Genomic DNA, 72,089 nt, shown 5'->3' on the forward strand with positions numbered 1-72,089 from the left:
CCACAAATGATCGTTGTTTAAGTCAGATGATAGAATTTCATAGTCAGAGTGATCACTAATTTCGCGATAGATGACAGCGTCGTCAGCAAATTACGTATTTTACTGCTAATGCGGGAGCAGAGATCATTAATGTATAAAATGAACAACAGGGGGCCAATTACGCTTCCTCGTGGAACACCTGATATAACGTTTACAACATCGGAGCTAATTCCGTCAAGAACAACTTTTTGTTTACGATCTCTGAGAAAGTCGCGTATCCAGTTTAAAACTGTTTCGTTTAATCCGCATGACTGTAATTTGTACAAAAGTTTGTTGTGAGGTACAGTGTCGAAAGCTTTCTTTAAATCTAGAAACAGAGCGTCAACTTGTCTTTTCGATTCACCAGATTTTATAACGTCGTGAAGAAAGAGCGCGAGCTGTGTTTCGCATGATCTACCTTTTCGGAATCCGTGCTGACAGTCATGGAGGAAGTTACGTCTGTCCAAGAAAGTCATGATATTGCTAACGACGATATGCTCAAGTATCTTGCCTATAATCGATGTTAATGAAATCGGACGGTAGTTGCCTGGGTCATGTCTGTTTCCCTTTTTGAATATGGGTGTAACGCTTGCAATTTTCCAGTCTGGCGGTAACTTCCCTTCGGAGAGTGACTTCTTGAATATGATCTCTAAATAAGGTGCGATCTGTGGAGCTAACTCCCTGAGGACACGCGCGGATATTCCCTCCGGACCCGGAGATTTACTATTCTTAATCGATTGTAGTTGTTTAGTTATCCCATCACGTTGTATAGATATTTCTTCCATCGATTCCTCAGTATATGGGATGTCTAAATTGAACTGAGTATCGTCAGTAGTGTATACACTTTGGAAGTGGAAATTTAAAGTGTTAGCTTTGTCAATATTTTCGGTGACAAGTTTACCATCTTTATTAAATAAAGAATATACGGTTGAATGTTTTCCCTGAAGCTCTCTCGCGTACGACCAAAAGGATTTCGGATTTTCTTCGAGTAATTCTTCGAGTACTTTTTTCTTAAACATTCGCATTGATTTCTTGGTCATTGAGCGTTATGCAGCGTAACTTTCTTTAGCTTCAAGTTCCTTCGATTTATTAAGTGACATGATGGATTTTCTGTACAAGTTGTATAGTTTTCTCTGTTTCCTAATTTTCCTTCTGACATCGTTATAGTACCAGCGAGGTTCTTTATTATCACACTTCAGTTTTTGCGGAATATGTTCGTTGATTCCTTGGCGCAGAATTTCTAGGAAGTGTTTCCATGTCGCATCTGTGCTTTGGTCCTTTGATGTAACTACGAATTTTTGTAGTAGTCTTTACGCATCTCGCCAAATTTAGTGAAGTTGCATTTATCAAATAAGTAAATTTTGCGTTTAGGTTTTACGGCTGACACTACATCAATTTTTAACGTTGCAAAGATTACTCGGTGATCGCTTATACCGACAATAATATCGTGTTGTTTTATCAACTTAGGATGGCTTACTGCTAAAAGGTCTAATATCTTATTTCCTCTCGTAGGTTTGTCAACTACTTGGGCTAGAGAGTGATTTACAAGTATGTTGAGTAATACCTCGCTGATTTCTCTATTCCTTGAATACGTTTTTACGGTGTAAGTATCCCAGTTTATGGATGGAAGATTAAAATCGCCCCCGATTACTATTACACTATTACTGTCTCTCTGAGTAAATGCAGATATTTGATTTTCTAGAAGGTACATAACATCGACTTCGGAGTTCGGCGGTCTATAAAAAGAGCAAACATGAATACTCCTTTTGTTTCGTTGTTTAATTGTACACCATACGCTTTCTATTTCGTTGTCAATTATTTCGTGGGCGGCGCTGTGCAAATGTGATTTAACTGCTATAAAAACTCCGCCACCTGTTCTATTGCGTCGATCGCATCTGTAAATTTTATATTCTGGAGGAAAAACTTTGCTGTCACTTATATCTTCCGTAAGCCAGCTCTCTGTCCCCATGACCACGTCTGCGTCTTGAAAAATATGCTCGATTCCGGCGCGCTTGTTTTTTACGCTACGGCAATTAACTACAACTAGGTTATATCATATTTTGTAGTTAGAGTTTCGGTTGGTTCTTTTCTAAGCTTTTGTGTACTCAGCGGGTGAATTTTATTGGCAGTACCAATAATATTTGACATTTTGTCTTTCTCTGGAGCACGCGTTTTGGGAATAAATACGCTATTGTTCGGCGTTACCGCTCTTAAGCTTACTTCTTCGTATCTTTCGCATTGCGGATTTCCTCGGAGGCTACGTTTAATTAAATCATTGATAATCCCGCTAGATGACCTACCCTCTAGTCTAAAAAATACCCACAGTGCTCAAAAATCCTACGAGCCACCCGTTCCGACGCCTCTTTGGAATAATGCACCCCAGACGAATTGAGGGGAGCCCGGCACGATCTAATCACCGGCCGAAGATCCACGACCTCTGCTCCAATGCTCACACAGAGTTCCCACAGCCTCTTGTTGATCCAGGAAATCCTGTCCCAAACTCGAGGGCCGCAGTCCGTCCGTGGAACAATGCTGCAGATGGACAGTCGCATATCGATACCAGTGCCCCTCCGAACGCGTTCCACTTCCGAGCTTAGATCCCTGAAGGAATTTAAAATCTTATCAGCTCTGCGTTCAGAGGCATCATTAGTGCCAATATGGGCCACCACCCGCAGTCTAGAACAGCCCGTGTCCTTCACTGCTGATTTTACCGCCGCCGTAGTATGGGGTACAAGGCCTCCTGGTATGCACCACGAGGTGACCCGTTGGTCCGCTCCGTCTCTCCTTGCCCTCTTCTCCAACTGGGAGAAAATCCGCAGAACGTTGGAACTCCCTAACAATACGATCCCCGCCCTCCCTCCCCGGCTGTCTCTCGAAGCTGCATCCCTCGCGACAGGGGGTTGCTTCACGACCTCGCCAACTAGCTCCCCGGAATTGTCCTCCGACAAGACCGCGAAGCTGTTGTGAACGGGTATGGGGTTAGCCTCCGCTTCCCCGGCTCCCCGACTTGGCTGTGCCACCGCCCCCCGCCCTTGGGGTACAGCCACCCACTCGGGCCTCAGGTTATGAGTAATCCCCTGACCCGAAGACTGCACCGTCCCATCCAAGGTTTTCGTGCAGGCTACCTCCCCCGAGCTTGCTCGAGACACCACCTTGGTATTGCACAGAGCCGTAGATGAGACGCTACGATCCCCGGATCGTGGGATTTCCCCAAAACCCGTTACCCGGGCGCGTATTTCTGCCACCAATTTCTCGAGTTCGGTGACGCGTGCCTCAAGGAGGTCGCTCTTCGCCTTGCTCTTGGCCTTTGTGACGGAAGATCGGCCAGCCATACTACTCTAGGGGCTTTATCGACTTTATAAACAACGCTTAGAAGTTACACAAACCGATAATAATGATAAAAATATTGCGTAAGATGAAGCTAGTTATTTTTTTTAACGAGTAGCTAAGAAGTTAATAATTATAAAGAAGAAAGGGTCAGTGATAGAGCTCGCAAACAATAGAAGATCAAGTAATTTTAGGAATTAACACTAATACCTTAAATCTATCAATAAATTCTAGGTACTATGCTACTACTTAACAACTTAACGAGACAAATACTCGTAGTATTATAACTAGGTTATCACTAAAAACAATTAAGGCAACTTGAAATAAGGAAGAGAGAAGAGAAGTTAAAAGCGAGTAAGTTGGTCAACGACTCTTTATCCGTTCCCCAGTCGCGTGGCAGGCACAGTAGCAGCTACAGGACCAGGAAGCTTCACAACACTACTTCACTACTACACTTTACTACTCTAGCTACTTCGCAAAATATGATCAATAGAAATGCACACTAAAATCACTACACTAGGAAAGACGGTAGCAACGGGGTGGAAGCCCAAGGTAATCGCTGGCGGTCAGTGAAGAACCGGTTTCAGGAGCGCACGGCACACACAACCTCACTCTTCGAGAGCTGGTCAGAGAATGAAAATGTGTGAATGTACTCCCCAACGTACAGCTAATTTCGAATACTACAGCTACTGAGTAGTATGGTATAAAATGCAAAGGCAGAGGAGAGCTATCAGAAAGTTTTATCCAATTTCAGTCCAAGTGAAGTTAATTTAATTCTCATTCATATGGTGCTGCCTTTGTGATATTGTGTTGAATTTCAGACTAAGCAACTCATGTGTGTGATTAATAGTCAGGCTTACATTGTAACATATCTTATTCGTATTGAGGCATGTCTTGCCATGTCAGAGAAAGCATTGTGCAGTGTTGGCAAAGAACTCAGTTCTGAATTTCACAAAAAGAGCTACACAAACTTTTTTATTTCAAATAACTACCAGAAGTGGACAGATAATTCATTACCCTGCGGTGCAATATTCCTATGTCATCACTGTTGACAGTGTGCTCTCATCATCTTCATTCCTTTTTAAGGAAATACGAGTGTTATAAGCTTTAATGTTGTACCCTTTTGCCATACATAAAGGTCCTGTGAGGAAATTTCTGAGGACCATACCTCTAAAAAAGTGTAGGTCCGTGAGAGCAGCAGGCATCATGGTGAAGCCTGGAGAAAATTTGCTGTATGTGCGACATGAGGATTTCCAAAATTTGTATAAGTGAAATTGTTTCCAATGGCATTGACGAAAGCGATAAAGAACTTTCATCAGTTAAGACTGGGTAGAAAGTCATAGAAAATAAGATGAAAGAAACTGCAGCTTGGAGGCTTTAGACTGCTCTCCTTTGAAATTACATTCTTTGTCTTCTCACAGTACACTCATATGGAAAAGGAAAGATAACACAGGCTAAGCATGGCCTTGTTTTTAAAGTGTCTGGTGCATTGAAATTTGTGAATCCATCCCTGGAAAATCTAAGAAGTTATGAAGATGAGAGTGACAGTCAACTCATCAAGCAAAAGGCAGCCGACTTGGATGACCTGCTGTCTAAAATTTTAGAATAAATTGCCAACAGTTAGCTGGCTGAGTAAACTTCAAATGTTGACCCTGGCCCCTTTATCTTGGTCTATGAAAAGGATTATGAGTGAATTTCATGTTTCAAACTAAACTGTGAGACAGGCCAAACAGTTACTTGATGAGAAGGTAATACCTGCTATGCCATCACCATGTGCTGGGAAATCACTTCCAAACTCCACAGTAGAGCTGGTGAAAACTTTTTATGAGCTTGATAAGAATTCTAGACATATTCTTGAAGCCAAAGATACAGTCAGTGTAAGTAAGAATGAGTATATGCAAAAGAGGTTGATTTTATAAAACCTCAAAGAACTTTATGTGCTCTTCAAAGAGCAATATCCACAAGAAGAAATTGGTTTCTCCAAATTTTGCTCACTTCAGCCAAAATTGTGTGTGATGTCTGGTGCTTCTGGGACTCAATCAGTTTGTGTTTGAGTCATACATAAAAATGTAAAACTTCTAATTAGTGTCTTGCAATGGGGAACTTGCATGAATATTTTTTATTTCATAGGCGGACAGAAAATTATTTTCTGAATGCAACAAAGAAAACCGCATGCAAATCGGAGTTTTCATTCGCGAGATATTTAATGATAAATATAACGAATTTTAAAGCGCGGGAAAAACTCCCTCACCCTCCAAGCCACTGCCGACGAAGCCTCGATGACGTCAAAGGTGCCTAAACATCACGCGAAGCTATTGTTGTGATTGTTTGTAATAGTTGCCAGCAGTTGTGAGAGCTTCGTTTGTTAGACGTGTTGATTATTTTATATTTAAAGATAAATATCCGACGATTGAGGCTTGGAAGCCCTCGTCTTTTGTATTATTTATAATATTAATATCTGAGTAAGGGCATTAAATATAAAACTGGAGCAGTTAAACCAAAAATTTGATAATACCTAAATAACATCGTTGTAGGAGTCTGAGCCACGGCCATTGGAATGGGGATACGTTAATTGTAAGTTGATGTTATCGACGGCATATCATTCATTTAAGTATGTAATTAGAACGATTGTGATCCCTGTAAACACAAATAGCTGCTGAAGCGCTGCAGCAGCGCTGCACCGTAGCGCTGCACCGTAGCGCTGCAGACGGTGCCCACGCGCTGCTGACGCGCGACAGCAACCTTCAAATTTCCGTTTTTTGAATGCCACACGCGCTGCTAGAGCGCCACTGTAGCGCTGCAGAACAGCTGCGGCAGCGTAACGGAGGAGCATCACGAGCGCTGCTGATTAGCTGCAGCAGCGCCGTTCAGTTGCTGCGGCAGCGCTGCAACAACCGTCTTGCAGCGCTGTAGAAATGCATTAGCAACGCTACACCAGCGGTGCTGCGGAGCCCGAATTTCGCTTTAATTGCGTACTGAATCAAGCTTATCCTTGCCAATTACTACCCGGTGGCCTATCCCCAAAAGCAATTCCATCATTCATGTGCAGGTCTGAATTATCATCGCTGCTATGCTCGTAGATATGTCTACTTGTCCGGGCACTCGTCAGCCTGACAGGTGAATGAAGAAATAGCTATTGGGCATACGCTATGAAAGAGTACTGAAATAAATTATTAGGTCTTGATTGAATTACGCAGTTCAATCAAGACCTAATAATTTGTTTCAGTACTCCTTCATAGCTTATGCCCAATAGCTATTTCTTCATTCACCTGCCAGGCTGACTAGTGCCCGGACAAGTAGACATATCTACGAGCATAGCAGCGATGATAATTCAGACCTGCACATGAATGATGGAATTGCTTTTGGGGATTTACACTGAAAGCATACCATCAATGAAAAGGTCCGGAATAACCTGCATAACTATGGCCACAGGGTAGTAAACCAAAACGAAATTACCTTGACAAGAAGTTTGGCACACAGGGTAGAATTCTATGACGGTCATAACCTAGAAAGTAAAATTTCCATAGACTTTCACTCTAGGCTTACCATCAGTACTTCACTCAGCCAAAACAGCACTAGTTCTCAAATCTCGAATCAAAAAAAGAATGCAAAATTAAGAACTGGTAACCACTCGATACAAAGCGTACAACAATCCTCAGAATAACGAAGCATACCTTAAACACAGATACTTACTCACCATTCGCTATATAGCATTATCCTTACAGCAGAATGAGTTTATGGTAGAAGAATAAAATCGCAAAAATTCAAAATATGCTTAAAAAAATTTATTTTCAGTGCATCTTTTAATTTGCATCCCAAACAGTTACAGAACAAAGAGATAGTATGCAAGGCCAGATTTAAATAGCAATGAAAGGCAGTGGAAGTTTCTCTGCCCTCTCCTCAGAATATAAATTTGAAAATTAGAGAATAAACAAAATTCATGTTAAGTAATTAATGCATGATATGTCAGCAGAAGCAATGCAACAATGAAAAATCATCAAAAGCAAAGGCAACAAACATAGTACTCAATATAGAATGAGAATGCACCACAATTCCTAGTTACAGAACAAAATGACAGTACCCAAGGGCAGAATTGCATGGCATATAATAGCAGTGGAAGTTTTTATGCTCTTTCTTCGAAATACAAAACTGAAAATTTGAGAATAAACAGTGGTCGTTTAAAGTAATTATGCTAGACACATCAGATGAAGCAAGAGCAATTCAATGAAAAATAAAAGCATATATTCATAATAATGCAACAGTATACACAATCGCTGTTAAAAACAGATCTCCTTATCCTGGTGCAATTTCTGGTACCACTCTCCTATCTTTTTATTTATTTTACCAAAACCAACATGAACCAGCGTAGGCTTCTTATCAGCATCTGAGGATATACCAAAGAACACACATAAAGCATCTACTGATACAAAAGACGCAATCAATGGGAGATCAATTGTGAAAGGAGGGAAGGAATAAATGACAAGAGTAAAAACTATACCAAGAATAGCTTTGCAATAATTATAATATTTATCATGATGAATCATAAGCACGCAAGAGGATTCCCACATGCACACCACACGGTCACAACAATGTTACATACGCCAGAAAATTACACTTTCTCATTTATATAAAGGCTAAACTTGCCAAACACTCATGAAAGCAATCTACCCTGAAGCTAGAACTTGCAAAAACATTGTCAATATTTTCTAATTTGTTCTCAGAAGGTTCAGTGAACACACTCTTGAAGTAGGAATTCAATAAATTGACTTTCACGAAACTGTTTGCTAATACTTATCCATCATCGTATTTTAGCGATCAAACGGAAAATATTTTACATTGCTCGTACTTCCCTAACACCAGACTAAAATGCTTTTGAGTTATCTCGTTACTCCTCTACCAGCGTTTTCATTTTAAAATTCGTCAATGCATTCTTGAAGGCTTCCTTAAGCTTTAAACAACTTATATTTTTTAATTAGTAACACGAGATAATTACTGGATAAATCAGTATTGACATCTTCCATTTTAGCAGGGCATTCTCTCTGTCGCTTTAATGATTTTTTGACTCCCGCGTCAGCCCATCTCGTTGGACAATCTTTTTAGTATTTACTAAAAAGGTTGGCTAACTAAAAACTTTTCAGCTGTGAACTTTTCCTGAGATATGCGTTACAGATTTCCTATTTCACTATTTATGGAAACCTATATGATTATTATTTTAAAGCTTATTTCCAATGGTTCCAAACATAACTACGACCACGTATGTAAACAAAAACACTTACTCTTAAAATGTGCTTATATTCACCATGAAAGAAAGCCAATCCTACCTAATTTCAAGGAGCATTGAATTTAAAGTAACTAAAATTATACATTTTAAAAGAAGATGATAAATTCTTACCTAATTAGAATCCCCAAGGACGATCAACAGTTGCACGACGTTGGCCGCCATAGCCTCAGCAAACTTCCCAAGCACCCTGGTAAACAATCGCGTATCGCGTAGCGGAGGATTGTTGCACAAACTCGCATTAGCAGCGTTCCAGCAGCGTGCTGCAGGCATGCTTTGGGCATGCGCTGTTGATGCGCTGCAATTGCATGTTTCGCCAGCGTGCTGCGAAAGAGCGCTGCACAAGCGCTGTTACCGCGCTTCATTGAAACGGAAACGAACTTGCAGCTGTGAAACCCCTGTGCAGCGCTGCTGCAGCTATTTGTGTTTACAGGGATGTTTACTAATGTCCGCTTAGCTTTTATATACAATAACTTCATCCGTTTATTCGTAGGTACCGGAGAATTCGTCGTTTAGGACTGTCTGTGCTTGTATTATGGGGTGAATTCCAGTCAATGCAACTTTTGCTCGCTGATTGGAGACATCTAGGAACATTTTTGTGCCAAAATAGTGTTATTTTCAACGTGACATCTCCCGTTAAGCTACTGCTAATAATCACAGTGCCAGTGGTTGTAATGCACTAAGTTTGACAAGGTTGAAAAATGTCGGCCAAGAGTTATCAGAGTTCCATCGTGATTGAATAGTAAAAAGTGCTATTACGCTATCGATAAATGTCTAACAGTAGTGTAAAAATTGTCAGTGGCGTGCTAATCTCCGTTGTTCACCGTAGATATGACATTTCACGATCACGCTATTGAAATAAAAACTGTGTGTGAAGTTTGTTATTCCATTATTTCAACGAATAGTAGTGAGAAATGTCACTTGTGTGGGCTAATTTCAGGCTTTAAATCAGTGAATAAATAGTTGTATTCATCATAACGAGTTCTGTTATGGTAAGTTGTACGTGATGAATATAAGAATGTGATAGTGACATCCAGTTTTTGATAAGAGCATTTGCCTATTTCCCACTATATTTTTATGGTATATGCTAGAATATTGTTTATGGATTTACCTATATTATTGAAATAGGTTGTAGCTTGTGTGTGTGTTGGCAGCGGAACCGATTCGCGATCTCACATGTGGATTGTGTGCAGACTGTTTTGCTGTGAATTCGTACCGTAGGACGGATAGGACTACCTTCTCCGTTAATCCGGCGTTGCCAAATTCAACAGCACAGCTTACGATCGTTATCCTCCAGTATTACAAGTTTCTTTTACAACTCGATTTGCCGCCGACGTATAGCAATAATTTGTCTTAACAAATTCCATGAGGGTCGTGGCATCGATTTTTGGTGTCCTAAAAAAAAGGCTGGTGTCCTAACACCCTATGCCACACGCCTTTTAGGCGGCTTGCGGGGTTTTATGTAGACGTAGATGAATTTCAGGTGTACTATTCGAACGAGTGGCAACGATATCATCCATTTTTCTGATGACTGAAACATACGAAGTGAAACGCTTATACTTCATCATCCCGGTGTCTAATTATTAATATCCCAAGTTATAATTGCGGCACAATAGCAATAGGAAAACTTGCCCAAGAATAACAGAACAAAATAAAGTGACGATGAGCGGCTAAATACTCCCTCAAAACAAATTTTACACCATGCGCTCAGCGTATTTCCCTACTCCCTACGGTTGTTTAGGCACCTATGACGTCACGCCTGGCCTCGGCAACGCTCGGGTGTCTTCGCGCAGTGGTCGGCTCAGAGAAATTTTTCTCGATTTTAAATGCAATTTTTTTTATTTCTTTTGATGTTGAATGGAGAAACTGAATGTATTTTTGCGTCCTAATGTATCCATTTTACTCATTCAAAATAGTTTTTAGAGCAATCTACGACCCATGCAAGTTCCTCATTGAAGGATACATATAAGGAGTTGATGGATATCATAATTTCTATATTTTGTGAATATGACCCTCTGATACAGTCAACTATAGGCAGTGGGTTTCCACTGATACATGGGTTTACATCATCCATTGATGAACTCTTGGATATTCTATGCCTCAAAATGAATAAACTGATACCACATCGTTACGTCACTAAAGAACAATCCTCGTTTTATCAAAATAAGCAAAGAAATCCTCAGTCATGAAAAGGTAGTTACCGTGATGAATTTTATTGAAAACTTTTCATTTTTAATTCAGGATGAAGTTCAAAGTTATCACTGGACCAATCTATTATCCACCATACACCCTAGCTTGATTTACCTGAAGAAAGATGGTACTCTCAATACCTCATCTCATTGTTTAATATTTGATGACCTTAACCATGATGTGTCCTATTTTATGAAAGAGCAACGTCACCTTATAGAATTTTAAAAGAGAACTTCGCCTATGATCCAAGAGGTTCGGTACTACAGAGATGGATGTGCTGGGCAATATAAAAACTACAAGTCTGTTATAAATTTGTGCCATCATTATAATGACTATGGAATGAATGCAACCTGGTCTTTTTTTCCGCAAGCCATGGAAAGTCCTCCTTTGATGGTATAGGTGGTATCATTAAACGGATGGCAGAGCAAGTAACAAACAGCAGCAGGATTTGTGAGTTTTGTAGAGATAATATGAAAAACATTAACATCCATTGCATTAAGTCTAGTGATGTGCCAAGGCCACGTAGTAAAAATCTTGAAAGATCCACCTAGGCAAAAACAATTCCGGGCACAAGAAACTTCCGTCATTTTGTGCCTTTATCAGATAGAAAAGTTGCTGAAAAGTTCACCGGCTTGAATGACGAGCACAGCATTATATTTGACTTTTTTTCTGAAACAGTGGATTTTCCCGATAATTTGGATGTTGGTTCATATGCTGCTAGTATTTACAGAAAGCAGTGTGGTACATTGGACTAGTGAAAGCTCTCAGCCATGAAGAAGGTGATATTTCAGTTAAATTCATGACACTTAAAGGCCCCTCACCTTCATTCTCTTGGCCAGAGATTTATGATGCTTGCTGTGTGCCACTAGGACAATGTTGTACGTCAGGGGTTCCCAAACTTCTTTGTACCGCGCCCCCCTGCTACACATATCAGCTTTCCATTTTGCAATACCCTATTTCCACGGTGCCGTACATACCAACTCCTACTCATACAAGTACTTGTACTCGTACAAGTATGTGCCTACTTGATACCGTGAGTAGGTAATTTTTTTGTTCACTGTTGAATGCGGTGACGCAGAATGGAAAGATTCAATAATTGTACATAAGATGAAAATTAAAACAAGTATTACATGAAAAACGAATATAATTACTGATACTGCGAGCTCCGCTCTCATAGGCACGAGGGGGTTGTTTGAAACGTGCAGGGGAACGATACTGAGAAATTTATAACAGAAACTTTTTTTATCAATAAATTTTTGAAGATTTATCCATCTTCTTCGAAACTTGAAAACATGAAAATAAAAAAACAGCAATTGATAGTGCAATAGGGGTGTGATACTTACCTCGATAGATCATATTCATTGTAAGATAAAAAGATCTTTTTATTTTCAATACAGCTGCCCTTGCGCCAATGAGAAGGGAGCTTGCACTGCGAGTGAAGTATAAAGATATCTCAACCCAGATCAGTACACACACCCATTGCGTCTGACAGTAACTGCTATGGAGGGGGACAGTTTTGAGAACCTTGAACTCTTGTGTGTTTTGTAGTTTTAAAAACTGTAACCTTCTTTGATAAAGTTTACAACTTTATTGAATCTTTACAAAAACAATTATGAAAGCTTAGAAAGACTTTATTTCAAAGATCTAAGGAAATTATTTTTGTCATTTTTTTATTTATTTCATTTGGGTGTCACGCCCCCCCTGGACTTTCTCCAAGCCCCCCAGGGGGGCGCGCCCCCCAGTTTGGGAACCCCTGTTGTACGAGCTTCATTCTCCTGTAATCATAAGTTCTGGGAGGTCATACTACTTCTTGAGGGAGGAAGTGGCCAACATTCCAAAAAAAATATTTAGACTGTAAAAAACACTAAGACATCATAGTATGTGGTCAGCCAGTTAAAAAGACGAGGCTCGCTTTCAAATCAATAGGTAAGGTTGTAAATATTATTTTACTACTTTTGCCTAAATTTCTAATGATATAGAATGACTGAATGAATCATTGAAAGGGTGGAGCATCTGAGGAATTTCTCAATGCAAATGATTTCATGACGGTTACCTTTGACATTTGATAACGTACATTACTGCGATGTCAATACATCTGGATATGAAATGTATCTGGCCTTTGGACAGAGATTAAAATGAATGAAGGATGTAATAGTGTACCACGGATGATGCAATTTTTTATTAATATTAATTCTGCTCAAATAGTTCAAATAGCACGAAATTAGCAGTAGGTGACGGAGTACATTCACATGCTTAAGTGTTTCCTACTCTAAGAGCCAGTAGCATACGCTTTAGTGAGGTAATGCATGCTCCAATATTGTTTAATCAGGACTCATGATTAAGATACAGATATAAGATAAAGAGCCATTTTTTCCCATGACCATGAATGAGTATTTTTTTAACGAAAGGAATGTCCGACTCACGATTTTTTTCATCAGGATCCTTGTCCATCATTAATGATTACTTTAAACTGAACAATGAGTCGCATGTATTAGCATGGTCTTTCTCTGTGGATGCTGACAATGAAAAATGGTACAAGCGAGATTTTTTGTAAACTTTATTTATTTTATTATTATTAAACTTTATTATTTTACTTCATGCAGTACACATGTAAAGATCGTCGTGCGATGATTATGGACCACTTAGCTTTAGAAAAAAATGATGCCTTTTTATCTCACAGGAATGGAGTTATGAATGAAAATAGTCGCCACGTGTTGCACGTTGCAGCACTTAAGGGGTTCACACCAAAATTTCAATTGCTCATACTTCATTAACTACTGACAATTGGAGGTTAAAATTGCTCACAATTTCTAATTATACGAGAATGTATGACCATGGCAAGTTTCATAAAAATCCGAGTCGGTGGGTGTCATGAACTGGTGGATTTGAAATGGAATGACCCCGGGTCTTAGCTTGAGAGCCTGGGTGGTTCAGGATGGATTGGTTTCAAAAGCCATCAGAACAGACCAGTAACACAGAATGTTAAAATAATAAAAAGCTTGTCGTGTTTGCACAATGCATCCAACATTTTCATAAAATCCACTACTTCCCAACTCCATCCTAGGGCCTTATACAGTCGTCTTGTTTCACTGGCTGACCCAGTATTAAGGGTTGAATTCACTATGGATTAAGTCTAGCAAGCAATCACCATGAAGCCTGATTCATGAGTAAGCCTGTAAGAATATCTATTTCATTTTCTCACTTGGTCAATTCATAGACTTCACATGAAAAAGCTGAAAGTTGGCAAAGATACCCGATTCCAAGGTTGCCCACATGCATCCACTTTCCAGTTCCCTATCTCTTCCATTATAATTTACCTATTTTCAGAAGCAATCATCATAATAATATTTAAATTTGGAATACGTCCAGAGTGAATTTTCATAAAACTCAAAGTACTTAAAATGAGAATCAATGTAGAAAATTCCACTAGAACATCCTAATAAAAAATACTCAGAGCAGTTATAAGTAAAATCAACATCTAATTAATTCAAACTTCTCATATCCACCCCCAAAAACGGTGATGCCTTGTACTTCGCTTTACCACCTTTTACAATTTGGATGAAGCTATAACCTTGAAATCTTAGCTAACTTAGTGGCTTGGTCACCCACTGTCATTACTCTGCAGAACTACAACTGATGCCCACAAGGTATTGAAGTTGAGTTTAGCCTATTTTCAGCCAAAAAAGTTTTTTTCCCTATCTCAGTTTTTCCATGAATAACTGCAAGGCATATTAAAGCAGAGTTGCCAAGAGCACAAAACAATGAATAGGTTGGGGTGTCTATCAAAGCAAAATTTAACCATCATTTCAAAACTGAAAAAAACCACTTGAGCTCATTTCAACATGTTCCATGTTAATTTTGTCTATGGGCACCACAATTGACATGGTGAATAAATGGAATATTATACTTAGTACTCTTCACAAATGATTTACTGGGAATTTTTTTCTCTTACCCAGTCTTAAAGAAAAATTGTTAGGTAAAGTACACTGGAATTCCCATATGAATGCACATGACTGCATATATTGGTTACTATCACTGAAGCATGACGAAAATTTTACTAGATATTTGCCGACCTGATCACATCCTCAAGCAGAACAATAAATCATAAACTTCTGGAATGTATACATAGATGAAAAATGCAGATGCTACATCCTTCACTAGGGAAGTGTCCAAAAACCGGGTCTCAGAATTCAATCAAATATTCTTGTGTTATACATAGTCCATTGGGAGCTGTCCCTGAAAATGAGAGTTTATAACCAAATAGTTAAAACTTAAATGCAGTTAAACATTTACAGGTCAGGGTTCCCACTCTACCTGAATAATGCAATTCACGGCTTTTACCAGGTTTTCACGGTTATTTTTCAGGTTTTCACGGTTTTTTTCAGGTTTTCACGGTCTCAATTTCGCTAAATTCACGGTCCGTTAATAAGCCAACAATAAGAAAATCACTGGCTGTATATCAACAGAAAATTAACGTACGCAGCAAACGCCGTGAATGTTAACGCCGCAATGAAAAGTGATATCTGTTATGACGTGATCTATCGTTTGAAAAATTCAGGGCCGACTCAAGGACCAGCCCAATCGCGCTCTTGCCCGGACGCCGAATACCCTTCGGACATTCTTCCGTCCGGACACCTGAGGTCCTCTTTTAATTCCTCGCCGAGAGATTGTTTTTTGCGCACGTTGTTATTACTGCACAGTAACCGAATGTCCCCCACCCCAATCTTTCTTTTTTAACGGAAAATATTTTATTTAAATTGTTTATAGAATATAATAAATTGATTCTTTCTTATTTAACGGAAAATATTTTTGAAAATTGTTTGTAGAACATAATAAATCGAAAAACAATTTCATACACCGTATTAGCACAAATGTTATACGAACACGATTCTTAGACTACCCTCCTTTTTTGGAAATCCACTAGGGGAATTTTTTTTCCTAATAACGATACGATTATAAAATGAATGCGGAAAAACGATTAATGCCTCATTTTTTTGCTAAGTTGTCTATGTCCCAGGAAACGCAGGATTTTGGCGAGTAATTAAGATATTCATTAAAGGTTTCAAACAATATTTTAGATGATAACAGGAAAAGTAGTACTTTATCAAGACACATAGGTCATATTGTTGATTCGACCCATATCTCTTTCAAAATTCTGCAGGAAAACGCCACCTCACTAAAAAAATGTTTGCTCTTCCTCGGCATTTACACTGCTATTATGGATTTCAGTCTGATGTAAAAATTCTTATCCATCAAACACCATTTCCAGTACACGTATTCACGAGAGCAATGTGCATTTTGTGCCTAAAACAACCGCATTCGCCGGCGCATTGACTGGTTATGAGATGGATGACGAAGGCCAAAAATAGTCTAATACTTGAATTGTTCCTGTCTAATGAATATATTTTTAATATAATTGAGGTAGTATGTAAAGCGTGAAAAATGTTGCGCTAATCGTCAGTGGCACGCCCACCTGGATCTTCGTCTTCATATCTCTACTTGTTTTCTCCAGGTAGCTCACTCTACCCCCACCCCTACTGTCATGTGCTAGCGGACAACCCAAGGCGCTCTGCAATATTCACGCGCATCTAGCCCGGATTCTTTTCTTCATGTTCAATTATTTTCAGTCCATCTCTTAACCTGGATCCGCCCAATGTAACATAAATGTCACACCCTGTATCGCTCCACTGTAATGGCTCTTGCATCGTTCGGGCACGGTATATTGTTGTGTTTTATACCTTATAAGAAAGAGGAAGCTAAGTGCTTCAATTCAAGGTAAAAATTGTCAAGTGAGAGTGAAGACCTATCCTTTGAGTACCCCTGGTACTTATGCGCCTTCCCTGGACACTAAAAATGGACGTTCGCTTTGTGTAAATATTTAATTTTTTCATTAACTATATGCGCTACAGCGACAATTTTTGGTATGTATCAACATAATGATACAAAATTATTAATAATACATTAATATGTTTGGTATTGCTTTCCATTTCTGTAATATACTCTGATAAATGTTACTGTGACATAAATGTCACATTGGGCGGATCCCTATGCAAATCTTCAAAGTTTCGAATTTTATGCTCTAGTTAGAATTTATTCCATTTTCAACGTTTTTTCCTTCGTATTCCCGCCAAAAGATTTATTATTTATCAATTAGTCGATAAATTTGCATTTTTTAACTTTTATTCCGGTAATTACTTTTGAATTAAATTTTTTAATATTAGGGATATCGATAGCTCAGAGATATTACACTGTGTGAAGCCAAATAGCTTCCGGAAAACGAAGACTTTGACGAAGTACAATATACCTTGAGCTACCAGAAGCAGCAAATGTCACTGATGAGGACATTGCAGATGACCAGGCTGGTGGACTTGTGGAAAATTTAATGGGAAGACAACTTCGGGCAAGAGTGGAGCTTGTTTTGCAGCTTGATAATGATAATACTAATGAATTTCAAGAGAAGTCCTGAAGTATTTCGGTACCAGTTAGATGTAAGGAAAAGGATTCGAAGTCAACGAAGCTTACATCACTTCTCCAATAGAAAAAAGTAAAAAGAGAAGCTGCCAATTTGCGACAAGAAGGTCATTTTGTAAGAAATAGGTTATTCCCCGAAACAGATCTTCCTGAATAGAGGGAAAAATTAAGTGTAGAAATTTTTTAAATAGTTTTTTCGGATGACATTCTTTTTTCTCATGGCAGAATTAGATAATTATACTACTTCTATTGTTTTTTCATCTTCTAGCATCAGTAAAGAGGAGATGAAAATTTTCATTGGGATTTTACTGTTATGAGGTTGTAACTGGTTTCCATCCAAGCGATGCTCCTGGGAAGATTCTGGGGGTGCTCACAACTCTGTGGCATTTTTTAGTGTCCCCCCCCCCCAAAAATTTCTGGGACCCCCCCCCCCCCCCAGAAATTCCTCGAACTTCCTCGAACTTCCTCCGAACTTATCCGCAGAACTTCTCCCGCCAAGAACTTTTCGCGCTAAGGTTTTTTCGCGCAAAGGATTTTTTGCGCAAAGGGTCCCTGTAGCAAAGTGCCCTGTCTCGCAAAATCCTGTCTCTGGAAAATCCTGTCTCTGGAAAATCCTGTCTCTGGAAACAGTCTCTGAAACAGCCTCCGAAGCAGCCTCCGAACCAGCCTCCGAACCAGCCTACCTGCAATGCAAGACTTATATAGGACTACTGCGGAGAAATACTTCTCCTTGGCAAGCAAGGGGAAATCGGTGCTAAGGCCTTAGTATTGCACTTGGAGTGAGAAGTTTTACCATTGTCCTATCACAAACTCTCTCTCCCTCCAACACCTCACCCCAGTATCTCCTTCCCCTCCATGTGTTCCAATGAACGATTCCTCTGATGTCTCAACCGAGAAGTTGAGGGGAAAATTCTGGGTGCTGGCTGTTGTCTCAAAACCAGGGAATGGTGTTTTGGGGAGCGGCCGTTTCTGCAGGGGCAGTGACGCATCAGTGGGTGGTTGTTGAATTCGCCTGGCTACCCCTCCACTCCCTGGAAGAAGCCCTCCCCTCAAATGCTGTCTCGCCTTGCATAGGCAAGCCCTCTTCTGGTCGAGACCTGATGGGAGTCACATGTCTTGTGAGCCATGAGATTTTTAGAGCAATTTTCTGCTGGTAATGTTTCCTTTGGGATCATGAATTTACTATCATTGTTTTCTGTAATACTTCTGATTTTTTGAATACTCTACTTTGAATAGATATCGTACGGTAATAACTCGTAAATTATTTTTGGCTACCTTTTTCTTGTGAGCTGTTTTTCTGTTTGTGGAGTCTTACCCTGATTCAGCATGTGACCGACGGTTGGAGTATTTCCCTTGTCTGGACTTACGTGAAAAATCAACCAGATTTACGACGTAACGTTACATTTTGGTAGCAGAGCGTGGTTCGATTTCCTGTCCTTTCGTCGAGGTCTCCCGAGTGCTGGACAATGGTGACATTTCTCCACTATTTCTCCACTTTTTGCAGTTTCTGGTTGTTTCTCCTCTTAAAAGTGAGTTATTTTATGTTCCATTAAGTGCTTTTTGGTTCGTGTGGGATTACGTGACTAGTGTTGCCGACTTTTCCTCGTGGTCATATGCCATTTGACATTAATGTTCGTAATGCTCGTAATGTTCTTGATAATTTGGATAGCAGCTCGTTATTCTCGCACTATTTTTGGTGATTGGACTCTTCCAGCAGAGATAGATAGTTTTAAATCTCGCTCTTTCTCTCTCTTTTTCTCGTTGTCGTCACTTCACTTCTCAAAATGCCTGGAGGTAATACTGACAACCCGTACGAAAAAACTTATTTAACCACGGGCGAGGATCGTAAGGCCAGGGGTACGGCTAATGTGTCCGTAGGAAGTGAAGTTTCTAATAATGAACGGGAATCTTCTTTAGAAGTGGTTCCACCTCGCCCAACGCACGAGGAAAGCAGTGATTTTCACGTCTCTCACGAAATGTCTGCTTCTCAGACATTGCCAGTTTCTGAAGGGTTAGTGATTGTCAAACAATTACTCAGTGATTTTCCGCCATTTGAAGTGTCAAACAGTGAGAATTGGTTTAATTTCATGTTAAAAGTTAATGAAATCGTTTCTTTGTCCTTGGTTCCTCTGTCAACGTTATTGTACCTTGTAGTATCTAAACTACCTGCCAGCTCTCGTCATTTTTGGTTGTCTATGTTAAACTTGAATCTCGCATGGTCTCAAATCACAGAAAAAGTTTGGGCTAGAATTGTTAGTGACAGAGAGTTTGATCGTTTGATCACTACGAAAGTTAAAAGATTTCAGTTCCCTCGCGAAACGCCCCACGATTTCGTGTGTTCTGTGCGTAATGCCACTCAGGTGCTGGGTTTGCAGTATTCCGAGTCTTCTATTGTGCGACTCATTATTCAAGGGTTAAATCCTTTAACAAAATCTGCAATTATGTTCTCAAATCAGCCTAACACATTTGTAGAATTGGACTCTGTTATCACGCAGGCTTCTAAACATTTAATGGACTGTGCTGAATATTCCAACACTTTCCATCGTATCTCTAGGAATCCGTCTTCTGTTGCCTCTTCCAGTGCGCCTAGGGAAGTTTCTTTTCCTATTAATTGTTCTTACTGTCATAAACCTGGCCACAAAGTGAACGAGTGTCGCAAAAGACGACGCTTTACTCAGCCTGCCGTGAGTTTGATGAGCGTCCGTGACAAGTGTTCGACTCGATTGCCAATATTATCTATTAATCTTCATTCTATGCCATGCCAGGCTTTAATTGACACTGGGTGTTCAGTTTCACTGTGTGATGAAGATTTCTTTGCTTCTCTGAAATGTTGCCGGAGAAAGGTTATTCGTAAGAATGTTGACGTCGATTTAATCACTGTGTCGGGGCAGCCTTTTCATATTAATTCCTCTGTCTCACTCAAGGTTCAAATAGGCAAGTTTTCTTGGAACCACGTGTTTTATCTAGCTAAAATCCCGTTTCCCGTGTTACTGGGTGTGGATTTCATTTGTAATTCAAAGATGATTATTCGTCCGGCGAACGTCAGTTTTGAAATTGCCCCGAATTCTCTTTTTTCTTTTACGGACAATTGCGAAGCGTTTAAATCGGCGCCAGTTAGTAACTCGTCCGAATCTCATGTTCTGTCGTCCACTGAAATCACGTTGTGTGATAAGTTGAAGGGCTTATTGTCAAAATTTCCTGATGTGATTTCTCAAGAATTGGGGGTCACATCTGTTATGACATACGAAATTGAACTGCTAGATTCTACTCCGATTCGATCCCATCCTTATTCATTGTCACCTCCAAAGGCAAATTTAATGAAGAAGCACATCCAATCTTTACTTGATAAGAAAGTGATTGAGGTTTCCAATTCAAACTGGTGTTCGCCAGCTTTTCTAGTGCCTAAAAAGGATGGGTCTGAAAGATTAGTGGTTGATTACCGTAAGTTGAACAAAGTTGTTAAATCAGACGGTTATCCTACACCTTCTGTTGAACATGCATTCCAATATCTTGCTGATGCAAAATATTTTACTGTTCTTGATCTCAATTCTGCCTTTCATCAAATACCATTATCTGAGAATTCTAAGAAATTAACTGCTTTTGTGACGCCGTTCGGAGTGTACCAGTATAATAGATTGCCATTTGGTTTTGTAAATTCTCCTCAAATATTCACTCGTCTCATTAATGAAGTATTGGGCGATTTGAAATATTCATGTGTCTACCCATATATTGATGACTTGTGTATCTATTCCAAGTCTGCTGAAGACCATGTATCTCATGTTAATGCTGTCCTCAACAAACTACGCAGTGCCGGTTTGACGGTGTGCGAGGACAAGGTTAAGCTTGGTGTGGAATCACTCACTTTTCTGGGCCATCTCATCACAAATGGAACCTTGCAAGTTGATCCTGAGAGAGTGAGACCAATTGAACAATTCCCAGTTCCCAGAAATGTGAAGGAAGTGGCCAGATTCATTGGACTTTGTGGGTTTTACTGCAAGTTTATTCCAAGGTATTCTGAAATTTCTATGCCACTGAATCGCTTGAAACGTAAAAATGTTCCTTTTCAATGGACAGCCGTTGAAAATGAGGCTTTCTGCCAGTTGAAGAAAGCTCTCACCAATCCACCAGTGTTATCTTTCCCTCGATTTGACGAGGAATTTCATTTATTTGTCGATGCCAGTAATTTGGCGGTTGGTGCCGTTTTGAATCACAAAGTAAATGGTGATTTTGTCCCTGTGGCTTTCGCTAGTAAGGCACTCTTGGAACATGAACGTAAATTTTCTTCTTATGAATTGGAGTGTCACGCAATTCATTTTGGAATTCAAAAATTCAGTGTTTACTTACAAGTAAAACCATTTCACTTGTACACTGATAATGGTGCCTTGACATGGCTTTTCTCTCATCCTAAGCAGTTGGGCAAATTAGGCCGGATGGTTCTTAAATTATCCTCTTATAAATTCACTGTGCATCATGTTCGAGGAGCATCTAATTCTGTCGCAGATTGTCTTTCTCGCATTGAGCCATCCTCATCTACAAATAGTCATTTAGATGTGGAATCTAACACTCATAAGGAGTCAGCTGTTCCTTATTCTTGTGTGTTACATAAATTGCCTTTGTCATTTGTCGACATTCGAAAACACCAAGAAACTGATCTCGTTCTAAAGGATATTTTCAATCAGATTAATAATAATTCCTTGAACGACAAAAACTATTTTCTGAAGGGACAGCTATTATGTTATGGGAATTCTAAAATTAAGCGAGGAAGAGCTGTTTTGCCTACGGTCTTGAGGCCTATGATTTTTCAATATTTTCACTGCTCTAGTATGTCTGCTCACTTGGGCATGGCTAAAACTTATGATAAGATTAGCAGACACTTTTGGTGGAAGGATATGAAAAAAGAGGTTTATGACATGGTCAGAAAATGCCATCTGTGTCAAACTTGTAAACCCAGAAATGCTCCACCTCCTGGCATGCTATCGTCGCACAATCCTTCTGATGTTTGGGAAAGACTTTATATTGACTTTGTGGGTCCTTTACCTCTGACTAAAGGTGGACACCAATATGTACTTTCTCTTATTGATGGATTTTCTAAGTTTTGTTTTCTTGAGCCAGTTCGCAAGGCTACGGCCGGTTCGGTTGTTTCAATACTCACTCAAAGAGTGTTTCCAAAATTCGGTTTTCCAAAATATTTGGTTTCTGATAATGCACAAGTTTTCAAATCTCATGCCGTTAAGGAGATGTGTTTGCAACTGGGGGTTAAGCAAATTTTTGTTTCTCCATACTATCCCTGTTCTAATCAGGTAGAGAGATTGCATAGAAATCTAAAATCTGCACTTGCTATTTTGTGCAATAATGCTCACCATATGTGGGACACTATGCTGGCTGACTTAAATTTTGCCCTGAACACTGCCTCTCATGAGAGCAGTGGATATTCTCCTGCCAAAATAATTTTCGGCAGAGAACTTAAGCATCCTTTAATTAATCAGTGGGACATTCCAAAATCTTTATTCGAGAATGATCTCAGCGATAATGACAGACAAGCCTGCCTGAATCATGTTATTGCTAATTTAAAAAAGGCCAGAAACAGGTATAAAGAATCCTATAATAAATCTCACTCCCAAATCACTTTCTGTGTGGGAGATCTTGTTCTCTGCAAAAACCATCCTGTCAGTTCTAAAGGTGAACAGAAAATGGCAAAACTGGAACCTCTGTGGAACGGACCTTTTGTCCTTAAAAAGTATCTCTCTCCTGTAACAGTTATTCTGGAAGTTTCTCCTGGGAAAGAGAAAATTTGTCATGTTTCTCATTTAAAGGCATATCATGGTGGCATTGCTAATTCCAGTAATTAAAAGGAGAGAAATATCATTGATTTTTTTTTATTCTTTTTTTTTAATGAATGCTAATGTTTGCTCTCTCAAATACTATTTGATGCTTGATTTCGGTGTTGTATTTCTATTGATTTCTAATAATATTGTTTTGATTAATGAATAATAAGTCTATTTCTATGCTTGTAATTGAAATTGTTCTGAAATATTGTATTGTACTTGCTTATTCTCATCTGCTTAATTCACTCATGTAATTTAGTGTTGGTCTACTGTGATTGTGAGATGGGGTAAGGTGGAGGAATTATGGGTGCTTGGAGGGAGAGGACGGGAGATTAACTTGGGGGGAAATCCCCGAGATGGCTCGTTTCCAGATAAGCTGTGGAGGTGGCCCCAGTTATTAAGATTCAATTGTGTTTTGTGTCACCTTTCCTCCACCAAGACTTTATGGACATTCTCACAATTCTGGACAGTGATAAGTGTCGTGATTTTGCAGTGTTCAATATTCTATCGATGGCTGAGTGATTGAATTGATCAGCTGATCTTAAGACTGCCTACTGTGTTTTAGTGTGGCTTTTGGCGTTGAGTTGCGACCTTCATCGCCCGACAAGTATGAACTTTCATCTTGTCGCAACCAGCATGTAGCTCTCATTTCTATTGTTAATTGAAGAGTGAAATTTAGAGTGATTTCTTTTGTTGATGCAATATGCAGTTCTCATTTTGTTAGCATCGCCTATGATTCTTTTTTGACTTGTTTAATTAATACTGAGAGATATATATACACATCTTGATTAAATTTAGTCAGTACTTGTTCAATAGCTGACATGAATACCATATGCCTTATAAATTGTTAATAATTATTGGAAAATCGAGGAATTTAGTGCAATCTATTTGTCATTTACGTAATCTTGTTGAATTTTGGAGGATTCTTTATTGATAATTAATTATGGACTGATAATATTTACAAACATGGAGGGTTTAAATGGGAGAAATACTAATGCCAATGTATATTAATTAAGTGAGACACATATTATGCTGAATATTTTTGCTAGTATTTTGATAACTAATAATTATTTAGTGAATAACCGTATTTTTGAATAAACTTGTACTTAATGATTATATAATATGGGGTATATATTTTGTTGGTCGACCCTAACTTTCTCTTGGGTTGCAATATGAATTTTGGGTAGAAGTTAAAACCCATTTTTGTCAATCGTTGATTTTTGATAAGGTGGTTGAACCCAACTAATGGGACAACCCAGGGTTCTGATGAACCCAACTGCTTCACCAACCCAATCTTGCCCATTTACTAAGTGGTTGGTTATTGTATTGCTTTACTTGGTTTTAAAAAAAAACCACAAAATATCTCTGATGAGAAAAGGAACATTTGAGTTTGGTAAAGATATCCTGGTGTTATACCAATAAAAATCTTCCCAGTTCCTTCTGGTCGCTGATGATAATTATTTGTAATTTTGATTCACTGTTCACCGAAACAAGCATCACATTATGACATATTGATTGTTAATTTCATTTTCTTGCTATGTAATACTAAATAATCTACTCTATATCAATTCAGCAATATTTCTTGTCTCACTCTTGTAATTATGTCATGTTACTCACTTAAGAATTCTGTTGAATTCCAAACATCACTTCTGAGGTTATTATTTACAGAGTGATAAAATTGTATGTTCTTGTCAAAACTATTTTTGAGTGATATTTCTTGAATACTATTGTCTCAATCAATAAACTTTTTATATTCAGTTCAATTCTAACCACTGAATAATGGTTTTTGTGAAATTCATGGGGGTTAAACAGTGGGGGTTCATCCAGTGAAAACCAGTGGACCTGTGATGCCTCGATAAGTTTTCTAGGCATTAATCAGTTCTTGGTGGACGTGTCTTTGTCCACAAGTTCAAGCAATTTTTGTGGTCATTTTCCCACAGAGGATGTGGCATTTTTTAGTGTCCCCCCCCCCCCCAAAAATTTCTGGTACCCCCCCCCCCCCCAGAAATTCCTCGAACTTCCTCGAACTTCCTCCGAACTTATCCGCAGAACTTCTCCCGCCAAGAACTTTTCGCGCTAAGGTTTTTTCGCGCAAAGGATTTTTTGCGCAAAGGGTCCCTGTAGCAAAGTGCCCTGTCTCGCAAAATCCTGTCTCTGGAAAATCCTGTCTCTGGAAAATCCTGTCTCTGGAAACAGTCTCTGAAACAGCCTCCGAAGCAGCCTCCGAACCAGCCTCCGAACCAGCCTACCTGCAATGCAAGACTTATATAGGACTACTGCGGAGAAATACTTCTCCTTGGCAAGCAAGGGGAAATCGGTGCTAAGGCCTTAGTATTGCACTTGGAGTGAGAAGTTTTACCATTGTCCTATCACAAACTCTCTCTCCCTCCAACACCTCACCCCAGTATCTCCTTCCCCTCCATGTGTTCCAATGAACGATTCCTCTGATGTCTCAACCGAGAAGTTGAGGGGAAAATTCTGGGTGCTGGCTGTTGTCTCAAAACCAGGGAATGGTGTTTTGGGGAGCGGCCGTTTCTGCAGGGGCAGTGACGCATCAGTGGGTGGTTGTTGAATTCGCCTGGCTACCCCTCCACTCCCTGGAAGAAGCCCTCCCCTCAAATGCTGTCTCGCCTTGCATAGGCAAGCCCTCTTCTGGTCGAGACCTGATGGGAGTCACATGTCTTGTGAGCCATGAGATTTTTAGAGCAATTTTCTGCTGGTAATGTTTCCTTTGGGATCATGAATTTACTATCATTGTTTTCTGTAATACTTCTGATTTTTTGAATACTCTACTTTGAATAGATATCGTACGGTAATAACTCGTAAATTATTTTTGGCTACCTTTTTCTTGTGAGCTGTTTTTCTGTTTGTGGAGTCTTACCCTGATTCAGCATGTGACCGACGGTTGGAGTATTTCCCTTGTCTGGACTTACGTGAAAAATCAACCAGATTTACGACGTAACGTTACAACTCAATGGTTACCGTAGCCTAGCGAAGGAATAGGTTCTTTGTGATGAGTAGACCTTCACTTTGCAGACAATACGATGCCCGACATAATAGACAAATTGTGGTAGCTTAGCCGTAGATCACTAAATTGAAAGAACGTTTCAGATGGATTTTTCCCACTGAAAAAACTCTCTTTTGGCAGGAGTATGATTGTGGAGTATTTTGGTATCCATCCTTGCATGTAATTCATTCAGCGGAGGACAATCAGTTTTGGTGGTAATGGTGGAATATTTTCCTTGACTTTTGGATGTAGCTATTCTCAATCTGAAGCTGTTCACAATCTGTTCACGAGCGAAATCTGGTCATTGCATGTCACAATTAGAGATCAGGCATGTAATAATGCAAACATTACTGACCATACATCGATGCAAAGGTAAGTATAGCCGCCGTACTACTTCATTTTCAACAGAGGCAGACAGTGAAATATGTTACGATGCTAATGATCAATTAGTCTCAAAAGATTGCGTCACCGTGCTGGAGAACATTGCGCTTCCGTCAAATGCACTGCATGCGATGCATAAAATATGGACAAATATTGCTTTACTACTTACCACTCAAAATGGTACGTATACGCCGGCATTGAACTCTAAAGCAATCAGTTTAGTTTATATGAGACAAATTGATTCAAATTTAATTCAATTTTATAAGGTATTACACCCTTATATGTTGTGAGAATATTTTTCAAACATGTATATTTATTCTATATATTTTCCAAAATTGGGAAATGCATTTTCAACTATTTTACTTATTAGCCATGTAAAAATAATATTTAAATGTACCTTCAACAAATCCATTGATTGTGTCAATTCAAGGTTCTGTAATTTCATAACACTACTGCCGAAAACTTAAATTTATACATAAATTTAAAATAAGTTTTCTTGATGTGTATTTGACAAGTTTATAATATAAACATTATAAATTTAAATATACCCCAAGCTTGTGAAATAGCATTGAAAAAATCCAAAACACTTCTACATCTTAAAAAATCACAATTTACATCGAAAAATTTATGAATCGCGGGCAATGGAACTCTGAAAATTATTGCTAAATTTTTAAACAATTTACTTTAAATTTAAACAAAAGCTTGAAAATAGTGTACGTAATTAATAATATGTTTTTCTAGTGTTTTTTATCATTTAAATGAACAGTGCAGCTCAAATGCGGAAAATATTTGCTTTTTCTGGGGAAATATTACCTTGCACCAAAAGACAACAGATCCGCCCAATGTGACATTTATGTCACAGTCTGTATCTCGGAAACTACACAACCGATCAACGAAATATTTTCAGAATGTAGTAAAAATGAGACCCTTACCATTCCCCTAGAATATGAATTATTAATCTCAAAAAAAAATATTTTGGGCGGATCCAGGTTAAAGTTCTCAATAGTTTCTTCGGAGGGGCCATGGTCCGAAGACGAATAAAATTAAACTAGTGAAAATGAAACCTGACTTTATTAAACCCACATGGAAAACACTCGGTGGTTCGAATTCCAGCCACCCTAGAAAGTAGCGAACCACTCGCACGAGGTGATGTTCGGAACTGATGCTATCGCGTACGGGGGTACGCAGAGCATACTGCTGAAGGCGAAGCGTGACCATATGACTGCGCCATGAAATTTTTTACCCTAAAGATACCCATTCTTTTCTAACTATCGTAGCGCCAGATGAGCATATGAATTCGGATTGTTAGTAGGGAGAAACAAAAATCCTGAGAAGATATCCCTTCGTCAGTAACTCTGACAAGTGAGACTTAAAGTATAGCTCGTAAATTGATAGCTGATAACAACCTGATATCATGTTTTCGGAACAGAATGCCGAATTAACTGCCGAGAAGCTCAGCTACGAGGATATCGCGTTTCGCCAAAAATCACCATCGTATTTTTCCATCTATTTCCTTGCTTAAAATACGTCGTGTTTGGTCTCGTTTTTTTTAATTACGTGCAAATTATTAACATTTCAATCTAATAAAACCATAATAGCAATTGCTGAATATCATTGTTAGATACCTTTTGGGCTAATAGGTGACTCATGCAGCAGTTGACCTCCAGGAACTGGGAACTTTGAAGGAGTTAGGCTGAAAAAGGTCAGCGGGTGAGAAGAGGGGGGAGCGCGAAACACGTTTCTTTTGTTCTCGTGTAACTCGATATTTTTTTCGAGGCTAAGGTCTTCGTAATACAATCCCTGCGCCAGCTGGGACCTTTTTTTATTTTGGAGAAGAGGAAAGCGTCAGAAGGGGAGAGGCGAATGCTGAATGGAGGGGGATAAAGGATCTTGGGAAATGCGCTAATGTTACTTTTCCACGGCACTGTGCTTCTCCCAATGGTAGTTCCGTCTCTTGGGGAAGATTTCAACTATGTGCTTGTCGTTATTAGCCATAAATGACACATTGTATTTATTTCGTTTCATTTTCGTCAAACGATGGTTGCGGGAAAATTATGCGTCGGAACCGTGATCTTCAAACGATCAATGCGAGAAAAGATACTTCGAAGAACGATAGATGCGGGAAAAAATTACATTGTCTATAAGGACCTTTATTTGGGACCAGAAACGGCGAACGATCAATGCGGGAACGATAGATCGAGGTTCCACCGTATAACTTTTCTTTGGAAAGCGGCAGTGTAATGATTTCTATTCTCTGCTATCGTAATACTCTGAAAGCAAAACTGAATCTATCTCTCTAATTAGAGGCAAATCATGTTCCCTTCATACCGTTGCTCTGGGAAAAATGGAACGACTTAGTAGCAGTTTATATCGCGACGGCATTGAGGCTTTAACGTTACAATCCTAGGCGGATCTAGGGAGGGGCACATACCCCCCAGCCACTTAAAACATATGCAAGATTTTGAATACGGTCACATTATCATTGCGCTCGTTTTGTATCATGAGGTATCCTTGTTCTCCCCCCCCCCCCCCCCAGAACAAAATCCTGGACACGGCTTTGCTTGTGCTCCCCCACTCCCCAGAAAGAAATCCTGGATCCGCTTCTGGTTAAAATTTAGGTAAATTGTAATCAATCACACAAAACTTTGCAAGTTAATCAAGCTCTAACTTGAATGGAGCCGAACCCAGGGTAAAGCAGGCGATCTCGCGGACACGGCAGAAGTGCACCCGGCGATTGATTGGCACGCACGCTTTACCTGCTGCCAAAAATGGCAATAGTTTTTCACTTAAACACAAAATTAAATAAGATAAATTACTGTTCAGGTATTTTTGACGTTTATTTTTCGTTGTATAGCTATAAGGTGGCAAACTTAGGTATCCATAATTTTTTTCCGACTAAAATTATGCAACCCAATTGACGTCGAGAATTTTGCATTCGAATGTAAGACGAACCCTCTTTTCTGCAGGAGTTAGGAGGAAAAAAACTTGTCTTAGATAGGTGCAAATAGGTAAATTATAATTCACTTCGTTTGAAATATATAAAGACATAATAAATACCTGCTGAAAACATGTAATTTTCACTTTCACTTTACTTTATCAGTCGTCAAACATTTCCACACAAACTTTCCGGTTGCGACGTAAAACTGGCAAGTCCCAGGTCGACGCATGCGAAAGTCGTGTAATGCTGTGTTGCCATAAGCGGAAATCTTCTCTCGTTTTCAGGCCGCAACGCGCGAGAATTAGTAACGTCGCGCCGAAAGCTCGCTGTCACCCGGTTCAAACGCAGGGAGCGTTGTGTCCACAGCGAATAGCAGGTTGTCAAGGTTAGCGGTCTTCCAATCTCAGGATTGAGGGTGTTGAATTAACGTTCAAATTTTTCGACACAAAGGCCATCTAGATTTAGTTCCGAAAGTGGTCGCTGCAGCCAGTGGGAAGCCTAATTGAATGGAAGGGGGACTAATCAGTGACCGAGGGAGGGGAAACCAAGCCAGTGGAGGAAAGTAAACAAGCTGATGAGAAGTGGTGTCATATTTCAGGAGCGGGGAGAGAAGAGGCCTGCGCTGGGGAAAGATGTTTTTTTTCTTCGGGCAACATTCGTTCCCACGCTTTTCTGACCCATGCGACGATGCTCGCCACAATGAATAGAAGTGCGCTCGCTACGAACGAAGTTGAAAATTTCTGGGAAGGTATTAGTATCAAGATTAAGAGATTTGGTTTTAGGATGAAATTCACGGCTTTTTCCAGGTTTTTTCACGGTAGACGAAATTCACGGCTAATTCACGGTTTTAAGGTTTTCACGGTTGAGTGGGAACCCTGCAGGTCAAATATATTCATGTAAAAGAGCCACTCTGCAAAGGGTTAGCATGTTAAATGAGGTAGTCAAATGTTAAAAGAGCACAGCTGTCACGCAAAGGATTTGGGGTTGACACAAACATTAAAAATTATGAACACTGAAGTTTATGGAAATATTGATGAATTCATCTGTAACATAAACAATACAAAAAATATACATAAAATATTTCATACTAGGTTAGCAAAAGTTGATTGAATTCTTAGATCCTGTTTTTTAATACTCCCTTGTCAGAAATAATTACAAGTCTTTTCTGTGAAGAGATATATTCAAGCACTGAAGAGCACTCACCCACAGCCTCCGTCATAGACTCCATGGCCATTGTGCAATTCAGAATCAGCTCTCCATTTTCCGTAACAGTAGGCTGAAAGTAAGCAGATTTCAGATTTACCAAAAACAATTGACAACTCTAAAGTAATAAAAAAATGAAGCAAAAAATCTTGTATTCTTGTGACTCTGGCGAGAATACAAAAGCAAATGAAGTGACAGAACCAAAACTAATCCTAAACACAGTTCAATCATACACTGTCCTAGATACTAAAATGCACACTCCTTTCGGGGGAAAAAGGGTGGGCCAAAAGAATAAACAAAATGCTAGGTTAAAATATTGTGGGGCAACAGGTCTTCTTCAGAGTTAGTTTTTCCATTCTTAAGTATATATGAGATTTCTTCGTGAATCTTCTTAACTGGGGGGAAGTCATGTGGGATAAGAGTGTTACTTATCGGCTCTCCATCATGGATGGGCATGACCTCCTCGGCTGGCTCCTGCAGCATCTTCATTAAACATGGGCTGAGAGAATATTTAAGTCAAGGCGTCCTGGGTTGACCTTATTCCTCTTGGTCCGGGAAATCTACCATTCAGCTCTCCTATTTCCTCTTCTTCGCCACTCTTCACCTCACGGTCTAACCTCCACGATTCTCTTCTCTTTCTACCTATCTTCAAACTGACACGCAAGACAAAATAAGCTGTTGGGCATAGCCTTTTGCGGCAACACAAAGCCACAGTCGATTTGTCTCCTGAAGCTGAAATTCGTCCTCATTTCCTCAACCAGAGAGTGTTAGTTTTCTGAGGTCGGGGCAACTGGAGGAAACTTAGGAAGGAGAATGGAATCCTCATCATGGGGAGGGGGGTTTCACGAAGCATGTTCTCACTTTGTAGTGAGAAGGGGTGCAGATTCCATCACCCTACATTCGGTGCTCACAGGTGTTGTTTGGAGTGAGGGGATTGGGAAAAATGTGGACATTTCACTGGTCACGTACACACCACGGAAATACCCCAAAATTGGGAAAACGGGGAATCGTGGGGGGAGGTGGAAACACTCAACACTCCATTCATTCTTCACCGTATACGCACACACACAGGACACTGAATCAGCTCTCCTTGCCTTTTGAACGCTAATGAGTCCACAATTAGCATCATTAAAGACAGAGATACACGTATATAGAAATAGCTTTGTGAGTTCACAGAAAAACAATGATTCCTATTTATAGCATTGATAAATATCTACACACCACCTCAGAATATACTCTTCTAGGATGTTCACATATTACAGCTTCTGTTATACATTTAAATGCGATAAATTTTACAATAATCAATCATAGTACTTGAAAAAGAAAAATCTCATGTTATCAAGAATATGTAGGATAAGTCACAAGTAAAAGATCAATACTACAGTGTGAACGAATATTTGTCTCATGCCTCAATGTGACTGAGATTAAGGTGTAATTTGATATGCTTCAAGATATTGTTGCCCTTATTATTGCTTACTTTGACTAATTTTCTACACAAGCAAAATGTGTTTGTATTCGGTGAATTTTATCTACTAGATGTTTTTATCACTCATTTTACTATCTACTAGATGTTTTTATCACTCATTCTACTATCTATTAGATGTTTTTATCACACACACAAATTGATGTATATTGCACAAAATCTCATTTCTCTTATCTGGGAATAAAACATGGTAATCAAGTATCCTATGAGCAACAAATTCAGAAGCTCCGAAGAAAAATTACATCTACTTGTTTTTTTATTCTATTACAGATACTAGTTATTGATGTATAATTGTCAATTTATTATAGTGAATTCTACCTGAATGTGATGTTTAGTATCCTCATCTGGGGCCCTAGAACCAATTATAAAATAATCTTCAAAATTCATAGGAGGATAGTGTAGCTCATAGGTAACATGTTAACCTAAACAGCATAACTCACTCTACTCCAAAATTCGACTATATTACCTCACACTTGTGTGTTCATGTATGCTGCAAATGTTTGTGCAAAAAGATTATTTATAATTATGATGAATTTCTTCATATGAACTTTTTTTTTCTTTGTTCGCTTGTACTGATTTTGTATATTACATACTCACTGACATGTCCTATATTTGTCCAAACAAATCACTGAACCAATATAAATATCATTATTTTGATGATTACCTGAATAGAGGCTTGGGACATGAGGTCATTTGTGGCCCCATCAGTGCTATCACTGTGCACATATCCTCCTCCATCATCACTAAACTGATCTGCTTTTACACAAGGGGACCCACATGCTGCCATGCCACTCTGATAGAAAGAGAATTAACACTTCCTTGACATGGGTTTTCACCAATTGGTACAAGAAGCAAAAAGATCACAACCAAAACATCAAATGTATGCACATATGAAAAATTCCCTGGATAGCTATTCAGACTACAGAGAGAGGAAGGCAGGATAAATTTATTGACCAACAAAATATGGGCCACCATGTTACTCTGCCTTTTCAAGTAGGCATAGGAAAATCTTTTGAAGAATGAAGAACAAATTTATCAGCAATATTTTGAGACATCATGGTCTCATGACATCATTCATTGGCAATCAAGAGTTTTTGTCAACATGCGCAGACAGAGTACAAAAATGCTGATTTCATCCACTAATGGTAATCATTACATTTTGCTTCAATCAAAGTTGAATATACATCATGCTCCATCAAAATCAGCGGAGAAATTCATGTTTGATAGATTTGGCTAGAAACTGCATCACCTTATTGCGTGACAATACAGCCAACCAGAACATACACAACAGGATTTATGATTCACCATGAAAGCTTTTTCTCATTTGGAACGATTTCACCAGGGAATCATGATACAAATCATTGGGGGTACCCAGCCACACTACGATCGGTTATCTATTGATCATGACATCACAATAACACAGGGTGAGAGTACCAAATGCTACAATAGGTAGCATGAATTTCACTTGTCTTCCTTCCATTTTGAAGGCACAATATGGAAGGAAAAGAATTTCAATATGACTCTTCACGGATGCGAGGCTTGGATGTTGAGCAGCATCAGAGAATTCTACAGTAGAAGCATTCTTAATATGGTGCAGCCAAAGAATGATGAAGATAAAATGGATCGACCATGCAAGTAACGAGGAAGTGCTAAGAAGAGCGGCAGAAAAGAGAATTCTACTGAAAACCCTTAGCAGAGCACATAACTACTTATGTTAGTTGAAAACATAATGAGATACGATGGCCTGATGAAAACAGTCGTAGAAGGACTGGTGGAAGAATAGTTAAGGCTATAAAAGATGTAAAAGAGAAGAAATACGCCCCAATGAAAAGGTTAGCGGACAGGAAAGTTGCCTCAAAGATATCTTAGGACTTATGAAGATGATCCGTCCTTCTGTATTGTGGTGATTGGAAGACAGCATGGTGTTTCTATGCTCACATAAATGGGAAATGCCATGACGTCACAATCCTCAATTGCTCAGTGAGCAAAGGTGAGTGATCAGAGCAGCTCTATGCCCCCATTCTGTTCAGAACAATGAATCATTCATTTTGAATTTTTTCGTCAAGAACAACACATCTCTATGATAGTAAAAAAAAAACCTTTTGCGCCAATGGGCCAAAACTTTTGAGACTTTGATTACCTTAATCTCCCTTGAAAAAGAAACCAGAATTGGCCAGGAAACATTGGGGCCGCCGAAAAATTTGCAAAAGCCACATAGCCCAGAAGCTTTTTTTTCAACTTACATGACTGACTGTGAAAGTTCTAATGAAGACTTACGACACATCTCAAGTTAACTTATTCACATTTGACAAAGTTAGGGTAAAGGTTTTCCTTTTCTAGCAATTGATACAGGAAGATTCTATTGAGGAAATACTCCTGTAATCATGTTCCAATTCCATATTTGATGAAGGTAGGGAAAAAGTATTGTTATTATCGTGAATGATATTGGAATAATACATGGAGGGCTAAATTTGTGTAACAGCAAAAATGTGCTTAAAAAAGCAAACGTGAACTTACCACGTCGTCAGTTGCCAATGGGTCTATAGCATTACTTGAAATTCCATCTGGATTCGGTGTTTTCACCACAGGATATTTACCTTCACTGAGAGGGTCTTCATTCTCTTCTTTCACAGTTACCTAGAAGATAATGCTGGGTGCCAATCAATGGGGGCAAAATAAAAATGTAAATAATTATAAATAATAACAATAAAGCCTCCTCTTTCACCTGGGACCACTCAACCTAGCTGAAATCATGCTTGCACAAGACTTTAGTGACAACCTAAAACGAAATGGCTGAAATGACCAGATTACTCTGCACACCTTGGTGTGGAATGCTTCTCAATGTGCTAGCCACAGTAAAAGAGGGTAAATTCTTCACCTTCCAACTCACATTATTCCATCCTGTAGAAGCTTTATTTATATTGCAATTTATAAGGCGTTATAGCTTGCATTAAAAATGTCCACAGCACAACAATAGGGACAGAGAGATTAGTGTTTTTCATTATTTTCAAAGGAGTGCAGTAAAACCCTCATTATCTGTGAATCCACATAGTGACAGAATTAAGTCTTCTGTGCTTCAATTCTGAATCATGAAAATAGTCTCGTATGGCCGTAACACACGGATCAAGAGTCATGACAAAAAAAAATACTGTGTTGGTTTACTGGAATGGAAGAATTCATAGTGGTGACCAATCCCAGCATCTCAACTGGAAACCCATTACAAGCACTCAGCTAAGAGGAAGCCTTTGCAATGGATGAAGGTACTTTGCTAGGGTTTCTTTGATTGAGGCATGTGCACTAACACAATGCAAAGGAAACTGTGAGAGTTGAAGGGAGCTTGCAAAAGTTCCTTTGGTTGAGAGAGACGCATTCACTCTACATAAAGGAAACATGTTTCCCTCATGTTTACACTATTTGTAAAGTAATCTTTTGTAGATTCAATTACTAAATTAATAAGTTCATTTTGGTCCTTTATTGAACTTTCCCTGCTTATAAAAATATTATGAAAGGTTAATTAGGACAGGAGTCGTTTATCCGCCTCCAGACATAACTAATATCCACTACCAAGTTTTTCGACCATTTGTATGACCTCCAGCAAGGATCCCTCTTCCAAACCGTGTGCACTATTTGTAAATAGCAGTGTTTGAACGGAAAGTATGTTGTGGAAAACTCCCTCTATTTATCTTTCTTATTTGACTCACCGATGCTGATGACTTTCATGAAAATCGCATCCTCATGGAACAAATTAACCCATTAAATCCCAAGCATGTTAATAACTAAAAAATTCCAAATATTTTGATAAATTAGCGATAAAACAGACTTAAATAAGGCAAATTATCGATTTTTATATTTTTATTGTTTTTAGTTTGCCGTCGGTGAAACGTAGTGCATACGCAACGTTGGGAGTTCCCCTGGTCAAATGAGTCATTTTGCCTTTTTTTCGGAACTCTTTTCTTTTTGCAAATAATTCTTTTTCATTATAACCCAAACATATAATTAACCAAAAATATTGATTAAACTTTGTATTGCTCATGAAATTTAGAAGAGCAATCAGTATGTAGATGAATATTGCACTTTTGGTAATCACTAATTTTCTGCCTGCTACAAACTCGGCATCTTCATCGTGAATGCTTTCGTCACGATCAATATTGTGGCCAACATTGTCTTTCCTTACTGCATTTCGCTAACTATTCATTCCGTAATGTCCTATATTATGGCAATTTTAGTTACTATAAGGGTAGTTGTCTAAATCGAAACTTGAAGCTTGTACGTGGTGGAAGGCTCCATATTATCAATAACAGACAATTTATATCACCTGCAAAGTATTTATAAAAATTTATAGTATTTGACCGGTTTCGGCTGTTACACCGTTATAAAGTACAGAAAATATAAAGCAACCAGTCAAATAATAGGAATTTTTATATTTCGAAAGTATCAAAGTGTCTCCTATTGAAAAGCCAAGCCAACTCAAAGAATAACGCATTCTTTTTACCAATCATACAATCAAAACAACCTTACTTTCCCTTGGACAGTTCCTTTTGAGTGCAAGGATAGCAACTTGCGACTCTGTTATCTCTCACACTACAAGGGATTCTTTAGTCATAATTGGGAAAAATCCCATTTGAGACAAAAGTATCAGTAAAAAATAACTTGAAATTATATTCAAAATACAATAAGTGATACCTTGAAACTTCAATAACTTTTGCCAGGCCAACTACAACCCTTTCCACTAAACTCAAAGAGGTATCAGTTTTTTCAGATGGTCATCCATAGACAGAAAATTTTCCCAAGGAAGACATCATTCTCCACAAATTAACCCCAAATCTTGCTAGTTTTTCTCTTATAAACATTTTAACGGAATGGCGGCCAAAATATGGCATCATCTTCTCGCCAAAGATAATTTATGAGAAATTGCATCAAACCGTAGAAATATTTGGTTGAGCTCGCAAAGTATGGACGTATCTTAGAAAACTTATCCCCTTTGTCCAAGCTTCTGTTACCAACCAGGCATATGAACATTTTAGGTTCAACAAAACGCTTCAGGGACATCGTTTGACGCACAAGAGGAACGCCTTTATCAGCGTCCTTACTCCAGTAATATTTTGTAGCTAAGGTGTGATAACCACTAAACATCAGAACGGAAGAAATACCACACTACTGCAATATTTTCTGAGAATTTCACGCAGTATGATCACTGGCGATAGTGAGCAACTCAGGCTGCAAATATGGGTTCAGGTCATTTGGAGGGAACAATTGTTTAACAGACAACCACAGATATAGTAAAAGCAGGTGGAACAGAGCATTGCCCCTTCTAGATACCGTAATACCCATAAAGCCCTTTACCTGAGTCAATATACCAAGAGATATTTTTCTTGGAATCCCAGTTCATTCATCGTCACTCATAGTTCTCAAAAAATTCTTTCGAAATGGCCTGCGCCTTCATTTGGAGCCTTACCAGCTCATTATTGTCAGCTACCAGTGACCATGAATTTCTCAGAAAATACTGCGATAGTGTGATCCCTCTTATCTCTCCATTCATTTTGCTCACTTGCCAACCCTCGCTGTGCACGGAGACCCATTGGTGCCGGGATATCCCCGCCCAGCCTAACTATGCTTTTTACTCTCCCACTACCTTCCCTTTGAATCCTAGTCAACAACACCATGTAAATACGACTTTAAGATCTATTTGCTAACCCTCACATACTTACTTGCTTTTGGCATACTTGTCAACTGTGGTAAGCAGATCGTTCTTACCTTAGGATGCCAGTACATCTTGGAATTGCAGACGCCTACAGAAATCTGGACATTTTTCTGGACAACTCTATAGCAAAGTTTTTATGCACCTTTTAGTGTAGGAGGCAGTAAATTCCCACTATAGCGCAAGTAAACGCTGATTTAATCTTGCTCGATACGTGAAATTAAAAACATCTAACAGTCACAACTCGGCGAAAACTCACCACCTGCCAAACATCCTAGTAAGGACCCTTCAACACTTATGTAGATGTATATTTAGGACTAAAATACTGTACAATTGCCTAAAACTTACGTTTCACCATAAAAAGGTAACATATTCTTTCTTGATAAGCATTTCATTTTGCAGTCCAAAAAGAAACAATCTAAACGACTACCGCCGCGGCGCATCGTTTACCTAGATTACCGGGGTTCTCCCAACGTTGCGTGAACGCAACACTTCGTTTATTCTTAAATAATTTAAAAACCACTCAGTCAAATTCACCTAAATTGTTGCAATGGCCTAAAATACAAATGCATCATTGTATTTGCAGAGAGATATAATCATCGAGTGCCTCAAATTTAACATAATATGCAAACTTAGAAGATAGCCTAGAATAACGACTTACATATCAATGAAAAGGTCATTGCAAAAACAAAAGTTATTAAAATACTTCCGTAGAAAAATTTATAACGTTTTAGAAAGCATTGAACTACCCTTGTTTAAAATATTAACTACTTATCAACAACAAATAAGGAGAAAAAAAATCGCAAAGTTTGCGTTGCGTTCACGCAACGTTGGGATGAAATGGGTTAATATCTAACTAGCTGATACAAATACATAAACTGCTTGAGAAAATAAGGTCCACATAAAAATATACAAAATCACAGCACTATTAATTTTATTGATCCAACTAATAAAATTGACATTATTTTTCAAGCGGCCTACTTTTCCTCTTATCCCTTTTTCAATAGGGTGCCGTCCTCTTTTTTCACCTCATGGCATCTGATCTCTCTAGTCACACAAGTGAAGGTGACTTCCCATAGAAAAGCATGCATTCACAATGGGCAAAGCCACTTTCTTATTACTACCGAGTAAATATCTACAACTTAGGGTCACTAAACTCAGGTTTCACGGTGGATGAGAATAAAACTTACCAACATATTACCTCCGGGTTGTTGGGAGTCTTCCACAGGAATGTATATTTCAGTCCTTTGGACTGAGCAAGTGAGATGAGAGGTGCCTTGCATCACATCTTGAATGAAGTCTTTTGTGTCAGCAGGAGTCCCCAACTCGTCATCAGCTGCATCACCCCCTTGGATACTCTGTGGAGAAAGTAACTGTGATAAACTATTCACCTCCTTCAAAGTCAACAATTGAAGCATACTCTTAATATTGATGAAAAAGGATTTTCAATGTGATATCCTGGCATTTGCATAAAAATTGACATGTATCTCTTAACAATAACTCAAAAGCTAAATAGCTGCTGAAACCAAATTAGGCAGGATGGTACTTGGGGTGCGGTCCAATGAATGCTACTTTCGCTGCCAGACGCTACCAACAGAAGTGCTCCGGAGCTCCCGTGCATATGCGCTACAGGCACTACGAGAATTTCTTTTTGGACCGGTCAGGAGCAAGGTCAAAATGGCGGAAATGAACGAGAGCATGCAAACTGGGATTATGAAATTGAAGAGATGGTTTTAAATGCAAATTTAGGCAATTATGGTCATTGAATATTAATAAATATGTTCGAATACCATTTAAATGAATTTTATTTTCCAGCATCGAGGTTCCACAAAGTAAAGCAAGAAACTTTGAACCGTATTTCTCACACCTCCCCGTGCCTACCCCTTCTAATTGAAACTCATTACCCTAGTAAAGGAAAAAGTAGGTACTCCACTGTTTCCTCACTTGAAACATATTAACTTATTATGGCTAAAAACTATTATAAAACATTAATCCATTCCATTTTTATCCTATTTCTCTTCAGATTTTAATTTATGGCATGAGTTGATGTGTCGATATATGTTCTACCAATCCTTTCTTATAGTACATGTCTCTTTTAATAATTTTTTGTTGCCTTTTGAATGTAAAGGTTGCTTCCAGAGACATTTGAGTTCATTTTGGGGGAGATACGAGAATATCTGCTGAGATACAGTGCTTACTATATATTTATTTAAATCACTATTAAATTTACATCTATTTACTATGTGAGTCTACTCCGTTACTTTGCAGTCACATTTAGAGAAAGAAGGCGTCCACATTCTTCGTCCAACAACTGCAATGCTAGTAAGCTCTCCATTGCCTCAGTGAATTCCCTTTGAATTTCCGCCAAAAAATGACTCGCTCCTCCGCTGACCCAAGTTTTCAGGGGAGCGTCTGGAGCAAGGCGGGAAACGGGTGTGACGTTTTCAGTGATGTCACACCTTAACCTGTAGCGCTCCGTAGCAAATAACGGACTGCCTGGGAGCTTGTCGTGGCGCTATGAAGCATTGGTAGCATTCAACCGACCGCACCCTTGGTATACTAAATAAGATCAAGCAAGCAAAGATTGGTTTGCTTTCGCTGAATGTTAGTTTTCACGTCTACCGCTAGAGGCCCATAGATATAGAAGGCCTCCAATCAAGGCATGTTCCAAAATTCACCGGCAGAATTGTCAATTGCTTGAATTTTATCTGGCATAATATCTGTCCGTATTATGTCACTCAGATGGTATCTTTAATAATAAAAAGGATGTATGAACTATAAGTGCTTCCTTCCTCTCATCTATACACCAATCATAGATTTTTGCAATCGGTCCATGAAATTTCATCTCCTCATTTCAGAAGTTTTGATCATTATGGAAACATCTGCTAACAGCTGTTGCTATCTGGAATACAGGATATGGACTTTGCACATCATATTCTCACAATCCAAAAAATATCTTGATCTGCTATTTTAACATAGAAGGTTAGAAACAAAACTGTGTACATTGTATACAATTTTATATGTACATTGCATACAATTTTATACAATGCATGAAAATGTGTAAATTGTATACAATTGTGTAAAGCCAAACTTGTGGACAATGTACACATTTTGTACGCAAATTGTATAGAGTTTTAAACAGGAAATCCTGTATACGTTCTATACAAAATTTTTATTGGGGGTTGTATCACTTATTATTGTTTTCGTACTGTTGATGAAGCAAGCTCGTGATCCACATATTAAGCTCGAATTTTAATTTCTATTCAATTTGTTTAACTAGTTAAATATTCCTCACTTATGCTACGGTTATTTAATTTAAAAAAGTAGATATCATTTTATTTTTGGCTATTATTCCATTTCTCAATATTTGATTAGTACTTTAACCTCATAAAAACAATTAAACACCACAATGCACACATTTTCTGGGTTGCAATACCAAGGGGGCGTTCCGACTCACGCATCAACGCATGACCTTGATGCAGCTGTTCCGAAATTGCATCAAGACATTGATGCACTTACGCTGATGCATTATTAGGAACGACTTGATGCAATATGAGCAGGAAGTCTTCTGCCATTTAAAATACCCACAAGACCCTTAAAGAAAGTTGTGGCATTAAAAAATCGATAAAGATACAGATTTCAGTATAAAGGGCAACTTCGATTGGTGAAAATATTTAATGAGTATTAATAAAGTATGCATTAGCACTCAATCATGGTTATTTATTGCTAATCCGGAATACGTCAACTTAATTTTTTATCCCCAAAAATGACAGCAGTTTGTTGACAAAACTCTCTTGGGCTATACTGGCTGGAATCCACAAGATAGTTTTATTGACAATCATCACTGGAAAACCTCAAGTCATAGATCAAGGGTGGTTTATCCGAGATGAAGCCATAATTTAATGTTATCTTTAGGGCTGTATCCTTGGGTGGGCAGCGCACTGATGATACGGGTAGTGAGTAGTGGCAATAGCCAAGCATATTATCGGAAAAAACAGTAGAAGATGAGTTATGACCCAGCACACTAATGATGCAGGTAATGGGTAGTGGGAAAAGCCAAGCATGTTATCGGAAAGAACAGTACAAAATTAGTCATGACCGTACGTCACATGTGCATGGCATGACTCATCCTTTGCTTGGTAGACCTACTCCCCCACCCCCAGCAAAGCTGGTAATCCGTCACTTTGCATTTGTACTTCGACCAGTAACCTTGCACATTGCCTCCCTTGATCGCTTCCTGTACATTGACTTTGCACCTTTTGGACTTCCTTAACCCCGATTTTGACCTGGCACCCGTGTGGACATTCTATTGGAGTACACTCTCCTACATGAAGGGAGACCATTTATTAGGGAACAAAATACACCAGTAAATGATGAACTGCATTTCTTCATTACACCATGGGTTATGTAACCCCATATTGGGGTGATTCGTGGACAGCTTCCAACATATTAAAATATCAAAAGTTAGATTTGAATCTAAAATCTGATTTACTTGATGAGATATGATTTATTAGTACTAGGATTTACCGTAAAAGATAAGGCAAGTTCACTACAATGCATGTATAAAACATAAGTGGGAATAAAAACGGCTTATTTTGAGATAAGAATACTTGCTTCAGTCATTAGAAAGTTTGAATGGAATGGGTTACCCTGCCAGTTAACACCAGTGCATAAGCCTAGCCAAAAGAAAGGGAATCCTGCGGAAAAGTCACTGTACTTTCAATACACAGCCCCACTGGGAATCTACGCTCCTACATTGAAGGAGGACAGCTCACTGCAGGGAAAAGAGTTGAGCATTGCCACTCGTAACGCTAGAGCTTCAGGTCGCTTGCACCCCCACGCCCCTCCCTTGCAGTGAAGGCATGAAAGTAGGCAACTAGCCAAAGTACCAATAAAAGTAGTATAAACATGGCCTACACTGTTTGCTCGTAGCCCATACATGCCCACTTCCTTTTGTGCACTATTTAATGCTAAAATGTGCCGGTTACTAACAAGCATCTATGTGACGCATTTGACTCCTATATGATTGGTAGATTCTGAATATCACAGGTATTTTATGTCATCACATGAATGACAGCATACGCATGACACATTATCCGCCACCAAGGTGCCCCACGTGCCCGCAGAAGGGCTAATAAGGTTTAGTTTATTGGTCCCAGTATTTTACATAGTTAAACATAAGAAAAGAAAACAACAACACACATGTACAACATAAAAAGGAAAGACAGCTTGTTTTAAGATAAGAAACCTTGTTCGAGTAATTAGTAACTCTGAATCGAATAAAAAACCTTTAAAGCTGTGCAGAAAGCAAAACGTCCTATCATTTACAATTATAAATGTTTAGATTTTTACCTACTATCTCCTTCATCCATTAAACCTTTTACTGCCAGCCCATTTCAAGTGGGATGTACAGAGACTTCCAAGGCTCTTTTCCAGATTCAGCAACATTTCAGATTTAAAAATATTTCACCTACTTAACCCTCGAGCGCCCACGGTTGCATACACGCAACCGAAGTTACAATGTCGCGAATACAGTCCCTGACGCCACAACGTAATTCTTATCGGCTAATGAAACTACTACATTGTGCGTAAGTGTTCTATCTACATGTTCCAATGATTTCTTTCGGCAACCAGTCGAGCACACGGCAGAAAAGGTGGCAGACATAGCTCGCGGTGCAGTCTACGCTCAATATGGATGTATGCTTCGTGTAAGTAGAAGTCTAATTTTTATTCCTTGTATTTTCCGGCACATATTTTGCAATACTTTGTTGACAGATACTATAATGATACTAACTATATCATTTTTTGGCAAATTAATGACTATATGTTCAAAATAATTGGTCTTGATTCATGCGGTTGCGTATACGCAACCACGGGCGGTAATGGTAGCGATAAGAATTTTTCTCAAATATCGGCGATTTTTTAAATTATTATGTCATCGTGCAGTTTTTAATATAAGTTTCACAGCTATGATGTGTATATTTGTTTAAATGTTTAACACAACAAAGAAATATTTTTGTGCATATATTGGGAAGTAAATTATTTATAGGTTCTCCCCAATTCTTGATGGATTATTTACTTCATACATTTCTTATGATCTTTTGAAAAATGAGTATTATTGATTTGCATTATTAAAGACAAAGACGAGTATCATTATGCATTAATTATAAATTTCAGTGATATTACATTGAAAGAAGCTCTTGATATCCTTGAAGCTGATGATATTGATGGTGATTTAGATGCCATTTACATAGAACCACCGGAATGAAACATCGCGTCTGATGAATATTCCGCAGAAGAAGATGACGCCGGCAAAGTTGACAATTTATCTGGTCGACAATTGGGTGCAGGTGCTGAGGTTGTTTTCCGCAGGATATCTGGCGACCTTTTACCTGATATTGGGACTGTGCCTGCCGTCTTTTGTGGAGAGCAGAATTACAAATCCGCAACGCCGAGTGAGTCAACTACTGCACATAATTTGTCTTTGAGTGACAGAAGAAACATTTACAAAAAGAAAAGAAAATGTGTTCATAATCAAGAGGACGTTGTTTGGGAGGAAAAAGACAAGTTATTTCCTGCCCCCTTTTCCGGAACAAAATTACTCTGAGTTTAGTAATAAATCATGCGTAGAAATGTTTGAATTATTTTTTGATAGTGATATTTTGGAACATTTAGTGACCGAGAGCAATAAATATGCGCTCTTCCTAAATTTGCCACATCAAAATATCGAGAAAGATGAGCTCAAAGTTTATCTTGGAATTCTTTTGCTTTCGAGTTATCAACATTTACCCAACAAGAGAATGTTTTGGGAAGAAAGCGGTGATACCCGTTGTGAAATGGTTGCTGGGACTATGCGACGTAATCGCTTCCTAGAAATATGTAGATCCTGCATTGTGCGGATAACAATAGTCCAATTACAGGTGACAAAATGTGGAAATTGCGCCCTATTCTAGAGAAGTTTAGCCTAAATTGCCGCAAACATTTTAGACCGGTACGAGAAATTGATTATGACGAGAGCATGATTGCATATTATGGCCGACATTCTTGTAAGCAATTTATTCGCGGAAAACCTATCCGTTTCGGGTACAAGACGTGGTGTCTGAATACAAAAACTGGCTATCTAATTGATTTCGATGTGTGTCAAGGTAAGAATCCTTTTGGGAATAATGAATATGAAACAGAGTTTGGGAAATGTGCTGCACCGATGATGGTAATGCTAGACCGTCTATCTGAGCAAGCAAAAGGCCTGCCTATTAGTCTATATTTTGACAACCTTTTTACTAGTGTTCCTCTCCTACAAAAACTAAAAAACCGGGGATAAGGTGGTACGGGAACTCTAAGAGAAAATAGAATCCCTAAAGACTGCCCAGACGGTACAGGAAGTTTTCGTACCTAAATACGAGGGTGGACAATCAAGATACAAAAATCGCGCTTAGGAAGTTACTTAGAAGGTTTTGTTTCTTTATTTCCTTTAATGACGAATAAAGATGCAAGAGGACTGGCAAATTCATATGCATCGATAAAATTGTATCTCATCGATAAAACTGTATTCGGTCTGGGACTATTTTCTTACGCGGGTGGTGCCATCTGGTGCCATATCCTCCTAGAAAGATCACATGTCTTCACAAGCTAGCACAAGGCGTTGGAGATCGCGTCGTTTACGTAACGTCTTACCACATTTCAGGGATTTTTGTGGTTAAGTTTGTGAAAAATAGAGTGTCTGGTGATAGTGAAGTTTCCCTTATTCTTTAATTTCATTCACTGGGCTTCAGAAACGTGTTTGTGAGATATTTTTGTTAAAAATGCCTTTCGTGTGTTTATTGTCGGGATGACGTAATGGAAACTCCGGGACATGGTTCAAGGTTTTAGCTTTCCAAAAGATCCTGAGTTGAAGAAGAAGTGCATTTGGGCGATAAGAAGAAAACATTTCACCCCTACGAAAAGCTGTGAGGTATGTACTCTTTCTCGCTGTAATTATTTGGATGTAATTTTAAGTTAGAAGTGGCTTCGGGATGTTGATGCATCCCGAACATCAACATTCCGAACTATTCAGTACTGAAGTACTATAGTACTATTCAGTACTAAAAATGGTGATTCAAAATATTGTAGCAGCAATTCTTTTGAAAAGTCTTGCATTTTAGTTGTCTTTTTTGTATTAATTCATTCGGTAAACGTGTGGTTAAAGGAGAAACGAGGAATAAGCTGCCAAGTTTATAGGTTCGAATATTGCTTCTTAGCTTGCCCTATGGTGTATTACACGTCGGCTTTCATCATTTAAAATTATCTTATGCTATAGTTTAAAACAATAAAAATATCAGGCATAAAAATATTTACTATATTTACGAGCCTAGTAATTTGATTTCTCATGCAGAAATACCAAAAATTGGAAATGATTTGACCTAATAAGTTACATGGTATTTTATTATTTATTAATTTTAGATGTCTGAGCTTCACATCGCACCTTGTGATACCAGAAAATAATCTGTGGCCTTGGACGAGAAGACGAGGAGAAAATTCTTGCTGAATTGGAGGTGCCCAGATTGGAGGAAGGTACCATTGCTTCACTGTTACCTGTCGCCAAGAAGACAGACATTGTGGCAGAAGTGACATATTTGTGGATGTGGATTTGATTTGTGCAAGTTGGTGCAGTGATAGTGCACGTTCATCGGAGAAAGTATTGACGATAGTTTGTATGTATCGACCAGTCCTCTTTTAAATAATTTTCTATTCGAAAGAGAATAAGAGTAATTATTTCGCTAAATTAGATGTGGGATAGAAGAGAAAATTGGAAATATTATTGTGGTTGACAATAGAAAATACATAATATATGTATTGTATTTCTGTGGGTTTTTTCTTTCCTGCCTCTTTAAAATTTCTTGCGGTGGTGACTTCATGCAAAGTAAGTATAAAATCGGAGGTGTGATCTAAGAGATAACATGTTTTATTTTACAAGTGTTTATGCTGGTGATTTGGCAGGACTTTCATATTTTTAATAGGGTGATACATTTACTGCAGTGACCTAGGGACTTTTACTCATCCCAAATAATTTTTTAAATACTTTAGCGCCTGATATGGGTAAGTTTTAGTAGCTGAGACTGAACTATACGTTAATTTTTGCTTGCATTTTGATGAATTCGATCATACTAATAGCAGATGTGTCAGCAATCCTGTTTCATCGGCAATTTTTATTTAAAAATTTTATTTCGTCAGGCTTTAGGGTAAGCTTTTTAATGCTCGTGGGCTATGTGATGTCTTATTTAGTGTCAAAATTAATAAGAATTTACTCTCATTAACATCTCAAGGTTTCCAAGTAAGTACGAGCCACTTAACAATGCTGGATGCTGGGGGTGCGTGAATTAGCCATGAGAATCTCATTTTTCGCAGAGTTATTTAAGTGGCCGAGTAAGTTTTGTAAGTTCTCAATGGGTAAATAATACTATATCATGAATTCTAATTACCATGAAAGACTCACGACCGACAAAGTTTTGTCGGTTGTGAGTTTTTCATGGTAATTAGAATTCATGATATGGTGTTATTTACCTATTGAGAACTTACAATTCATAATGATTCGTATCAAGGTTCTCGCTACGGTCGGTAGCTATCGATTGTGTTGCGTTCGATACATTTTTCGATCGTGCGAATTACGATATATCTCATGTCGACCTAATCGATTGAGATTAGCCTGAGTGCCGTGTTCCTGCGCGCTTCGTATCCAATCGTACGTGCTTAGTAGCGGACATTCACATGCTGCGTACGCGCTTCGTCGACAGGCCGCGAACGGAAATTATCCATTGACGAAAAGCGACGAAGCGGCATAGTATCCCCTTAGTCAATGGGTACTATGTACATACGAATTAGATACGGAGGGTTCTGTGCCGTCTGGGTGCCCATTACCATCCAAGGGTGAAATGAAAACGATGATTCGGGGAAGTTATGCATATCGTTGTGAGACAAACTCGGGCGTAATTGTGTGCAAGTGGGTAGATAATTCAATTGTTACTGTTGCTTGAACGTGCCATGGTATTCACCCTGCAGAAAAAGTGAAACGCTGGTGCAAAAAACTTGGTAAACGCATTGCAATACAACGGCCACACATGATTCGAGAGTACAATACTTTCATGGGAGGGACTGATAGAATGGACGATAATATAAGCAATTGCCGAATCGCTATGAGAGGGAAAAAATGGTACTGGCCAATTCTAACTTGGATCATTGATGCTGCGGTCCAGAATGCATGGGTTTCAATGTGGCATTCAGGGCAGGCTTTGACGCAAGTTCAATTTAGGAGAAGCATTGTCCAACATTACCTTCTGAAATATGTCCAGCCTTACCAGAAAGGAAAACGAGGGAATGTAAGAAATAGAGCCGCTAGAGAAGAACTGCGATTTGACTCGATTGGCCATTTTGTAATCGTGAATGGTGATAAGAGAAGACGTAAATGTGCAGGAGAATGTTGTAAAACAATATGTCAAACATCTTGCAAGAAGTGCAATGTCGGTTTGTGCGTGTATTGTTTTGAAAAGTACCACCTTTTTGTGAAGAGTTCTTAGAAATTATATGTATTTTGTACCATTAGAATTAATTACTGGTTTATTTTATGAACAATTTGAAAATATTTGTGGCACAAATATATATAAATAAATGCTGCAATTAGTTTGTATGGTTCAAATTTATATAATAAAAAATAAATATTTACAACTGGTATATGCTGCCTATTTTAGATTATGGCGTTTGACACTCGCTGACATGGGGAACGCCCACGGTTGCGTATACGCAACCCATATTTATGACAAAATAATGTTATTAATCATTAAAAATTATATGTATTCCATCGCATGAAGTCTATTTAAATAGAAATGACTCAAAATTAATACATTTATACGAAAAAAAATCTCTGGTCGTTCGAGGGTTAATTTTATTTAATACATCTAGCCTTTTTTTCCAATCCTTAAGATATAATTACATCTAATAACCATAGACACATTATGGAGGTTTATAAAAATTACAGCCATGGAAAAGGCCACAATCACAAAAAAGAAGTGAAATGATTCAGGCAAATAAATCGGCCCCCCGCAGTTTTTTCTCAAACAGAGAGAGCCGATATATCGTCCAGGTGGCAGTAAAAGGGTTAACTTAATTCCATACATACCTGGGCATTCTCTTCCAGAGATGGTTCCTTCTTCGCCTCAATCAGTGTCCACTCCACATCTTCCACCATGGCTCCTGTGCCCTGAGTTTCCACCTTTTCCCCTTGGGAAGCAGTTAAGGTTATGGGCTGACACATAATGCCAAATCATCATCATAGATGGTTGAGATACAAAAGAAAGAAATGCTTTTGAGAATTTATCTCACAAATAAAATTAAAGTTCATTAAAGATGGATATTTCATCCATGCTACCCTACAAGAATCCTCAAAGTGAGTAATATCAACATTTTATAATGTTTATGCTTATGTTCATTAAATTTACTACTTTATTACAGACTTAAAACCTCTTCTTTGCATTGCACGCCCCTTCAAAAGCCACGTAATGAATCTCAGGGCAATGGTTTCTGGAAATGTAAAACTCCAGATGTAATACTATTTGTAATAGGGCATTCTATTCAGAGCACAAATTTAATAACACACATTCATGAAAAATTAATATGGTCAATACAGGAGAATAATTTCCATTGTTTTGATTTATAAGTGAGTATATCAAACATTGTGACATATAAAAATAAGTTACTCAGACTAGATATAATGGGAGGCAATTCCAAGTTAATGAAAAAAGTTATCTTTAAAATAACTCCTTATAGGACAAAAGATGCTTTATATCAATGGGAAAATATGAAGGTTTATTTTCCCCAACTAGAGGTACTTGAGGTGTTTTTACTTCCAGGGACTAAATAAAAATTTTATAATGTATATTGAAGTGGAATGTCATTAGTTTTAGCAGAAATAACTGAATCCTTAACAACGTATTTGCTCAAAAGGTATACAACAGTGCTTTCAAGGATGTTAAATTGTTTCAGGTGTAAATGAAAATATATCCATGATAAGTATAAAAAACAAATGATAACCTCACCACTTTAAAGTATAACTCCACTACTGACCATGGTTTCATCACTGTCATTTTCACTTCTCATAACCTTGAAAACTGACTGATGTGTTATACTACAGGAAGCATAAAAACCAGTGATGGATGAAGCGAGAAAGAAATAGTAGAATAGTACAGGCACAGAAAGCATTCCACAAAAAATAAAAATTCCCTCAAAGCTGAGAACAAAAATACAGAAGTAAGGAAAAAATTCATCAGACACTACATATGGAACATATTTATAAATGGTAGTAAGGTTTCAAATTTGACAACTGCAGAGAAGTCAAAAGGGGAAGCTTTGGAAACGTGTTGCTCCCAAAGAATGTTGACGATACAAACTTTCACTAAGTAACAAGTATGCATGAAGGAGTGGGAGAAAAGATGTCTTCCAAAAACCTTAACTTAATTGGCCATATCATGAGATATGACCTTACAAGAACAATCGACAGACAAAGAGGAGGAGAGGTGGACAGAAAGAAGGGGAAAAATGGCTGTAAATGTATTTTATATGTCAGGTTATTAAGGATAGACAAAAGGAAGAACATACACATGAAAAAATAAGCAGATGTGAGACAAGAATTGAGGAATCTATGAAAAGAATTTTAATGAATATGGATTTATGATGACAACATAGTTCATATGCAATTCAGGTTCCACAGACAATAAATTCTACATAAATAGTATTACCTGATTAGAAGAGTCTTGATGCATCTGTTTACTTGTGGCAGCATCAGAGCAATCATTCACCACATATCCTTCTTCATCATCGCTAATCTCATCATTTTTTACAGAAGAGCACTTGTACGTTAATGGATCACTCTATTGGAAAGAGGAACACACTTTGATACACATTTTAATCCATTGGTGCACAAGCAAAAGTGATCATGAATGAAGCTTGAATTACAGGATTTCTGTAGTAAACAAGTACATAATCCCTGATGAACTATTCTGGCCTCTTTGTAGAAAATATATTTACTTAATCAACCAACAACATTTGGCCAATTAAGTTCTCATACCTTGAATACAATCTAATGAAATCCTTGGCAAGACAAAGGCACATCTTTATTGGGATAATCTTGAGAGTGAGTAGCTCTTAAAATTGTGGAATTCCTCTTTCATTATAACTTATTATAAAAAAGGAGCAAAGCAAAGGGCATGGATACCTAAAAAATTATAAAAATGTAAGAATAAGCAAAATATATAGATTACATTAACTGTGGAAGGGTTTAGAGACTATGAGCAAAAGCAGCAGATAATTGAGTCAAAGTAAATGAAAATCAGTTTATGTCACTTACAGCTGATGTCTTTTTGCAATCTACTTGCACTGCTAACGTCCAACACCCCATTCAGAAATGGTAAAGCAGGACAAATCCGTAGTCCTTGTTATAAATTCCTGTTCACTTCCAGCAAAAAATACAAATATGAAACAATCTCAATCCTGTGACCATCAATCTCTCATAAGGAATGAGTTATTTTTTGGGATCTGGCTAGCAGCTGCATCATGATTTATTTATTTAATCCAGTCCAAAAACAGCACGAGGCCAATTACAGAGGACTACAATGACAGGAGAAACAATTTAATAATATGAAGCAATGTAACCAATAATGAACAAAAAAATATTCAACAGTATTTACAAAAAATAACAAAGAATTGTAAATTTCATCGGGTGGTGTAAGGAATAGGGGAAAATTATGATAGTGATGGTGCAAGATGGATGAGGGATGAAAAAAAAGGATCAAAATTTGGAACATAACATTTAGCATAGGAGTTAATGGAAGAAGGAAGTCTGAATAGAAAAGAAAGTTTAGAGACAGAAAGGCGGGGGGTGAAACAATGAAATAGGTCACTCGACCTCGTGGTTCGTGAAGGAACACGAAGTGCAAAAAAAGAAAGAAGGTCAGATGATCTGTGTTTGCCATAAGTGATATTTAAGAAGAGTCTCTGGTCATTGAGGATATGGTGATCAGCTAAAGTAGCAATGCCAAGAGAGGAATCAATCTTATTGAGGGAGAAGTTACGAAAAGGCAAGTGGCGGTACAGACATTAGAAAGGAAAAAACTCAAAGTGCGTTCTAGGAGCTTTCATGAAGAAGGTGGGGTCGTAGACCAGATTTGGCTGCAGTAATCTAGGACCGAAGAGACACAGGAAAGGAAGAAGGTGCGTAGAGCAATCAAATCCAACACCTCACTGTGGCAATACATCATTCCCACCAAAGACATAGCATGGGTGGAAATGGATTTTAAGTGTTCACGGAAGAGCAGCTTAGAGTAAAAAATAACCGCTAAATCCTTCTGAGAGGTGACTGAAGGAATTTGATTTCCAGATAATCGGTAATTTATACTCGGGATAGACTTTGTAGGGTGAATGGTAGGATTGTAGTCTTGGCAGGATTAACTTTCAGACTCCAAATCTCAGACCTTTGGTCTATGGCATCAAGAGCCTTCTGCAGAGCAAGGCAGTCTCTTGGGGAATCAATCTGTTTAAAAATTCTGCAGTCATCCGTGTATAATAATATTTTACAATTGGTGGAGGAGACTATGTTAACCAGATCATCTATGCATAAAGCAAACAGTAAAGGTCCGAGGACACTCCCTTGTGGGACTCCATATGGTGCCATCAAAGAACATGACCCATTTACTATAGTGTGTTGTAGCCGGTTCTGAAGGAAAGATGATAAGATAGAAATAAAATTGCCATGGACTTAATACCGATTGTCTAATTTCAAGAGCAGTAATGACACCATGGTAATTCTGTTAGAGAGCATCAAATTCAACAGTACTCAGTAAAACTCTCAATTCTTTACCCCCCTTCTGCTCTGTGGTGATCGGAAGTAAAAACTGTGTTTCTATGATCATAAAAATAATGACTTCTCAGTGATGTGATGACAGTGCACTCACTTGCTCAGTATACAAATGTGAGCTGTCAGTTTAGCAAAAAACAGAAAAACTGTTCATTACAATGAATCATTCAATTTAAATGATTCATTCATGAAATGTATTCTGTAGTTGGTCATTATTGATCAAGTGAGGGAGAATGCTTTACGTTTCTACTGCGAAGGGCTGGTAATATTCCAAAAAAGAAATGACACTGTGCCGTAGAAAAACACAACTATGCAAGTTCAATAAGGGGAAAAACAGTACTGTACAAGGCAAGAGTACACTCACCAAGTCATCACCGGCCAATGGGTCTGGGATATCAGTGGAAGTTCCTGTGGGATCTGATGTGTACAGCTCAGGATAATTCCCTTCATTCTCATCTTTCACTTGAAACTGGAAGATAGTAATGGGCTTCACTCAATTAAAGAAAAAATAATAATTATCTCATTCGATAAACTTGATTGTTTCTGGCTTTACTTTGTGAAAATCCATTCTTAATAATAAAACGTTATTGTACTTTTCCACACGATTTAATTAATACGACCGGTTTCGTCGCAGAGGCGACATCATCAGGTACAGAATCCGTTATAATAACAGTTATTTTGTTCTTGTTTATCTGGTTGCTATTACGTTGGTAGGGGAGGGTTGCGTTGGGGTTGGAGCGTCACTCAGCTTCAGGGGAATCTCCAAGAGCGGGGAATAGTTTACAAAAATATTTTCATTTGCTAAAATTCCATTTTTTAAATGCTTCCTTATCTCCAACTCCTCCAAGCAGTCCATCCTTCTTCCCTTTCCCTCAAGGTGGAGAATTTCCAGAACAAAATTGCTCCTGTGGTCACTCTCCCATAGATGTTTCGCAAAATGCGATTTTTCTAACTCCCCGTTTCTCAAATGCCTTCCGTGTTCCTCTGCTCTTACTCGGAACGAACGTCCAGTCTGGCCTATGTAATAGGTCTCACAGTCACTGCACTTGAGTCTGTAAATGCCACTTCAATCATTTAAGTCAATTTTATCTTTTGTATTGCATAATAACGCCCTTAAATTAGATGTGTTATAATATGCTATTTTAAAGTCTTCTCTGGGAAAAAGGTTTGCGGTTGCCTGTGAAATATTTCCATAATAACTCAGTTTGCACCAGCGTTTCTTATGCTCATTATGAATGGATGAATGGTATATCATTTTCTGTGCCCGGAGGGAGTATTTCTTCCTTAACAATTTATCTATGACACTTTCTTCGTATCTGTTTTTAACTGCAATGTTTTTGATGGTTTTGATTTCCATGGCGAGGTTCTCAGCAGAGAGGGGGATGTTGAGTGCTCTGTTTAACATGGCATGAAAGGCGGCTAGCTTATGAGAGGGGTGGTGGCGGGAGTCGGAGGGGATGACATGGTCGGTGGTAGTCTCTTTCCTGTAGATTTTGAAGTCGTAGCCTTTTTCCGAGGTTGAAATAGTGATATCGAGAAAGTTGATACTATGGTTGGATCCTTTTTCACATGAGAACTTTATGTTTTTGGCTTGTGTATTCAGTTTATTCAAAAATATGTCCAGTTGCCTCATAGTACCAGTCCATATGGCAAACACATCGTCAACGTACCTGTACCAGCAATGGATAAAATTGGTGTTCACTGAATCTTCACTGAAAATTTTTTCTTCAAACTTGTCCATATATAGTTCCGCTAAAAGCGGCGATAAGGAGAAGAGGATTTTTTTATCTCATTCGATGATAAAAAAATCCTCTTCTCCTTAACACCACTCCAGCTGGCCAATGTACTAATGATATTCTTGCCACTCACAGATCAAACTCCAGAATATCAATGTTCCACAAGGGAGGGGGAGTTATGTCACAAAGAGCGTGTGGTTTGAATGAGAGTTTTGGCCACTTACAGCAGAGGCAAAACAGCTGGAACGATAGATCGAGGTTCAACTGTACATTGAATTGTCTTCATCTTTTCTTTACCCAGGCTAATAAAGAGGTGCCACAACAAGCTGGATCCTTCATTGAAATAAAGGAGGAAGATGGTTTAAAACAAAAAGAGGGCAATAATGAGACACATCCCAGTTATAACCAAGACAAATGGATTGAACAGACATTTCACACAGTTATCAACAAGTCTACTTCATCAGGTACGTGCAATTTCTATCAGAATATTTCCGGTGTTGTACACGTGATATTGACTGAAAAATATTAGTGAGTAAGCTTTCTGCCTCATACGATGCAACTGGTAAAGCCCTCAACTGACGGTTGCATAACTGTGAGTGACTTCCCGTAAATATACTTATATTTATGACCAACACACCATCTTCCTTATAGAACCAAGAAATTTGTACGAATGAAGGTGGTTCAAATCAGGTTTCACTGTGTAAGAGAACATAACTTACCAACTCATTGTCCCTGGGCAGTACCAAGTCTGGCACAGGAAGGTATATCTCAGTGGTTTGGGTTGAGCATGTGAGCTGTGAATTGTGTTCAATTACACCTTGAATGCAGCCCTTAGTCTCCGCAGAAGGCCCGGAATTGTCATCAGCTGCCTCTTCTCCTTCAAAACTCTGCTGAAAAATTAGCAGTGAAAAAACACTTATCTCCTTAAAAATACATAAATGGGATGCTCTAAAGTAAAAAAAGGATGTCAAACATACTGTCTATGCTTTCATATAAAAATGGAGTGGTGTCAGCATGCCTGTTAATCAAGTTTTCGGTCTGGTAAATATGGGTCTCTGTGGTCGAATAAGTGATGTCTCAGCTGCTGGGAAGAAAATTCATGTTTGTGCTTGTTGATGATTATTCCAGGAAGCCATTTTGCTATTTTTTTGAAATCCAAAAGTGAAACATTTGATAGATTCAATGAATTTAAAGCTTGGGTTGAGAACAGGACTGATAAAAGGATTAAGGCTGTAAGATCTGACAATGGTCTTGAATTACCTAATCAAAAGTTTGATTAATGTTTAAGGGTACATGTAATAGAGCATCATGCTAGCACCCCATATACCCCTGAACAGAATGGTGTGGCAGAACGTGCTAATCGCACAATATGTGTAATGACTATATGCACATTGTTTGACACAGGCTTACCAAAGGGTTATTGGGTGGAGACCTGTAACACTGCAGTCTACATTAAAAACCGTGTACCACATACAGCTATTCAAGGTAAGACTCCACAAGACTTGTGGGGAGGAAAAATGTCATCATTGTAACATTTAAGGGTGTTTCGGTGTCCTGCATACGATCATGTTCTTGATCAGAAAAGAAGTAAGTGGGAAGCTAAGGGGAAAAGGTTAATTTTGTTGGGTATTGTGAAACAAGAAAAGGTTATAGACAAATTGATCAAAATAATCCGTCCAGAGTCATTAAAGCAAAAAATGATTTCTTAGAAAAATATGCGAGGCCTAATGTAAGGGATGAAAGTGTATCCAATAAGGGTAAGAATGATGCAGTGCACCATTTTTTATCACTTTTTCCTAGGAATGAATCTAGTTTGCCTTGAAATAATGTTATGTAAATTGGGTTTAATGAGAGTAGAATGAAAGGACCAATGACAGAAAGTCAAGGTTGTGTTTTGGATGGGGAAGTAAACTCCAATAACGATTTCCTTGGTACTGAAAATTGTGGTGAATCCATTGAAGTCAGGGAATCCAGTATTGAGAGGGAGAGAAAATACCCTTTAAGAAATAGGACCCCTAAACTTTACCCTGACTTTGTACCTTCATTTTAGCTTCAGATAGTTTTTTTAGTGGCAAGGATCCTATTTCAGTCGATGAGGCCTTGGCTGGCCCAGAAAGGTCATACTGGAAAAGGGCACTGGATCGGGAAATGCAGTCCTTTAAGTGTAACAAGGTGTGGCACCTGGTGACCTTGCCAGATGGAGCTATAGCTATAGCTTGTTGAAACTCAGTTCATATTATGGCCTTATCACAAAATTCTTGGAGCCAGGAGAAGGCCTTCAAATCGTCCCATTCACAGAAAATTCTCGTTACCCCTGGAATATCATGCTCATGCAAAGTATCCTTACTTCCTTTTTTTTTAAGTTACAAGCTTGTACTTAAAATAGAGATTAAGGGTAACAATTATCATTGTTAAATGAACAAAAAAAACGAAATTTTTAATGCTGAATTTGCTTCTGCAATAATACTCTGAGAAGTTGTGTTTATAAGGATAAAATCACTAACACATAATTTTACACAGCGGTGTCTTAGAAACTGAAGAGGAATGTATTTATTTTGTTGATGACCTCGATATATATCTAAACATGTCATACTGAAAAAAATATGGGGTCCAAAATGAAGACATTTAGCTTCTTAATAGAATAGGCACCGATCAACATAGGCTTACTCCATGTGGCGTTTGATATTTCTGACAGAAGATAAGCAGTTTTGTGAAGCTAGGATTTTCTTACATGAGAATAGCAATAGTAATTCTACAATACTAGGCAAAAAGCATGGCTATGCTTTTTGCCTAGTATTGTAGAATTACTTAAGTTGCCCAACTGTAGGATGGAGTTTATGCATAGGAGATGAAAAATCATCTCCTATGCATAAACTATATCAAAAAAACTGGATATTCTTCAAATAACCATTATACTATTATTATACTTAAAACTGACATCGCGTGAAAATGGCACTTTCATTTTTATTTTATTGCACTTTCAATAACAGTTTATCGCATTTTGTAGCATCTATTTTTTATTTTCATAGTGAGGTATATGACGATAAAATGTAGTGAAACACAGTTATATGACAAACTACAGAATATTTTAAATAATTATGTTGTAAAACAATAATAAATTATGGAACGAGACATATAGTGGCAGACATGTAGCTTGCCCGTGCCCACTTGTAGTTTACGGCCATGTAGAGTCCCAGCCAACTAGCAGCTGGCAAGTGGCTCACATGTTTTAAGTGGTAAGTATCGGCAGAGCATTCAAACTGTGCATGGCATATAAGGTATGAATTTTGCCGCCTAAAATGCAAATTTGCGTAAAATATCATAAAAGTCCAGTCACCGCATCTATCCCGCATTTATTTGCGCACATCACATCCATATCGCTTTTGCGATATTCACGCGTCTCAAGCGATGGTTACAGTAAAGAAATATTAAAAAACTCAAATTTTGAAAAATAATTGTACTGACATTGTTAAACTTAAGAACCTGACAACATAACATTGATCAAGGTTAAGTCCCATTATTAAAAAAACTTTTAAAAGCAAAAAAATTGATTATAAACAACAATAACTCCTTCAAGGAACAATGAAACTACCAATGAACGTAATGATTCGGATAAAGTCCATAAACCAGTTCCTAGTTTCATACACAGATCTACTCATGAGAGCGTTGAATTCATTTAAAAAATCGTTACTAATGTATCCTTATATGAATAAACATTACGTTTCTTAGGTTTCTCTAATGAAATGAATCAAGTAAGAGTTCATTTACATTACTCAAATACACTTTGCTCAATTGAAGCTATATCACTTCTTATAACTGTATAAAACTGAAGTTAATCATTAAAATCCGTTAAGATAAATAGGAGATAACAATGCAGATTACAATTTTGAGGAAAGTATATTTGTAAAAATTATTTTATGTTAATGTCTACTATGGCTGTTTAATGAAAGCATAGATAATTGATTTCAAATAAAAAATGGGATCCCCTGAGGCAACCTGATATCAACATGAAGTATCTCTTATATTCTCAAGGAGACTTTGTGCAAGTGATGTCAAGTAGGAGGATGAAACCTTTTTTATTTGAAAGTAGACACTTAGATATGAATACTTTTGAAGGGTTTTGTCCATATAAGCCCGTGTTTGAGGGGAAAAAGCATTTAAAATTTAAAAATACGATCACATTGATTTTAATTAAATAATTTGGCTCATTGTTTCAATGCCAGTTTGGCCTAGGGGTAGCCCACCGCACTTTCATTTTGAAAGACCAGGGTTCGAGACTCGGAGAGAGTAAATTTTTTCCAGTCTGTCACCTCCATTTTTGTAATCTGTTCCATCTTCTTCAGATTAGTTGATTTCATACGTTTCACATTTTTTACTTGACTGCTTCTTGAGAATAAGCCCTATATTGACATTTATGTCGCCAAGATTCATCCAAGCAGGAGTGGTAAAACTGTGGTGCTGGCATCAAAATGAAGGGAACTTATTTCCAGAGCAAAAGATTTTAAACGTACTGTCTCTGAAGAGTTACCCAGGTTCCATGTGGGAGAAAGATATAAGATCAGGAAAGAATGAAAATAGACAAGCTCGAAATGATCGACAGATGGGTATACGATCGCTTTGTGGAAGCCAGCAACAGGAATGAACAGGTGATGATGCAGACTTTACATGAATATGCTATTTCAGGGTGATTTCAGCACATATCTCCAGGATTTGAATTCTAAGCCAGTGCTTCAAGGGTTGTACCTTTCCAGAAGAGACAAGGAATCGTGCAATACAAAAATACATGTCAGCGAGCGAGCGTCTGCTGAAGAAATATTGCACAAAGCAAAGAAACACACTCACACACAACAGAGTAAGATATAATGGCCTCAGGAAAGCTGCTTCCTAAAGTTTTTTGTGCATGCCATAATCTGGTGGTGATTTTGGAAAGACAGCCATTAAAATTAAAATGCAAGATATCCCAAAAATATACAAGAAAAGAAGACCTTCCCATTCATGTAGTTCATTCCAATCTCTACTCCGACAATTTTTCCATGCACTTCAAATTCATTAAACAAAATAGATCTATAAAATGAAATACATCCCATTCCCTATGCCATGAAGCTATTTGCAAAAAAATTATCTGTACAAATAATAAGCATTTTCAAAAATGTAGGCCGAAAAAATATATCATGAGAGTCAAAATCATTACCTCATATTTTTAAGGCATATTTACACCACACAATAACATATGGGCATTTCCATGAAAATGTCAACTTTTTCTCACAAATTAAAATTTAGGCTGGAAATATTTTATCTTTATAAATCAACAGCTAATTGATTGAATTTCAAGAAATCAATGTTTGAAATATTATTCACATCCTTGCTAAAAGTTTTCAAACTATACTTCGATTCACAGAGCTTTGAAGATGTTTAAAATCATTCCAATTAGGAGGTTGACCTCACCGTAATTCCGTCACATTTTTATTATGGGCTTGTTTAGAAGGTATTTCGATAATTAATTTTGTTTATATACACATGAAAATCACCTTCATAAATGTTTTTTGATCATGCACAGTTAAAAGTTTTACAATTTTTTTGTATTTTACAAATAAATCGAAGTATCCTATTGCATAATTTTCTCTATAGGTAATTCCGTCACTAATGGAATTGCCCATATGCAAGTTAATGTGTGAATGCATGAACAATGAATGCAAGGACCAAATCAGACAGGTTCTATTTTCTATTCATGCATTCACGCAAGTGGGTGTGTTACACAATGCATTCTTGTGTACATTTCTGGATTCATTTATTTAGACAATAGCTAGCACAAGTAAATTCATGGATTAAACAGACCTTTAACCATGAACTGTAATGCAACAACCCCTACCAATGTAAAAAGCAACAGAGTGTTTAATATCCCCAGCCACAAATATTACGATTCTTACATGGGAAAAACATCTCAAAACAAAAAAAAATAGTATTTCACAGCGAGAAACATCTCTTAAAATTAGGATACCTATAGAAATGTACCCATTTTTACAGTGTAATAACTAAAAACCAAACTCTCAACAAATAAAAAACACACTTTTGTGTACATGATTTTTGATAGCACCAAAATCATGTACACAAAATATTATTACTGAAGAATTGTATGAATTAACGGTTTATATAGGCAAAGACATAAAACATTTGATAAATAGCTGACAAAGATAATTTTAGCAAATAATATTGTTATTAAATCAATCAGATGTGTTACAAACATAAAAAATGCATACACTTAATATTGTAGTATTGCAACGAACAAGTACACAAAATAGCCAGGTATGTACAATACATTTTCTTAACCTGTCCTATAAATTTTAGATCGATTTGTTGAAAAATTTCATTGGATATATCTTCGTGCATTTCAACTTCAAAACGGTTAATAAACGTCTTAAAGTCCGCAAGTACGATTCTGTGAATTATCTAAACTGTAAGTGCTGGAATTTAAAACCAAACAGGATGTAAAAAGCAAAAGAAATGCATCGAAAACATATTCCACAAAAATTTTCATGTTCATTGATATCTTTTTTGAGTTGGTCATTCATGAATTCAAATGATTCACTTTTTCGGCTATTATTGAATTGTAAACACTTAGTTATACCAAAATAAAAGACTTCTTCACTCTTCACCATTGAGTAACCAGATGCGAGTTAACTAATGCCTCGTCAGGATTAAGTAATTCGGAAACACTATGTGGGACAGTGGACTCTTTTCACTGTTCAGTCGATCATGCACAAGGGCCTTTAGTACCATCTTATGTTGGTTATTAACAAATTTAATACCCCATTAACTTTTGATGCCTAATCAAAGCGATTTTTAACAAACGTTGCACGTACCAGTTTGCTACAGTCATAAAGCATTGTACTTACCCCGTCGTAGCAAGTACTTCATCAAACACACAATTAAGTTATTTTTTAAAGTTATTATTATAACCAGTTCGACTCACAAATTAAAACATCTTGCTAAATTTTTCATTCTCTTTGATATGAACTTGAAACTACTAATACCGGGCTACATGGTACATAATCACGAACAAGTTATCTGTTAAAAAATAAGGAGCACTCACCCTGAAGTAATTTCTGGACGAAAATTTTCTCAGTTCTGCGTCCGATTCATGACAAATATTTCTGAAATCGTAGAATTCGATGATCTTTTTCAAGCACAGTGGACATAAAGTGGCAGGCAGGCCATCTCCCACAGCAACCTAAGAAAGGAATGAAAACATATGCAAGAGATTTCAGACGTACCAAGGAAAATATGTACTCATAGAACGGAATAAAACAAGAGGTGAGGAAATCGATAACATGTAACCCGCCACTTACTTTTAAGTGGACTAAATCATATAAGGCATCCTCTACAGTTATCTGGCTTGCTACAATAGAAGTGAATATGTTATAATAATAATCATTTTTCTTCATGCAAAGTCTGCACGGGGTGCCCTCGGAATTCCTGTCTAAAGACTCTGAGTAATTCCCAGTGGTAGCACTCATGTTTTCACAGCAGTAACTAATTCAGTCTCTAAACCAGTTCACTCCTCAAGAAAAGCATCCACACAGCACTCAGTGATTACTAAATTCCAAATAAATTACGATCATTTCCATGAAATACACCAATGTAAAAACATCAGACTTATTAAGATAAAGGGCGTGTTAAGCTCACATTTAAATATGACCTCAAAAAGAAATCACATCGCAGCAAAGTAATCAGCAAATACTTCGACAAATTCCATGTTTATTGACGTTCTACAATATAACAGACCAGGGTAGAAAGGTTTAGTTCAGATAACAGACTTTAGTTGCGTTTTTGACCACTAGAGGAATACGTACGCAATAGGCCTACAATCGATAAATGAGGTATTTGCAACGATGGGTGATACGTTATTGAGCTCTATTGCATTATTTAAAACATGAATGTTTTGATAATTTTTATCATTCAACGTTAAAGATATTTTGTATCCTTTTTCATATTTAAAGACCGTAAATTAACTGTGACCGTGTGGAAGCTGAAGTCGGGCTTAAATTCAGTTTCTGGCCTAAGCATTGAATAATAATCAAACATAAATTATAATGCTGCCATAAATTGAAAGAAAATTGACGAATATGAATTAAATGTCCCTTTATTTTTTCAAATGGAAAGAAATTTGTCTCGAAACGCGGATATTTGGCCTGTTCTATAGGTGTGCTGTTTGCGGATAAAATGGCAACTAAATTTCATCGAATCTATGCTGAGGCTTGATTGCATGGTCTTGTATTAACAAGTAAACGTTGCGGATCAATAATTGTCGTGCATGTTGTCTTCATGGGATTTACAATCGTGTCATATATTGTTGAAAATATTCTCAGTCCATGTTATCGAGTAGTGATATGTCTCTCGGGCGATTGTTGTAGGCGTCGTTGGTGCTTTCGTTGAGCATTATTAAGCATTATCATTTTCAAACACCTATGTAGTGAATGTAGTTTCCTTGTGAGATATTGTGATCTTTGTCAGTGAGTAGATGATGTCTTTGACGATAGACCTGATTTAAAAAGTGAATGAAATATTGAAGTGAAAACATGAGTCGCACCAGCGGGATTTTCACGGAATCTTCAGGAAGGAATTGCAGACTTTGTAGGAAGAATCATGATTATTATTATAACATATTCACTTCGAATGTAGCATACAATATAGCTGTAAAGGATGCCCTACATGATGTAGTCGGCTTACGTGTGAGTGGCACATTAAATGTTATCGATTTTATTTACAATGGTGCTTACTTCATTTTGTTTTTTCCCAGATAATTACGACTTATGTTGACGTACAATTTGTTTATTAATATCTCAGATTGCTGTGGGAGATGGCCTGCCCACTACCATGTGTCCACTGTGTTTGAAGAAACTTACGGAATTCAGTGTCTTCAAGAAGATTTGTTTAGAATCAGACGCAGTTCTGAGAAAAAGTTTGCAGAGTAATTGTTGCAGGGTGAGTTCTTTTCCTTTTTTCTTATTTGGTGGCTGGCGTAGTATAGGTATGGCACAGTTAAAGGTGACACTCTTTGGCTTTTGTCGACAGCAGTAAGAATGTGGAAAGATGAATTTTGCGGACGGAAATAGTTTTGGTATAAAGCTGTGAGGATTAACTCTATTGTAATAGATTAATCTCTTGGTGACACAATTGGAGAAATATAATGTTGTAGGACTACCGGTGGCCATTAATGCGAATACTAACTAAAAAAGCACTTTGATTAACGGTCAAAAGATAATTTAGCATGCATTTTGTTGATCTACAATAATAGGGCACTTTAAAGGCCTTCGTCCATTGTATACGGAAAAGTGCAACAAGTCCAATTTCCCATAAACGGTTTTTCCCTATTTGTGAGCCCTTGGCAAGATGCTTTTTATGCTGCAGTTGGTTTTTCAGTGGCAAAGACTGAAGACATTTCGTCTTCTGGCAAAAGTTCGTGTTGACTAGAAAATAATATTCAGGAAAGTATGGGATTCAAATTCACCATTTATCATCTTAGAAAGGCAATCCACACACTTGGCTCTGGGTAATTCCATTTCAAATCAACCAGGCCATGACACCCACTGACTCGGATTTTCTTGAAATTTGCCTTGGTCATACATTATGGTGTTATTAGAAATTGTGTACAATTCTAGCCTCCAGTTGCCAATAGTTAATTGATGATCGTGGGATCATTTTGGACCACTTAGCTTCAGAGAAAAACATGTCTTATCATCTTGTTGGGATTTCAGTCGTAAATAATTTACTTCATTTACGATGTACATAAGGCTATTTATTGCCTCGTAAAAAGGAATGTTAGATTACAGGTGGAGAACATTTGCCGGACAACAACTACTTCGTAGCAGGGCGGGTTACAGACTGAGACCGGGTAGAACACAGCAGGTCAGACATACAAAAAACAGTGCTGCCAACCCTTAAGTGTTTTTGGTTACAGCACCTTTACAGGCTTATAACACAACATCACCCCCTAACCAAAACACACTTTCAAGCCAAAAGAAAAAGAAAAAATATTTATGTGATAATATTTCGTGCTACATTCAACCTTTCCCTAAATTTTGCAACCTTAAATGCACTCAAAGGTTTCGTTAAGATATCAGCTATCATTTCTTCAGTTTGGATGTACCTAAGTTCAACCTTTTTACATTCTACAGCCTCTCTTACAAAATGATAACGTACATCAATATGTTTAGTTCTATGGCTTACCCTTTTATTCATCGCAAGTTTCTGAGCAGACTGGTTATCATTAAAGATAATAGGTATACGATTCATCTTTCCAATTAATTCATGCAGAAAATTTGTGAAGTACATACATTCTTTTGTACCTTCAGAGAGAGCCATGTACTCTGCTTCAGTACTGGAAATAGCTACAGTTTGTTGCTTTCTGCTTTCCCATGATACAACACTTTCATTTAACATAAAAACAAACCCTGTATATGATTTTCGATCTTCAAGATCATTAGCATGAGATGCATCTACATAACCATACATATTTAGCATTGATTGATTACCTCTTTTAAAAAACAAACAGTAATCATAAGTTCCCTTTAAATAACGCAACACTCTTTTTGCCCCTTTTACATGTTCATCACTGTAACACGTATTATATTGGGATAATACGTTAACAGCATGAGCAATATCTGGTCTAGTGCAAATAGCAATATACATCAAACATCCAATTAAACACTGATAAGGGAAATTACTATCACAATTACCCTTTGATAATTTCATTCCCATTGACATAGGTGTATCAACTGGTTTACAGTCTGACATTTGAAATTTGGTCAACACTTCATTAATGTATTTGCTTTGATCTACCAAAATGCCATCACTGGCAGTTGTCACTCTCATACCAAGGACATTCGTTACTGCTCCAAGGTCTTTCAATTCAAACATACTTAGAAGTTTACTTTTGAGCATCTCCTTTTCAACACAATCATTACCAAAAACAAAAATATCATCAACAAATATAGCAACGACAAGAATAGAGTTCTCTCTCACCTTTTTATACACACATTGTTCAGAGTTACACTGCTTATAATTAAGATGACACAGAACAGAATGTAACTCCTCATTCCATACTTTAGATGATTGTTTTAGACCATACAAAGCCTTTTTTAACTTGCATACCTTCTCTTCTTCTGCAATTTTTATACCCTCTGGTTGCATCATATACACTTCTTCTTTCAGTACTCCATTTAGGAATGCCGTCTTAATGTCCCAATGGTCCATGTCCCAGCTAAAGTGAGCTGATAGAGCAAAAAGCACCCTCAACGTTGAGTACCTTACTACTGAGGAAAAAGTATCAAAATAATCTACACCATATTCTTGGGTAAAACCTTTGGCCACCAATCTTGCCTTGTATCTAATCACATTACCCTCATTATCACTTTTAATTTTAAACACCCATTTGTTTTGCACTGGCTTCTTACCTGGGGGTAAATCTACTAGTTCCCAAGTATCACTTGCCTTCAGGGAATTTAACTCATCATGCATAGCTTGCACCCACTTATCCTTATCCTTAGAAGACAGAGCTTGAGACAAGGACTTTGGCTCCACACTTGAACATACCGAACTGTACATTATATGATCAGGGAATTCCTTCAGCCTTCTTTCTCGCAATGGGTACCTGCGTTCAAGACTAAGTGACACCTCCCTTTCCTCAGTGTCTTCCTCCTCAGTTGCCTCACCATCACCAATTTCAGAGACTGCCTCCGAGAGAACACAATCCCTTGTCACAACTGTAGGTTTCACCTCTGGCTCATTTGTCTCACCTCCTGGAAAGACACTTTCAAAGAATAAAACATCCCTAGCCTTTGTTAATTTTCCAGGTACTTTCAGGCTCATAAGACGATATCCTTTTGTCTCACTACAATAGCCTACAAATATCATCTTTTCACACTTTGGATCTAGTTTATGCCTCTTCTCTTTTGGGACATACACATGAGCTAAGCAACCAAATACCTTCAAATAAGAAAGGTTAACTTTCCTGCTACTCCAAAGTTCTTCTGGTACACTTCCTGAAACTCTGCTAGGAAACCTGTTCCTAATATAGATTGCAGTGTTCACTGCTTCAGCCCAATAGCGCTTATCTAAATTAGCTTCATTGAGTAGGGTTCGTGCCATTTCAATCACTGTTCGATTACCTCTCTCGATCCGACCATTTTGTTCTGGATAATATGGCACAGTTTTCTCATGCCTTATACCACTTTTCATTAAGAAGTCTTGACCCTCAAAATGATCTTGCCTCCATTGGCCCACAGAGATCAGCATGTACAAGTTCCAATTTCCTTTTTGCCCTTGACAAGCTTTCCTTAAATGGAGATCTCCTCATTTTTCCGGCAATACAGGGAGTACAACTTATCTCCATAGCACCTGTAAAATGGGCACCATGAGCCAATGTCTTTAACTTTATCATATCTTGCCTGTTTAGATGTCCCAGTCTCTGATGCCACAGTGCTTCAGCATCAGCACTAAGGTTTGTTTTCTTCTGTTCATGCCGTGTGGTTGGAGTGGAAATGATAAAGCAGACTTGCGGATTCTCATTCTCTATCACATCCTCCTTAGTCTCCACCACCAGCCGATAAATGCCACCGATATCCTTGGCCACAGCAACCAAATCGCCGGTAATACTGCATCCATCCTTGCGGAAGATCAGGCATCCATCATCTTCACTAAAAAACACACAGAACCCTTTGCGGACAGTACTACTGACTGACAACAAGTTAGCTGTTGCCTCTGGGACATACAGGACATCTGATATTGACGATATTTCGTGACTATTTGGCAATTTAATGGGGATGTTGCCACTGCCAGCAGCTTTGATGATGTCGTCATTAGCAACAGATATTTCAAGATCTGATCCCCGAGAAGAAAAATTGAGCATCTTATTTTTTTCGGGTGATACATGGTGACTACAGCAGCTATCTACATACCAATTTCCTGGAACTAACCGCTCAGTATGTACCGTTAAAGCGTGGCCAGTTTCTCGTCCACTCTTTTTCTTCGCTCCAAAGAATTCTTTCCGTTTGTGGTCATCATTTTCTGGACATTCGGACGCTTTGTGACCTTGCTCATGGCACTTAAAGCATTTGTATACAAACTTCTTCCCATCAGTTTGTTTAACAGTCCTGCATTCACCTCCGCGCCCTTTGCCTAATCTCTTACCATAGGCATTTTTCTTCGCTGCGGTGAACAGGGCCACGTCATCACGGTTCTGGACTTCACTGGATTGCTGCCGATCACTCTCAGATAAAAGTTTATTCATTAGCTCATCAATTTTAACAACTTCTTTACTATTATCAATGGACATGATAAACGGTGCGTAATGATCAGTTAGCCCCCCTAGAATTATCGATATGAGCCAATCTTCACTAACCTTGGCATCGATGTCTTCCAGCTGATGAGCAAGATTCATTACTTTTGTCAAATAATCATCCATCGATCGCGATGTCTCCAATTTGCAATGCCACAGACTTCGTTGAAGTCGCAAGCGTCTGCCCCAACCTTCGTCCTCATATGCGTCGCAGAGATTCCTCCAGGCTGCTTTCGCTGAAGTTGCGTTTCGTACTTTGGCGAAACACACAGGTTCTAACAGCATGCAAATGGTTGTACGAGCTAGTCTGTCTTTATCTGCATTCAACGGCAACTCATTACCGTCCTTGTCGGTGTCCGGAACAACCGCTACCCATAAGTTCTTGTTCTCGAGATAATTCTTGACTTGAAATTTTCAGTCCTGAAAATCTTGCACACCTTTCAATCTCGAAATACTCGCCAAAATAGAATTTGTTCCAACACTGTCTCCCATAGTGCTCCTTCAGTCGCACAAGTGCTACAGTCAAATTCATCCGCGATATGATAATCTCCAACCCAATGATTTTTACGAAAAAAACATCGAAAGAGAGTTCGATGGCCTGGTACCCATAACCTGTTGGGATTTCAGTCGTAAATAATTGACTTCATTTACGATGTACAGTCACTTTCAAAAGTTTTAGGACAAAGTTTGTGGCGCCACTTCTGCTTCTCAAGAAAATTTAGTTTCCCTTACTCCATTTGTTTTCCTTGCTCACGCACTGCAAATATTTCGCTTCCATGTGAAGATATATGAACAAAGAGGGAGAAGTTACTTGCTAAATTTATCGCTTTGTTTCGATATTTGATGGATTTAATGATTAATTTCGTGTGCATACTCTGTGTCCTTGCTCCGGTTTTCACTGCTGGTATGATATTATGTATTACAGAAACCTCAACGTCAGAAGTCGTGTGGCCAAGTGGAGTAAATGCGACGTCGTCATAGTAATGGTTGTTGGATCGATTCCCCTGCTCGGAATTAAAATTTCAACATTTTTTTTCCTTGGTAACTCCTTTTGTATTTAATAATGGGTTTCAAATAATTTAAATTCATTGTAATCGTTATATACTTTTTTTAATGGTAAATGGTAATATACAAGTTAAGAATTGGGCAAGGGTTGACGTATCATTTTTATGGATTGCTAGTACACATTTTGAACGTTAGGGATTTGCAAAAGGGGTAACCGTAACCCGACGGTAAGGGGTGCATTCACACCCAGCGTTGGTATTAACTTTGTGATTTTAGATTGGCGATTAAGGGTCATATATAGCAGTTGATTATTGCATTAATTAGTTTAGAAAGCTGTTGATTATTATGAATTTCTGCAATGAGCACCATACTTTTTCACCCGTCCCTTAAGGCGGGTGATATGTGTGTCATTATATGACGTCCAACGTCACTTACATACAGCAAATAGCCTTTATAATCATCACATACTATTTAATTTGGGTTTTGCGTTGAATGTGTTTTCTAATTTTCAATCAATGCAAAGATCCAACTAATTTGTCAGAACGGATTCATCCAAGTAATCGGCGAGCTGATAATGGAAACCTGTTGATGTTATACCCTATTGCGAATGCACAATCTAGAATTTTATCCAATGAATTAGAAGAAGGCCTAAACAGCCCTAAGAAATAAAAAATATCTTAAGAGACCTCTACCCCATCATCAGCGCAAACCAAAGTACTTCCAATCTCCTCCCTTCCCGCCCTTCTATCACCTACAGAAAGGCACCCAACATGCGCAAATATTCCGATCCACCCGCCCCACTCTCCCCCGCACTACCCCCCTATCTTCTTCCTCCTCAACATGCAACCGCCCAAGATGCAAGTGCTGCTACCTGTTTCGCTCCACCTCCCCACCAGTCATCAACAAATCTTCCTCTTCTCCTTTTTCCTTTAAATACTTCCTTTAATTCCATCTACCGACTATCCTACAATTTCTGCCCAGCCTACATTGGAAAATGCATTACGGCAGTATCCATTCGAATGAACAACCATCGCCTCTCCACCAAGTCCCCCCCCATTCATTGAAACAGTACTCCAACACAAAATAGTTACTTCGAGCATTGCTTTTCCCTTTCCTTAAATCGAAACGCTACCAGAAAATTCATCCAGCACACCTGGGTGGAAACAGCGTTCGAACCGCCAGGGCTGAACGTCACTTAGTAGCCACCAGCCAATCCCTCACCATTTCCCCCTCACCTCCACCTACCCTTTCAACCTCCCCCCCCCCCTAAACTCCACAGAAGACATCAGCAATCCTGTCTCACTCATTGAGAATGGTGGGTAACCCCATAGAAACGTCTGAAAAACATTTTGTGAGTGTCCCTTTTTCAGTGTTTCTATGTTATTTATTTATTTAAGTATATTTATAAGTATATTTATATTCATAAAAAAGTCGCAAATCGTGTTAGTTGCACTATTTATAACTCGAGAACGGCTACATATATTTGAACGATTTTCTAGATGAATAGAAGTTTTTTGATTCGTATCAACCTTGAATAGCAGAATTAACATTTAAAAATAATATCAGCTCATGGAAGAAATTAATATTGATGGTAGGGGACATTTTTAGGAGTTGGCAACACTTCAACAGCTCAAGTTCAAGTCGGTCATTCTACTAACTAAATGATCTGTTTTGTTTTTACCCTTTTAATGACTGAGCCTCATAAAAATTTTTGACTATCGGTAAAGGCCGTGTTCTTGTCGACGAATCGAGCGGATTTATTTCATATCCTCGGCATTTTTGCAATTTCGTTTCATCCAAAGATGAACTCCTCAACAAAGTGCTCTCGAACATGACTGATGAGCACAATAATCACAAATTTTAGAGCGAGCTTGCAATTTTGGCGGCTCAGGACAAAGATGTGGATTACTTCTTCGAAACTTCGAAATTTGCAAATAATTGGTAATCTGCATTTACTCAAATCTATTGACTGTGTTACAAAAATAGATGAAGTCACCAACTATCCATCTGCATTTTTAAACTTCTTAGATGTGACTACTGGCTTACCACCGCACAATATAGCTGAAGGTTGACTCGGTGGTCATGAACCTTTGAAACCTAAAATATGCAATGGAACATGTTAGGTGATAAAAAACCGATAATCAATGTGATTCACGCGGTTATATTCAAAGGAAAAATCAAAGATGAGGATATTCTCATTCCAAGGATTCCCATGATCCCATCTGATATGCCCTATAAGTTCAAATAAATTAAAATTACGGCTTCGTGTTTCATTCGCGATGATGATTAGCTAATTACTATGTCAACCGTTGAGTGTTTGTAGTCTGAATTTAGGAAATCCATGTTTTTCTTATGAACAATTATATGTGTCATGTTCAGTGTTGGTAAACTATCCGCTTCTTTGTTCGTGCGTCTAAAAACAAAGCAAAAACTGTTGTATATCAGAAGGTGCTAGTGCAGAATAAACCCAAATGTGTGGTGTACACTCGGGTTCGTTTACATACGGGCCACGTTTACGGAGTACACTTTTACCAAACCGAGTTATAAATGCCTCGCCACAATTTGGACTTTATCAACTACTTTATAAAACCACAATGTCTAAATTTTGATAAGTTAAAACATAAAAATTAGAAAATTCACAGAAAGAAATTCTGCGTATCATGCCCTGGTCAACCCTATGTAGATAGAGAAAATGCCTTTCTGACAAGCAATTGTAATACTAATTGTTGTAGTTTTATTGAATTTTTTCCTTACGGTATTATAATAAGTAAAAAATGATTCAAATCGGTTCCGCCACTCATTATTTATAAATGCTGTAACCAAAATGTTCATTGTGAAATATGATTTTATACTTTCCCGGCGAACAATGTGGGTAAACTCTTCTCGGGATTCCCACCGGGTTAATGTTTGTATTACGGCAAACGTTTCAAGTACCGTCTCGGCACTCATCATCAGGGCTGAATGTTGATTTATTTCAAATAAATGTTCATTGATTACTAGGCGGTGCGAAGTTCGCCGGGTCAGCTTGCATAAAAAACACATTAAGCCCTTTATAAATTATGAGTATCTACTGAATAATAATTATGACAGTAAATACGCTGAAATTAAACATTATCAAAAGAAAAAATATTAGCTTCGGTGGGGATGCGAACCTAAGACTCCAGCAGCTCGATTCTGTAAATGTGATATGGCCGTCACAAGCGGATTTCGTCAATGTATTCACGGCTTTGACGCTGGAGCGATTCTGAAACTTTTTAGTGACGTCACTCTCACAGCCGCGTCCGTGAAAGTATTCACGCCCAAGAGGGCCCGTGG

The 72,089-nt window shown here is 38.1% G+C and overlaps 2 protein-coding genes across 2 annotated transcripts in view; both read right to left on the reverse strand.

Moving 5' to 3' along the window:
• Positions 1–3,350, reverse strand: part of LOC124172098 (zinc finger protein OZF-like) — a 9,349-nt gene extending 5,999 nt beyond the window's left edge. Inside the window, exon 1 of the mRNA XM_046551505.1 lies at positions 3,101–3,350. Within this exon, the coding sequence (XP_046407461.1) occupies positions 3,101–3,350 (250 nt within the window). The remainder of the gene's footprint in view (positions 1–3,100) is intronic.
• Positions 3,351–30,549: 27,199 nt separating this feature from the next.
• LOC124172099 lies at positions 30,550–56,478 on the reverse strand. The gene is made up of 8 exons (XM_046551506.1): positions 56,473–56,478; positions 55,153–55,323; positions 53,062–53,166; positions 50,584–50,715; positions 48,969–49,094; positions 39,010–39,177; positions 34,639–34,758; positions 30,550–30,711 (listed from the first exon to the last, which is right to left on the reverse strand). The coding sequence occupies exons 1-8, from the start codon at positions 56,476–56,478 to the stop codon at positions 30,550–30,552; spliced, it is 990 nt and encodes a 329-aa protein (XP_046407462.1).
• Between the last annotated feature and the right edge of the window lie 15,611 nt (positions 56,479–72,089).

Source organism: Ischnura elegans (genome assembly GCF_921293095.1).
Source record: "Ischnura elegans chromosome 13 unlocalized genomic scaffold, ioIscEleg1.1 SUPER_13_unloc_1, whole genome shotgun sequence".
NCBI classification, from domain to species: domain Eukaryota; kingdom Metazoa; phylum Arthropoda; class Insecta; order Odonata; family Coenagrionidae; genus Ischnura; species Ischnura elegans.

What these genes read in the sequence shown, in the direction of transcription:
- LOC124172099 (XM_046551506.1), bottom strand. An exon ending in CTCTGGAAGAGAATGCCCAG is followed by an intron (nt 39,178 to 48,968) that starts GTATGTATGGAA and finishes CTTTCTCCACAG; the next exon opens with AGTATCCAAGGGGGTGATGC. An exon ending in AACCCGGAGGTAATATGTTG is followed by an intron (nt 34,759 to 39,009) that starts GTAAGTTTTATT and finishes ATTATCTTCTAG; the next exon opens with GTAACTGTGAAAGAAGAGAA.